Consider the following 72,089-nt stretch of genomic DNA (forward strand, 5'->3'; position numbering starts at 1 on the left):
TTCTGAGAAATAGTAGGGGTCCCAGAACTGAGCCTCGTGGGACACCGCTTGTGACTGGTTTAGAGTCAGACCTGGAGCCTGCTATTCTTACTGTGTGAGTTCTGTCTGTAAGCCAGTTGGCAACCCATCTTGTGACATAGGGGTTTATGTTCAGGCTGGTGAGTTTTTCTATAATACCCGAGTGAGGAATAGTGTTGAACGCCTTGGAGAGATTAAGGTAGGCTGTGTGAACCACCTTTCCCTTGTCTATGGCCTTGGCAACTGTCTCGAAGAAGTCAACCAGGTTTAGTAGGCATGATATGCCCTTAACATCCCTAGCAAAACCAAGACTCACTCCCCTAAGAGAAGGAAACCAGTCTGGTGGACCCCTGCCATAAACAGGTTATACAACAAAAGGAGGAAAGTAAACCAAAAATTTCTTTAGCAGCAATTGTAGTATGGTATTTGATATAAAATGTTTTTCAAACTGCAGTACAGACTGGAGTTTGGAGAAATGGTTAAAATGAGACCCCAGATTTTTTCCCTTTTCTAAAGGAGAACTGACATGTTTCATTTAGATGTTGGGACAAAAAAATTGTCTGCCAACAATATATTCCAATGTCTTTTAATAAAGGAAAGTGTGTAGCCTACAACAGTTAAACAATTCATTTAAACAAAAAAACAACTTTTTAAAAGTGCAGGCAGTCAAATAAGTACAATATGTGAAAAAAAACAAGCTTTTAAATCACAATAAGTGATGGAAAATCAGTGTTTAGGCGGAAAACAGTTAAGTACAGCAAGAAAATACAGAAAACTGATACTCAATCACTCCAAAGTCTCTCTTTTAAGCTAGAAGGCTTATATCAGTTTAAGGCTTTCTAGTGCTTTCCAGTAGGTTATTTACAGGAAATGTGGGAAACAAGAGCAGATTGGTCTTTTAAACCAGAAAGTTGAAAGAGATGGACAACTTCCCGAATGGTCAATAAACTACAATTCCTGGGCCAAGAACAACTCCTCTTGTGGTAGACAGGCTACCTAGTACTTACCACTCCCACTGATAAGCTAGAAGGCTGCACTCCAACATAAGGGCTTGGGGGGCTCAGAAGCTTACAAACAGTCCTGGATACAGCAAATCTGTACCTGGACTAGACTAGTTACGAGAAAGGTGGCGATCAAGCACAAACACGGGCTTTAAAACCAGAAAGTTGAGAGAGATGAAAAAAAAAAAAACTGCCCAAACGGCCAAAAAACTACAATTTCTAGGCGAGGTGTAGAATGCTTGACAGTTGCAAGTGGCCAGGTATACCACCCAGTCTGTACTGCAGTTTGCAAAAAAATTATATCAAATACCATACTGCAATTGCTGCTAGAGAAGTTTTTGGTTTTCAAAACTCAGACACAATTACTACAATAGCCACAAGGCATGCAACCAATGATCTTCTTTCCAGAAATGGTGGTTTGGATAGTATTATGGTGAGTGGATGGATGCTGATGTTTGAAATGGTTAAAATGAGACCCCAGATATTTTCTCTTTTCTAAAGGAGAACTGACATGTTTCATTTAGATGTTGGGACAAAAAATTGTCTGCCAACAATATATTCTAATGTCTTTTAATAATCTCAATCAACCTGTTAGTGTTCCTACCGTATGTGGTGGTAAACTGTAGTTTTTTGGTAGTAAAGCTTGTTTTTTTGTTGGTATTTTAAAAGGTCCTTTCTGTCAGTGTTAGCAGCATAATTGCTTGCTGTGTAGACATGACCCATATTGTATCCTCTCTCTTGAAATCTATGTACTAAGTCTTTGCGAAAATATGCGAAGGAGTTGTCATCTGAACAGATCCGTCTCATCCTGATGAATTGTGACTTGGGGATGTTTTTGGTAATGTGGGCTGGATAAAAGCTGGATGCGTGGAGTAGAGTGTTATATTCAGGGTATTTACGAAACACTTCTGTATGTAAAGTATTGTCAGTGTTCCTGGATATAAGTACATACAAATAGGGGATTTTATCCAGATGGTAATTAACAGTGAACTGTAAACCCCATTTATTTTCGTTAAGATACCCTATGAATTCCATAAGGTATTCAACATCAGACCTCCACACCATCCAGCAATCATCCAAGTACCTACGCCATATATCAATTTCCCCCAAGTAGATGTTGTATGTAATGTCATAAATAATGTGCTCTTCTATGTAAGCCATATAGAGATCCACATATATAGGGGCAAAGATGCACCCATTGCAGTCCCACGTGCTTGTAAGTAACATTGGTTACCACAGAAGAAGACATTCTTTGTGAGAGCATGTTCTGTCAGGATAAGGAGAAAGGTGTTGAAACCAGGTCTATATAAATTAGATTTATCTAACCAGTATTCAATAGCATCCAGCATGGCCCAGTGCGGTATGTTTGTATATAATGAACAGACATCTAGTGTACACATTAACCAATGATCCTCAATTTGCATGTCATCTATTATGCCCAGAAATTCTGTAGTGTCTTGAATTCTGGACCTAACCCATTTAAGTAAGGGTTTGAGATATTGAGTCAAAAATTGTGAGACTGGTTCAGTTAAAGACCCAGTACCCGCCACAATGGGTCTGCCCGGAGGATTGTTGAGATCTTTATGGATTTTTGGCAAGAAATATATATATTGGCTGTTTGGATCTGGAACAGTAAGATGATGTTTAACTTGTTCCGTGATAATACCATTTTCTACTGCTGATTCCAAAAATGTGTCCAATTGTTGTTTGAACATGCTAGATGGATCAAGGGGCATTCTGGTGTAACATCAGGCATCATCCAATTGTCTACGAGCCTCAGCATCATAATGTGACCAATTCATGACAACCACAGCACCATCTGTCTGCAGAAATAATTACCAAGTTTTTATTATTAGCAAGTTCTTGTGGAGCCAACATATCAGACCTTGAGAGATTATTATATCTTGAATGAGCCATGCTTGAATTAAAATGCATATCTTTGAGCACACTATTTTGAAAAAGGCTCACACAATGATGTACTGGTGGAACAAAGGTGAGTTTGTGGTATTTAAATGAACACCGGCTGAATAATCATTGGTACTGTCATGAAAATGCACTTTAAAATTTAACTATCTGCAAAAAGCTATAACATCCTGTGCCAATATAGCTTCCTTAAAAAAAAAAAAAAAAAAACAGGTATAAAAGAAAGGCTTAATTTAACAAAGCTATTTGTGAATCCGACAGTGTTGCATCAGAAATGTTTAATACATTTGTTTTAAAACAACAATTTACTTGTTCATCAAGAGTTCCATCAAACCCTGCATACTTTTGATGTTTGCGATGTTTTCTACCGGCACTCTTATAAGGCCTAAAGGGGCAGTACTGTTGTTACGATTGGGGGTTGGAGAGTCTGAGGTCTGTTGTGTATCCAAATCTGTACCAGATGATGAATCACCCACAGATGAATCAGTAAAAGAATTATGTTTTCTAAGAATAGATTTGGGACGTTTGCATTTGGGGATTGATTTACTTTTACTGCCCCCACCCTCAAATCTGACATGTCTGGTATAGTTAAAGGGGTGCCCTTTGTCATAGTCCATTTGATCTCTTTGGAACTTTTTAAGTTTCCTATCTCTGAGTTGTGTTTCAAAAGTAAGTAAATCTGAACCAAGCTTGGTCAACTGTGTGGAATAAAATGGTTGACTAATATATTGATTACTGTCCTCACATAGCTGGCCAACTATATTGCTTTGTTGGTCAATAACTCATCATAATATCCGGTCAATGTTTCTACAAATTCCATGGAACATTTTTGTTGGATGGCAGACCACTCATTGGCTAGTTGGTCATCTGTGTCATTAACTAATGGCTGAATTTTTACTCTGAGTCCTCTAGGAATTATACCTTTGGCCATATATGCTTTGAATAATTTAAGATGACAAATGTTGGCTCTTAAAGTTTTCATGGTTTTGTTTAGTTGATGAAACAATCCTTCACAGCAAAATTGTGGACTGTCACTAATATTTGTGCTATTGTCATTGTTGGGATTTGTGATACCAAATATACCTAAATCTTCCTTATTGGAAGAAAGTCCTACTAAAATACTCATTAGGTCCATTTTTCCAAAGGTTAATATAGACAGATAATATGAATGTAAAAAATAGTAAACAAACAAAAAAAAAAAAAATATATATATATATATATATATATATATATATATATATATATATATATATATATATATATATATATATATAAACACTTGAGTTGTGAAATGAAATGGCTGCTACCGCAGACCAAAAATATCACCTTCACCAAGGGTAGTGTGTTAGATATGTATATAAATATACATTCCAAAAATCATCCCCCTTGTAAATACATTCACAGTGATGATCAGAAGCATGATAATTGGACTTACAACAAAATCCAAAGTTAAATGTAGTGCCAAGTCCAAAGGATAAATATATTTGACTGAAAATAGTTTATTTGTTGGACTGGACAATAGTGGCCCACCATTTGGGTGTCTATTCAAAGTTGTAGCGGACTATCCTTAGATCCGATAATAGTGCCACATCCAGAACAACCTGGTTATAATCCTTCAAATTCACAGTGTTGAGTCAGTTATGGACTATATTGGCCCTTACAAATAAATGTCCATATAACCAATAGACTGACCAGCAAAGTTAGAAAATGGTCTTACACCATTTGTGGATGTATATAAGGGAGGACTATAGAATCACAAAATTAAAGTTAAAAGAATAGTGGTCATGCAGTTCAGATTTCATAACCAAAGCTTGAGTGTGATATAAATATAGTTGTCACTGTAAATGTTAATATACTATATTAACCCAATAGTACAAGTCTTGTACTCCAGTCATGCTCAGAAATATACCAAGAATATAAAATACAAATTGCCATCACATGTATGGTAAACCCTAATATAAACTCGAGCCTTATGTGAAATTCGACAAACAGACTGACCCTTAGGCCTAATATAAGTATTAATGTGAAAATTGTTAAAATAAACAATAGACAGTATCAATATGGTTCACAATAATAAATTACACAGAGAAAAGGAATTAGTAACTATGAATTGCCATAAAACAATTATAACATATTCAAAAATTAGACCATTTCGTTCCGAAACCACAAACCAATGAACCATAACAAGATCGGTTACAATGCTGGGCCAAAGTCAATGCCCCAAGTGTGGTCAAAATAAACCACTAAATCTTCTATATTCCCAAAACAAAAAATGTATTTAACAGTTGTGAATATAACCAGTCAGTTGTTTAGAAAATTTCCACTGCTATGTAGAAACACACAATTCCCTTTGCAGTAAATCCCTTTCTTGGTTAATTCCACGCCAAAAAATGAGTATGAGATCAAAAATGTATTAGGCGGTTGTAGATGCAACCCGTTGGTTGTTAGAAAATTGCCACTACTAAGTTGAAAAACACAATTCCCTTTGCAGTAAATCCCTTTCTTGATTTATTCCATGCCAAAAAATGAGTCCAGGATCACAACCAAATATAGACCCAAAAGTAAGAAAAGATATGACACACGGCTGTTGTTTAAAAAAAACACACGACACTGAAAAACACTCTAAATATGGAAAAACACCAACAGAAAAAATGTCATTGAGCTCTAACACAACAGTACATCTATTTTGCAGCTACTAGAGCCTGCGAAAGTTCGTTTGCCCCAAAAGAATTATAGTTGGGAAGTTAAATGTCCAAAAGTAATATGTCCAAACCATATTCTACAACACACCACATATATGCCTGGCCCAGAATGAAAAGACCAAACCATAAAGCTTGTTATGCCATACCATCCATGAAACAGATTGATATATTCTGCGTTCTATTTCTTACATGTAACAGAGTACATTACTGTTGAAAGGCCCAGTCGTAGTTCAAATAACCAAATGTGTCCATGATAAAATTATAAGTCCAAAAAATCCCACTTGGAAGACAGGGTTCTGATGGTAAAAAAGAAAAATAAAATTCCAAAAACGAAGTGGATATACAGATATATGAGCTCCAATATGGTAAATAGGAATCCGCTGAAAATCCAATACAGATGTAGTTACACAGCAGACCGCGGACGACCAGCAAGGGAGTAAAGGAGCATCAAGAAAAGAAATCCCCCTGCACGGAAGTAGTTGCACGGCCAAAAAAGTACCATCAAATAACAAAAAACACAGGCCAGCAACTGTGTTCTGTTTATATTAATTTATTCTTACATAAAACACAAGAAAATATAGAGCGGTTTCGGCTAAGGAATTAACCTAGCCTTCATCAGTGTACAGATGCAATACTTCTTGTGAATGCATTTATAATATATCCTTAACTGAAGTATACATATTATTGGTCAGCTCATAAATATTAATTTAAACCTGGGCTGAACAGCCCTCCCAGTTTAACAATCCACTTTTTTCCATTGCATTTAATTTTGTATGCCAACAAAAACCAAGCTCTACCACCAAAAAACTACGGTTTACCACCACATACGGTAGGGACACTAACAGGTTGATTGAGATTATTAAAAGACATTGGAATATATTGTTGGCAGACAATTTTTTGTCCCGACATCTAAATGAAACATGCCAGTTCTCCTTTAGAAAAGGGAAAAATCTGGGGTCTCATTTTAACCATTTCAAACATCAGCATCCATCCACTCACCATAATACTATCCAAACCACCATTTCTGGAAAGAAGATCATTGGTTGCATGCCTTGTGGCTATTGTAGTAATTGTGTCTGAGTTTTGAAAACCAAAAACTTCTCTAGCAGCAATTGTAGTATGGTATTTGATATAACATTTTTTGCAAACTGCAGTACAGACTGGGTGGTATACCTGGCCACTTGCAACTGTCATGCATTCTACATTGGACAAACAACTAGACCCCTCAGGTTATGGATTTCTGAACACCTTTCTGATGTTAAATATAAAAGAATGAGCAATGCTCTGGCCAAACACACTTTACAACACACCACAGTATCTTTTCATTTTACCATTATAGACTTGATAAGAGGTGACAGAAACCAAACAACTGGATGGCATACAAAATTAAATGCAATGGAAAAAAGTGGATTGTTAAACTGGGAGGGCTGTTTAGCCCAAGTTTAAATTAATATTTATGAGCTGACCAATAATATGTATACTTCAGTTAAGGATATATTATAAATACATTCACAAGAAGTATTGCATCTGTACACTGATGAAGGCTAGGTTAATTCCTTAGCCGAAACCGGTCTGTTTTTTCTTGTATTTTATGTAAGAATAACTTAATATACACAGCACACAGCTGCTGGCCTGTGTTTTTTGTTATTTAATATCAATGATTTGCCAGAAAATCATACCTTTTATGAGGAATGGACTAAAAATATGAAGTAAAAATCTGGACATGTCAATCAACTGTCAGAAAATACGTCAGTAAAAGAAAGTAAACACAACAGAATAAGCTTTTTGCTTCAAAAATATGAACTCTGTTAATATGACTTTTGATGCTATGAATATTTTTTATCCGATATAATCTATGGCTGTGGCTGAGCAAATGTACAGCACAGACTTAATTTCAAAATGGAACAAAATATTATGTCAATCTCCACAAAAATTATTACTTAAATAGTGTTTTTTGTCATTTTGTCATCATACTGAATTCTGTCCTAGTACTTCAGCTACACTGCAATTAGATAAGTTGTATTTCGTTATATGGTTCTTAAGCAGACTATTGAAAACCCATTGTTCAAAACCCAAGCTAATCACAAGAAGACAGATCAGCTCAGTTCCTGAAAACACATTGAGGTGGCTTCTACCCCGCAGTCAAATTAATATAATTAACTCTGAAGTTGCTGCATCTTACCAGGAGGGCAAATGCCAACCACTGTGATATTTGATAATGAAAGTACATTTTGACCTTGTGCATATTGCCAAGCACTGGGACATCACATTACTTACTGTAATATTCAACAGTGCATTCTGTATGCACAGACAAATTACAACGAGTTTCACATAAAGAAAAAAGTACCGCATGCCAGTTCATTACATGTTACCACTGTAGTAGATTTGCTATAATAGCTGGCAGAAAAGAGCAAAAGGCTTTATCTCAAAGTCAGATAAACAACAATAACTTGTCTTATGAGTGTTGTAGGGAAACCTGCACCTTTTAACTGTCCAGAATTTCACAGAAAGTCCAGATTTTTACTTCATATTTTTGGTCCGTACCTCATAAAATGTGTGCTTTTCTGGCAAATCATTGAGAGTTGAAGTCACCAAATAATGACAGACATTTGACTTTCAGACTTCATACCCTTCAAAAATCCATACAGTGACAACTCAGGAATGTTTTGTCTAATGACAATATCTATCAATGAAATGATATATACATTAGTGAATATTTATTGGATACCAGGACTAGGTGTTAGAGTGGCCAAACAACACTTAGAAGACATTGTACAATATACCAAAGGCAATTTAATCATAGCTGGAGATTTCAATTGCATTATAAAAGAAACTGACACAAATACTAAAACTACACGTAAGAGATCACCTTTAACAAAGTTGTTATCTGAGTTTGTTGAAACTTTTAATATAGTTGACATAAATGAGTATGCTATCCCAGATTCACTATTCTTTACACATTTTTCCCATAGACATAATACATACTCTAGAATAGATAGGGTGTACATAACAAAGGATTTAACCTCTAAATTAAATAAAGTCAAGACAATTTCATGTCCATTTTCAGACCATAACACCATAACGTTTGAGATAGACTTATGTTTCAAGAGAAATATATCAGTAACAAGAATACCATCTTACATAACAAATCTCAAAGATTTCAAGGAATTTTATATTAAAGAGACACAAACATTCCTAGATATCAATCTTACAAAAGATGTATCTGAAATATATATATGGGATGCATTGAAAGCATACCTATATGGAAGAACGGTGGGATGGTATAAAAATAAACAAAAACAGTGGAATAAGGAATTAATGGAATTACAGTCAAAAGTAGATAATTTAAAGCTTGATATTCAAAATGGAAACACCAACTTAATAAAAGAACTAGAAGATACTAATAAAAAATACTCAGAGACGCTACACCACAAAACAATGATCAACTTAGAAAAAATTAAACTATGTTACTATTCAATAAACCCTAAAAACCAACAAAGAATAGCAAATAAGACTAAAAAGATTATTAAAACAAATCAAATCAAGGAAATACATAATATAGAAACCAAAAAGAAAGTATCTGATTTAGAAGGAATACTAGAAGCTTTTAGGCTATTTTTTCATAAACTTAATAATCAAAATGAGAAAACAGAAACACATTCAGCATTGAAAGCTTTTCTCAAAAACAATGTTAAAGTTAGGTTATTAGAGGAGCAGGTACAACTAATAGATAAACAAATAACAATGACAGAACTTAAAGCTGAAGTAAATAAGCTAAAATTAAACAAAGCTCCAGGTATAGATAATATCACCCCAGAAATGTTTAAATTACTATCAAATGAGGCTTTGCTGTTGTTATTGAATGTCTTTACCTCAGTTAAAAATGGTAAAGACATTCCTCCTTCTTGGAAGTACACATTAATATCACCAATTCTGAAACAAAATAAAGATCCCAGTGAATGTTCATCATACAGACCCATTTCACTTCTAAATATAGATTATAAAATTTTTATGGCAATACATGCTGCTCGAATAAAACAATTACTACCACTTTCGATAGAGGAGGATCAAACAGGTTTTATAAAAGATAGGAACACTTATGACAACATTAAAAGAATTCTTTCCTTAACTGATTATATAAATGTCACAAAAAACAAAATGAATGTTATTAGCTGAGACATAAATAGCGCATTTGATTCAGTGAACTGGGATTATCTGTGGTTAGTTTTAGAAGAATATGGCTTCTCAAACAACTTCACTTTGTTAATAAAATCATTATATGAAAAATCATTGGCTTATATAAAACTGGGATCTTGTCTGTCTAAATCTATTAAAACAACTAAGGGCACAAAACAAGGCTGCACTCTTTCTCCGTTATTGTTTGCGCTAGTCATTGAACCCTTAGCAAATAATATACGTATGGATAAAAATATTTAAGGAATACAACTAGACAACAGCCTAGAGCTTAAAATTCAACTTTTTGCTGATGATATTTTAATTACCTTAAAAAATAATAATAGCAGTTTAAAACCATTATGGGACTCCATTCAAAACTTTCAAAACTTTTCAAGTCTTAAATTTAATGAGAACAAAACAAATGTATTGCTTATAAATACTAATAAAAAGATCTAAATAAATAATAGCATAAATATATGTCTACCGATAATATAATTAAATACTTGGGAATTATAATAACTAACAACCTAGATACTACAATTGAAACAAATTATAAAGAGACCTTAAATAATATTAAACATCTAATACAAAGATGGACTAAATTCTTCTTTTCAATGGAAGAAAGGCTTTATATAATTAAAATGATCATATTTCCAAAAATTCTTTATGTCATACAAGCTTGTTCTTTGCCACCAGCTAAATCGCACCTAAAACAATTAAATGATTTAATGGTAAGATTCCTATGGTATCCAAAAAAAACAAGGCTAGCTATGAAGTATCATCTAGATGATTGGGATATAGGTGGCATAGGTTTACCAGACATAGAAATATATTTGCATTCATCCATTATTAAAACAATATCATTATGGCTAATTACAAAATATACATCAAAATGGAAGCTAGTTCATGAGAGAATCTGGTTAAAATCAGGATTTGTAGTAGCAAATAAGTATGCAGATTTCATACCAAACAATTTTCTATGGCTGATGAAGGAATATATGATGATACATAAGAATAAAAATATAAGTTCCAAATACATTACTTATACATTAAAAATTTTCCAAAATTTTATTAATAGCAATCCTGATATTAAAGCATGGTCATTTCTTTTATATCCAGTAGCGTACACACAAGGTAATATAATAACATTTAATATGGAAGTAGCCAACATGCTTAAAGAAAAGGGATTAATATATTGGCATCAATTGCTAAACTCTGGAAAACCTCTGACAATAGACCAGATTAAACAGAAATTAAATATGGAAGATAGTTCGTGGTTACATGTACAAGAATTAAGACAGTATATATTAAGCAAACAAGAAACAATGCAGCCATCAATAAGACAAAATGTTCCTAACCTTATAGAACATATAATATTACTTACGAATCAACCCATTACTGGAAAGGGATACTTACCTATTTATAAAACAAACAAAAAAATAAAAATGCATAATAATGACAAAATATGGAATAATATAGATCAGTTAATGGACATGTGCCAAATGACAGAGATAAAAAACTAATTCGTCTCTCTCCAAAGCAGACATCACTTTCATTACATTGGAGACTTTTTACATGGCAATTCATACACAGATCTTATGTAACCCCTCATAAAATGGAACTTATGTTTAAGAAAAATATTGGCTGCTGGATTTGTGATTTATCAATAAAAGCAGACTGGCAACATATGTTCTACGAATGCCATTTGATTAAACCATATTGGGATAAAATAAATTATATTCTGCAAATGGTATTCAATGATAAATTCCAGATTTCCAAATCTATTATTTTGTTTAATGCACCTGTACCCGATTGTGTGCCAAGAACAAAATATGTAATCTTATGGACTCTCCTAGCTATTGCAAGGAAGAACATTACATCAAACTGGAAATCCAAAGCTTCTCCAACTTTTAAGCAATTCATGAATATGGTGTCAGCAGTATCTCAATTGGAAATGAACACTATTAAAGGAAGAACTGAAAGAACTACATCATTATACGTAGCATGGCAAAAAGTAACTGAAATACTGGCGAATAATGACTGCAGCAGATTATAATCAGGAAACAATTGTATAGAAAGTCAATTATATGTCAACAATAGACACCTTTGTAAATACTTTATTTTGGTTTTAATGTTTGATATCTGTTTAGAGGTTTTAGCCTACCTTTTTAAATAATTTGTAAATACTTCATCGTCATAAATAACCTGCATTCATGTTTTCTTGTTTTTGGAAATGAATAAAAATATTTAAAAAAAAATCCATACCAATGCAAAATATGTTATTCTAGCAACTTTTTAAGTTTATAAAAACAATATTTAAAATCTATCCCTGATATTGAGTCTTTGTCCCCCATTATTTTTGGCTTTGTACACTTAAGGATGTAAAATGACAACTTGAGTTAGCAGCAGATTTGTCACCTAGACTTAATGAAAGTATCAATAGTAAATGTTTACTTAAAACACATAGACAATTACTTTTTTAGATTTATATATTTATTAATTTATTTGATACCGATTTATATTTAATGTAATTGGAGATGTGTCAGCTGATCGGGTTATGTGATTATTTGTGACTTATTTATTGGTTGATTTGTTACTTTGATTTGTTCTGAAGAAGTCCTTGTTTTTAATAAAGAATGAAAGTGCTAAACTTTCATTATTTATTGTATCCTGTTTTTTTTTTTTTGGAGTGGTTTAGGGTGATGCAGCAGTTAATGTTATCACCTCACAACAAGAGGTTCTCTGGTTCGATTCTCAGCTGGGGTGCTTTCTGTGCGGAGTATGCATGTCCTCTCTGCATTTGCATGGGTTTCCTCCCACATTCCAAAGACATGTGTCTGGAGTGTTTCTCCCTGGGCCTCCACTGAAAATAGGCTCTGTCCTAGTCAGACTTTCCCGGTCAACAAATGTTAAATAAATAAAAAATAAAATAGTTTGTATAAATTTCTTGGGCTAAGAGGTTAAAAGATATTTTTTGCTCTAATAGGAGTAGGTCTATCCTCAGTAACCTATACAACAAAGCCTGCAGGCATTAGGGCTGCTTGACACTCCAGACTTTGCCAGGCTGCTTCAGTCCTCACCTATTCCATAAGAAGTTTATAGGTAAGTACTAGGCTAGGTGCCCTTGTGGTCAGTTTTAAGCCTAGCCAGTTTCCCTTTTTTTGTACTCAAAATATCCTATCCCATTTGGTTATAGATTGGTCTTACCCATTCCATGGTTGGTAATTGTATATTACCCCTAATGAGAATAACTGAGAACATACCATAGATAATCTGAGGGATCCATGCACTGGACAAAGCATTAAAAAAATCAGCATGGAGCTGGACAGTGTCTTTGCTAATAATTTAAACCCTAGAGGGAACAGATGCAGGCCATCCCTGGTAAAGCTGCAAGGTCTGTCAATCATATTCTCCCAGGCTGAAAAATAATGGACCCAATTTGAATAACACCAAAAACTGAGCCAATTATTGAAGTCAATTATTTTTTGCTCATATCATGGCATCATCCTTGGAGGGGGTAGAATGCTGCTCAGTGCTAGGCTCATACCTGCCTTGGACACACAGTCATAGAACTCCAACATGTCTTTCTTCATATAGTCCAGGGAGGTGCACTTCAAGTCACTAACAGTGGCATGTACTATGATAGAGTCTTACTGGTACTTGTTCAAGGAGACAGACCCCCCAAAAAAATAAAAAAAAAACACAAACTCAATGCGGCTAATACCAGGGACAGCCTCCCATGATAAAATAGAATGTCCTTCCTTTATTAATAGTTAAAACCACTCTAATAAAAATACCAATTGTAAATTACAAATCCAAGTATCCGATAAGTGCTTTCGTCATCATTAATTTAATAACTTCATCAGATGTCGGAAATTGCCTTATTTTATACTTCAAAGGAATGAATGAAGTCATTCACATCATAGGTGAGCCTCCAAAACCAGTTATTAATTTTAAAGGGCCAGTATAAGAAAGTCATCTTGTAAATGCTTTCAATTTTAAAAACACAGGCAACAGAGAGTTGGTCCTCATTTTTGGGAGAGATTACTTTTTGCAAACAAAAGGCGTCGCTATGGGGTCAGCTTGTAGAGGTATGTTTGCAAATGTGTAAATGCTGCAGTGGGAGAGAAAATATCTGTTCGAGACCCCATTCTTCAGGTACTGAAAATTTTATACACAGTACCTGGATGATATATTCATCTTATGGGAAGGAAGTGAATATCAGATTGCTAAGTTTTTGACTTATTTGAACAACACCACTGTCTTTCTAAAGTTTACAGCCCAATCTCATTACCTATATATATCATATTTAGATGTGGCACTAATGAAAGATAGTGGTAATCAGTGCTTTGTGTCCAAAATCTACCGGAAAGATACATTTTCTAATTCCCTGTTACACTATTCTAGCACACACCCTCTTTCACAGTAAAAGGACAGTTTGTCTGAGCAGCCAGAATGGTGAGTAGGGACGAAGATTTTTGGGACAAATGCATTTTTCTAAAGAATTTGTTTCTACAATGAGGTTACCCCTTTTTTTAATGAATTTTTTCAATGATATCATGATGGAAATTATCAATAAAAGATAAAGGAAATTCTATATTCCTATCCTTATGGGGCCCATACACCAAGAATCAAGAATGACCTCGGAAGCTAACCAAAATGTATTTAGTGGATCATTCACTACTACTTTTTCAGTGAATACCTGGGACATTTTGGGTGTCTTGAACTAAAATTGGATGATTTGGCCCATGATAGTGAAATACAAGAACAAGTGGGGACATGCCCACATGTAATCCTTAGAAGGGGCAGGAATCCGGAGTTTTTGTTAGAAAGGAAGTCATAATTAACAAACTCAAGAGATGGGATGAGAAAATATGGAGCATGTCCATATTGTAAATATATTGAAAACTTTCACTGTTAACAACTTTCATATTATGTTGAACAGTACATTTAACTGCAATACTACAAGAGTGACTAGTTGTGCCACATGTTCATCCTGTAATCGGTTTTATATAGGGAAAAAAGAAAGAAGGCTCTGTGACAAAATCTATGAACAGCTATATATAAAACATAAAAAGTTACAGAATGCTCTGGCAAAACATGTTGCAGAGAATCCAGATCGCAGTTTTACTTTTTTTGTTATTGATTTTTTTAATTATAATTTTTAATTAATTTTATAATTGTGCTATTTCCCTGACTGAGAAAGATGGACACCATGGATGTTGTTAATTGAAAAAATGGAATTGTACTGGCAACTCCGATTAAATGCATTGACTCCACCTGCCCTGAATGACCAACTCTCTGTTGGCTGTGTTTTAAAATTAAAAGCACTTACAAGATGACTTTCTTATACTGGCCCTTTAAAATTAATAAGTGGTTTTGGAGGCTCAGCTATCACGTGACTGGCTTCTTTCATTCCTTTGGAGTATAAAATAAGGCCATGATCCAATTTTTGACATCTGATGAAGTTTTCAAATTAATGAAGGTGAAAGTGCTTATCGGATACTTGGGAGTTTTGTTGTATGTTGTGTAAATGTTTTTTCTGCATACCCAAGTTCATGAGTAATTACATTCTTATTTTTCTATTCTTTTAGATGGTAGTATCATTTAGTAGGAAATTTGGAGCATTTTCTTTCTTCCTCTTCCCCTTCCAGGGTGTTTACATTTTCCTTCTGTCTAAAAAAGTATCATCTTTAAATTGCTTTTTCTGCATTTGTATTCTGAACTCTCTTTTTAGCTTTGGTCTTTCAGAGAGGCAGAGAAACAGAAAGAGACGGGGAGAGAGAGAGAGCGAGTGAGAGATTTGGTATATTTCCTGCGCTGTTTTTTTACTGGAACTTTTGAATGTGTGTAGTGTATATTCAGCATTCCTGGCTTTTATCTTTGTAACTCCCTTTTGATGCACTCTTTAACTCCTATCATTTTTGTTATAATTTCTTTGGCTTGATTGTATCAGGGTGGGTTTGTCTTTTTGAAGCAGCTATCTTGACCATGGGAGCACCACCAGACAGATAGGTATGGCATGTTCAAGGATTTTACTCCAGCCACATGGACTTCAATATGGACCCAAAGATGTCTTTCATGAATGTCCATTTTCATGCTCCAGAATCTTCCACCTGGGAGTGGAGTCTAACATGGAAAAGATAGAACAGAGGGGATGACGTCTATGGAGTGTGGTATCAAATTATTTTCACTGCAGCAATATTTTACCAGAATGCAGAAAAATAAGCTCCAGCTTTGTTTTTGTTATTATTATGTAAGAGGTTAAATACTTTGGACTCCTTCCAGAGAGTTTGAGGCCATGGCCATGATTCTTAGTGACTGTTAAGTAACTGTGAACCCCTATAAGGGTGTTACAGTAACACTTAAGATCGGCCCAGATCATTTCCCTTGAAGCAGCTTGGGGTCACTTGTCCCTCCACTGGGCAATATGACTGGCAGTCAACACTAACTGAAGGGTACAGACAGTCATTACCAGGAGTTACAAGATTCTGGTTGATTCATACCACATGTGCCCCTTTTTTATTCCTTGTCAGATTTCCCAGTCCATAAGAAAAAGGTTGTAACAGTAGATGCAGTCGACCTTCTCAGCAGAAGAGCCACTCAGAAAGTCCCATAGAGCAGCAAGGTCTATGATTTCATTCCAGGTTCTTTTTGGTGCCAGAACGATCGATTCTAGACCTTAGTGGCTTCATTTTTTTTTTTATTCTTGAAGATGTTCTCTGCATGGCCTTGGTTTATATAACCTTTCCTTGTCTAGTTGAATGAGATTGGATGTTCTCTTGTCAGTGTACTTGTCTACACATCAAGATCCACAAGCAGTCCTGGGGGTTCCTGCACGTCATAGTTGGAGCCAATCACTATCAGTTCCAGAAACTTCTGTTTGATCTGACCTGAGTCAAAGAGTGCTCACTTTACATTATGTATGTGGTGGTTACTCAGTTACTTCTGCAAGGAGCCAAGGTGTTTTCCTGCTTGGACAGCTCACTGTGCCAGGCCGCAAAGATAACCACCATGAAAATCTTTTCCAAAGCTAACTTTGGGCTCCTAAAAACAGAGGTGTCTAACTTCACGGCACCCATGCAAATGGAGAACAGTTGCATGACCACAGAATCATACACCAATGCACTGTACGAACACGTACACAAATGCATAGATCTCACCATACCCAATAGAACCAAGATGCTCTCCTCCAAAAAAGGAAGCCAATCTGGTGGTACCCTGCCATAAAAAAAACTCTACAAGAGAAGGAGGAAACTGATGCGGAATAAGGTGAAGTCCCAAGACTGGAAAAACTCACTTATCAGCCTCATCAAATCCTCTAAATCTAGCTATGAAAACAGAATTGCAGCAGATAGTAAAGACAATCACAAGGCCTTCTATAGTTATGTAAAGAATCTCTACGGCAATACCCAGGTTTGCTCTGAGCTACTGCACAATGGTACCTCCTATACCGAGCCAACAGATATTGTCAGTATACTGTCTGACAGATTCAGTGCCAACTTTACCCATCCCCTCAAAGGACCAATCACAATACCAGTAGCTTGGCAAGCACCCAGTATACTGCTGCACAGGTTAAAACAGCACTTTCCAAGGCCAAGAATACAGCTTCTATGGGACCTGACGATATCCCTGGTTGTGTTCTACGTGAACTACAGAGTGAACTGGCACCTCACCTGTGTGCCCTGTTCAGTCACAGCCTCACCTCAAGCTTTGTTCCTACCAAATGGCGCACTGCTACAGTCATCCGTCTCCACAAAGGAGGAGTGACTACAGACCCTGGCAACTATTAGCCTGATGAGTCTGACATGTAAAGCTATGGAATGCATCATCATGGACCTAATAAACAAGGATATAGGGAATCTCAAAACTCTGGATCCCACATAGTTTGGTTTTGTGAAGGGTAGATCATGCCTCCTCAACTTGGTCGACTTCTCTGAGTCAGAAGGCAAGGTGGTTCATACAGCCTACCTTGATCTGGTCAAGGCTTTTGATACCATTCCCCACTCAGGAATCATAGATAAACTCACTAAGCTTGGCATCAACCTCTAAATCACTAGGTGGGTTGCAAACTGGCTCACAGATAGAACCCACAGTGTGAAAGTATCTGACTCCAAGTCAGACTGCTGACTAGTCACGAGTGCAGTCCCACAGGATTCGGTCCTGGGTCCTCTCCTGTTTGGTATCTATTTCTCTGAAGTCCAGGCCAACACAAAGGGACTCTGGCTGACAAAGTTTGCAGATGATTGCAAGTTGGGAGCTATTATTAACTCCCCAAGTGATGTTGACATCCTACAGAATGCCCTCACTGAGACCAATGACTGGTGTCAGAACCATGGCCTTAAGCTAAATGCCAAAAATGTGTCATCCCCTTTGGGAAAAACCTGGTTCCCATGAATTACCACATTGATGGTAGTCCACTGAACACAGAAGGCATTATAAGAGATCTGGGAACGCAGGTTGACAGCAAACTCTCTTTTGATCACCATTGCCACTGTGGTCAGAAAGTCCTTCTATGTGGCACATCTCATTACTAATGGTTTTGCACCCAGTAAGAAAGAGATCATTGTCTCCCTCTACTCTTCCTTCATTAGGCCAGTCATCAAGTACAATGCCCCATTTGGCATGTACCTCACTAGACACCTGCAACAACTGGAGAGGCTGCAAAAGTACCTCACAAAGAGGATCCTAGGCCTTAAACACTTGTCCTATATGGACAGACTCAAAAAACTCCAACAATTCTCTGTCTCATATCGCCTACTTAGAGGCGATCTCTGCTTGAATTACAAAGCCATGTCTAACCCAGCTCTGTTAGAAATGCTACATCTAAAGAAATCCCAATCCCTCCACACCACACACTCCAGAGACCTCAACCTTATTAGCACAATTAACAGAACATGCTGGAAGGACAGGTTCATAACCCAGAGACTGCCCATGCTATAGAACAGACTTCCCATATATGTCAAGCAGAGCACCTTGCTGACCCTCTTCAAGAGAAATCTTGATGGTAAACAGAAAATTCACCCTGAGGATAACTCCAGTGGCTCTACTTGACAAAGGCACTGGGAACTAAGTTCATGTGGCACTATGCCAGGGTAATCCTATGGCTAGGTCTCTAAAGGCCCCAGGGCCATTAGCCTAGTACACACCTGTGAACCTATGAACCTTAATCTGTTGAGGAAGTCTATGGCATCTCATTCTTTCAGTCCTGGGCATCACTCTTCATGTTCCCATATTTTAGTTGCAGCCACTGCAACATCTGGTTTTCACAGGCTGCAAGATGGACTTGTCATCTTGTATGGAGAGACTTCCCACAGGCAGGGTTCAGGTAATGATATGTGAAGTTTATGCTGTTCTCAATTCCATTGTTGTAACAGTGCATCAGTGTCTTGGATTATTGGTTCTCATGGTGGTATCCATTCTTATGATCCCTTTCGCCACATTCCATATGAGGGGTCTTCAGTGGACCCTAGAGACCATTGGTTATAGGCTGTGGACTTGATGAATCATAAGATCCCCAAATCTCATGCATACAGACAATACCTTTTGTTTTGGTTGGATTTCAGCAGCCTTTCCTTGGGCAATCCAAAACTGTCTCTCCCCCCAATGCATCAGTCCTGTGACAGGGGGCATTTTGGCAGGCAGACAGTTCAAGGAGTGTAATCATCTGAGAAACTGTCACTTTACATCAATGTACTGGAGAAGAGGGATTTTTTTTTCTGTCCAGGCTTTTTGGGAATCCATTCCTTTAGGGGTTCTGCCTATGGATACCAACAATATGTCAGTTATATGGTATGGCAGCAAGCAAGGAGGAACTCAATCCTATCCCATGTGTCAGGGAACTGTAAAAATGTTAGAATGGACCATGGCTATGGACCACTTTCTAAGGACTGGCCACATTCCTGGAGACTCTGGTTTATTGACAAACAGACTGTTTAGTGGTAAGGAGAATTTTCTGCAGATGGGGAAACCCTTTGCAACTTCTTCACATCTTCACCTAATGCCAAATGTTTGGACTTTTTCTCCATAGTCTTATCATTGGGGAGACTCTTCAGGGATTCTGTAACCCACTTGTAGCCTGTGGGGCTGCTCTTTTCTTTACTACCATTTCCAGTGATGATGAATTTTGCCCCAGGACAAGGTTTCTCAGAATGCAAGGTCATCCTCATAACCCCTGTTTGACCCAGTCTGGTCTGATTCCCTGTCTTACAGCCTCACCCACAGGACAAAGTGATTTTTCTGAGGTCAACAAAAACCTTGCTGTCCCACTCATCTGTCTGTTGTCACTCAAAACATTCTATCTTTGCAGCTGGCATTTCTCAGAAATTGCTTATGATTCTGTATTTTTGTAGATAGTATTCTGTATGATCTCCTCCCAGAATACCAGAACCTGGAAAACATAGTGGAACAAAAATACACTTTTTTTCTGTTTGGGCTAAATCTAAAGAGTTAGATCCCTTTTCTGCTCCAGTCCCAACTGCTAGACTACCTCAATGGCATGTTTATTCAGATCTCAGTTTTTCTTCTGTTGAAGCCCATTTGGCTGCCATCCTTTGGATGAGACATTATACCAAAGCCCTATCTGTCTGACATGGTGATAGCTCAAGTGGATGGAAAAGATCCCATGGCATTTTTCAATAAGAGAAGGAAAATTTCCCAATACCCTGACCAAATATCCCCTAGTCATTATGAATACCACCTTGGGTCTCCACTGAAAAGAGACCAGTGGCCTGGTAGGGCTACCATGGACAACAAACAGTAATAAATAATAAAATTTTGAGCTTTAATGTGCCATGATTTTTTTCTTCTTCACATGGTTCAAAGCTTCTAAAACCCTTTTGAAGGCCTCCATTTCATGAGCCAGTACCTCCTTGAGACTTGTATTTTGTATTACAGAAATTAATTCCAGCTCTTTTCAAACTGTCTGCTTCTGCAAAGCTCAGACGTCTGTCTTGAAAAGTTCTTTTTAATTGCTTTCACCTCTTTTTGAAGAATCTGTAAGTTCCATGCCCCCTTCCCAAAGCTTCTTTACCTGCTTTTATATAAGGGTCATGTTTTCCTTTGGACTGAAAAGTTCATAGGTTCATAGATTACTACTAGGCTCACTGTCATTGTGGGCTATTTTAAGCCTAGACAGTTATCCCATGTGAGAATCAAAAGACTAGGTCTATCAAGAAACATATTCAGTTGTTTGTTTCTTTTCATCCCACATTATTGAACCAGAATGTGTCCAAAGCATTTCAGTTCACTGGGGCCTTGGCTGCTTCATCATTTTTTCTTCCAGAATGCTTCAGTGGATCTCTGTTTGGTTTCTGTTTGATCAACCTTTAAAACCTTTGCAAAGCACTACAAATTAGAAATGGCTTCAAAGTCTAGATGTTCCTATGGAGCCATTGTGTTCAGAGGTATTTTTATCTAGGATAGTCTATCAGGATGAGCTTGGGATGCTGCTCTACAGGTTACTGAGGATGGATCCACTCCTATGAGATATGAGTGGTGCAGCGGTTAGCATTGTCACCTTACAGCAAGAGGTTTTCCAGTTCGATTCTCAGTTGGGGAACCTTCTGTGTGGAGTGTGCATGCTGTCCCTGTGTTTGCATGGGTTTCCTTTATGTGCTCTGGTTTCCTCCCACATTTCAAAGACATGTGTCTGAAGTATTTCTCCTTGGGCCTCTGCTGAAAATGGGCTCTGTCCCAATCAGACTTTCCTGGTAAATTTTGGTGTGAGTCAGTCATCAATAATGACCCCATTCCTCCTTCCTCTGCCTCAGTTCTTTAGCTTCCTTTTGGCCTCAGAATAGCTCCATCAGAACTAGAGAGTGAGCTGTTATGGGAAGATGTGCAGCAGCTTGAGAAAGTTTGGAGTGCTAAGCAATGAGCAGCCTATGGCCTGCAGCCCTAATGGTTACTTAGGATGGACCACTCATACAGATCTGTCTTTATGGTAAGGATGTAAACTTCTTTTCAGAACTGGATATTATAATGACAGTATTTGGTGTGATTTTATATAACCTCTCATCTGATAGAAGTCTCTCTCTCTCTCTCTGTCTCTCTCTGTTTTAAATCTGTGTGATCTTATAGTAACAATAGTTATGAAGAAGGGGTCTACAGATCTTTAAAATGGGGGATAGCACCCCAACAAATAGGAAACTAGGGCAGTACTGCAGCTTAGTGGTTAGTATTTCTACTTTACTGCTCTAGAGTCTGGATCCTCATCTCTAGTCACGGTTTACATAGAGTCTGCATATTCTGATGACAGCATGTATTTTCTTCTGGTACTTCAGTTTCCTTCTCCTTCCCAAAAACATGCTGATCCTTTGACTTCTATAAAAACTGCCCATATATATTTGATTTACCCATACCCTTATGGGCTGGGTATGACTGTAAATCTGCTGCATGACCAGTTCACGTACCCAGTAAAAAAACAAAAACATGTAAATTAGTTAGGGATTGCTGTCATGTGAAGTGATATATTATTTTGGTTATTGCATTTGTGCAGTATCACTGTTTTTTTCTGTATTTTATTTTTCTGGCTTGACTAATTTCCTTTTCTATCTATGCTGTTTGCTAGTTGTTTTTTTTTTCTAACATGTTGCATGAAAAGGAGGGGGGGGTGCCTTTCTGCAATAGACATCACAAACCAAACTAATTGTTGTTTGTTTCCTGAAATCCTGTTTTTTTTCCCAATAAACATCTTTATTAAATTATCACATATGACATAGGCAATCATATATTTATATAAATGAAAAACAAAATGGCACCTCTTTAGTTGGAAACATTATATATCACAGACACCATTGAAACAACTGTAGTTGCAAACATTATACATCACTTATAATGTATACAGTCATTGTCAATTAAGCATTATATGGCTCTTTCAAATCCTGCCTCTTAAACCTCGATCCTTCTTTGCATATATTGTTCCCACAGTTCCCACTTTTTCCTATGTAGTTTGCTCATTCCCTTTTCTAAAGATCCCAATTCCAGTTGTTTTATCTCTGTTACTATATTCACTACTTCTAGTAAAGTTGGTCTAGACTTTGATTTCCATTTTCTAGTAATTGCTTTTTTAGCAGCCACCATAATTAGACTCAGCAAGGTCTAGGCAATTCCGATTCTGTATCATAGCTTAAAAAAAAAATCATCTCTCCAGTCAATCCAATCCGCTCACCCAGCATCTCCGACAGAATGGTCTGCAGGGAATCCCTAAAGTCTGCCAGCTCATTGCAATCCCAAAAAATATATTCCCAGCCACCTCATTTTTGTCCATCACACCTCCAATATTTGATATCCACCTGAGGAAAAATTCCTATGTAAACACTTCCAGGCAAAGAGCCTAAATCTTCTAGACTTTGTTGCATATTTGGGAGATATACATATATCCCCCCATTGTCTCTTTGTGAATTGCTTATCCAGTCTCTCTTCCCAATCCTTTCTAAGATCCTCTGATTGATTCTTATAATTACCATCCAATATTTTATATGCTTTACTAATTATTCATTTTTTAAAGCCAGCTTCTGTTCCAGATTCTATTAAGAACTCTACCAGTGCTGGTCTTTCATTTAGGACACCCCCTGAAATCCTGTCTTGATACTTTTGTGCATACTGGGTGCCCCTCTACCTTTTCGTAAGCTCATAGGTTTGAAGGTGTATACTAGGCTAACGACCACTAGGGCTGTTTTAAGCCTAGCCATGCAACCCAAATGTGACCCATACATTTGATTTATATTAGGGGTGACTTACTGACTGCTTCTGTCCTTCAGAGACGTAGGTGCCATATCAGAGGTGAATTTCCAATTCTTCCATCTATTGGCCACGTTGCTGTTGACTCTGTAGGGCTAGAGAGGAACTCTGCTTCACATGAATGGGGAGCCTGTTACAGAGAATGGGAATTCTCTGTGAAACATATCTGGCTTTCCAACATGCCCTGTTTACATCACAAGGAAAATGTAGGTCTTTTGATCTAGTAGTTGTCATGCTGTTTGTTTTGTAGATGTGCAAGTGTTTCATCACAACAGGATAGATTGCAATTTCAGTTTCCCCCTTGGTCTACAGTTCTTTTGCTTACTGTCTCTGTGTCTTTTTACACCTGAGTTGTATTTATACTTCTTAACCTGTTAGAGTAAGAAATCTGGACAAAGCCATGAATAAAAGTGGGACAAAGGCCCAAAAATAGGGACAATTTTGAAATATTGCTCTTACAAACTTATAAAGTTAATAGAATAACAGATTTTAAACTACCATGGATTTTCTGAATGGTATGAAGTCTGAAGCTCAAATGTCTGTCATTTTTTTAACTTTAATCTTTAATGATTTGCCACTAATTTACCAGAAAACCACACTTTTGAAAAATGGACCAAAAATATGAGGGAAAAATCTGGACATTCTGTGAAACTCTGTACAGCTGAGAGCGTATCTCTCTGTTGTCTTTAGACCATTATTTTGCTCTGTGCCTTACTTCTTACTGTAGAGAATAACAGGCTTACTAAATCAGCTTATGTCCGATTTCTTTGAGTGAGCATTATTTGTTCTTTACTGCTATAGCACACTTATTAATGAACTGTACCTAGTTACATTTGTATGTATTTTTGTCTGCATTTATTTTTGTTTCTTTTGTTGCAATGGTATTAATTACAGGTCATACACAATGTGTGTCAAACTGCACTTTGTCTTTATATTATGCACACCGTATAGCAAACTTAGCCTTGTATGCATATACTTTGCCTTCAAAATACACATGCCTTCATGGCGTTGGTGACCTATTTTTGAAGCAGATTTTGTACGTAATTCTGGTATTGCATTCATTACTTTTATACGTAATTCTGGTATTGTATTCATTGTGCTGTTCTTTTTCATTCTCTTCAGTGCCATTTTCTATTATCGTAATTATTTTATTACTTCCTAGAGATTTGCCTTCAGGTCATGCCTATGAATGTGCATAGTGTTTGTCCTGTTACACACACTTACAAAAAACAAAAAACACAAAACAAGTCAGGGTACAGCAACCTATGCTGACATATATTGTAGTTTCCTAAGTTAGATATTTCTAGTCTGCTGATTTGCATACCAATTCAAGAAATGCTAATGAGATGCTAAACTTCACATCTGTGAGCTTCTTAATTACAACAGCAAGTGTAGACCTACCATGTAGATATATTATGCTAGACAGTTTTGTTCTCAACTCCAGCCACGGGCTCACTTTGTTTTGTGTTCCTGCATCTCTGATGTGATATTGACTGGGGGTTTAAATCATGATTCACACTGTGAACTCGTCAAGCAACTTTCATGGGAAGCTTGACAATTATTTTCTGCTCATTATTGTAATTTGTTGCCTTGATGCATTTGTTTTTCAGCCTCAACCCTGCAACCATCTGATCTTGAATGGCTAACCATGTATCTGTTGTTCCCTTACTTCACTTACCTGATGAGAGGACATGCATTATTAATTAGGCAGCTCTTATTCTGCTGGGAACTGGGGATTTCATATTACACCCTACTTGCTTGGCTGACTGTATGCTCAAACATGCAATGTATGCAGTGGTGGCCTTCATGAATGTCATATGTGTCTCATCTTCATACAGGTCCTAGCTAGTTACTATGTGTATCTGGGGTGTCATATCAGCAAATAGTGAAAAAACAAAACAGCAAAACTCACATGGGTAAACAAAAAAGGTGGCACAGAAAATACAGCTAACACTCACTGAAATGAATGATAAAATATTGAGAAAAAAGAACAGAAGATACAAACTGAAAAAAAGTGTTTTTTTTCAGGAGGCAAATCTCCCTGCACCTCCATATAGAGCAGCAAGTTCCCCCACTCCCTAAACTTAAATATACTAACTTCATGGGGGCATCAACTCTAGGAAGGGGGAAAAAACCCTTACAATGAGAATCAGTGCTGGAGCACACATAGAACAGTACCCTCAATAATTCAAAATATGCATATATGTGTATATATTGGTTCCATGGTTCCATCCCATTGGTCGAATATATGTTTGGTTGACAGCTGTTTAGTCAACTGTTTGTGTTCAACTAAACAGCTGGTTGACAGGTATCTAAGACTGAACAATTCCTGGGGGTGGGTAGTATGCCCTTACCCCATGTTTTTGTGATCTCAGAGAAAGTATATATAATTAGCAGGGGGCACAGGGGCATTGCTCCTGCAAAAAAATGATATTTTATTTATTTATTTTTTGCACACATTGAAGCTCTTTCCCAGTCCATGCATAGTTGCTTATCAACATATGTGGTTTTTGATGTAAATATGTCGATGTTTAGATTGTTGATGATGGGTGTATATGATGTACATGAATACACTGATATATATAATGCTCAAAAGTAACACATACCCAAGCTAAAAAACCCAACCCACCCAATAACCCATAACCATACCCCACAAAAACAAACCCTAAGGAAAAAACTCACCAAAATTTGGCATTATTGTTGATTGTACATTACAGCATTTGTTATATTTCCATTTTGACCAAATTCAGCACTTCCAAAACTGTATGATGTTATGTGCATTTGCACAAATACAGTGAAACTGTCTAGGGATAACCTTTGGGCAAATAGTACTGAAATCAAAAATTGTGACACTTTTTAGATGGCAGCTGCCTTGAGTATTTCACAAGTATTTGAAACACACCTACTGTCTAACCTTTACTACTTTCTCTTATTATTGTTAGCTTTTGCTATTTGCTCACACTGTCTGCGTGCCTTCTATAAACATATTTTTTTCTGTAGTTTCCCTGAAGTTTCATCACATGCTCCCAGTCTTGCCTTCATTCTTACATGGAAAAAATTTCTTCATTTTAATCTTTTGGGTTTTGAAGAATACACTCTCAGTTATAATATGTGTATCTGCTCTCTTTATATTTTTTACGTTGATTTACCCTAGGTGAGTGAAGGAAAATGGATCAAAAGCAAGGTATGCAAAATGTACACTTTTTTGAAGCCAGCTATTCAGATGAGGTTATACTGCATGGGAGAAACTTTCCTTAAAACTGAAGTGGCCTTGTAGCCTGGGGGTACAGGGAGCAAAAACACCTTGCATGTGGCAGTAGAGGGACTTCGATTCTCTTACAGAAAACAACACTTGAAAGGTTTTTGGAGTTACCGTGTCCAACATTTTGTTTACTGAAATAGCATTTATTCTGTCATTAACTGACTTACATCAGTTCCATCTTATATGATTATTTATGTAAACTCTATACTCTGTACAACCCTTGGATCACCCCGGCCTTTCCCATTTTTTGTTGCATATTCTAAAACAGGGTCTCTAGATTTTCTGCATGGACCTGTATTAGTAAGACTCATGAACTGAGCATTTTCTCTATGTGTTTCAGAAAACTGGGATCCCTTCTGTAAATATTTCAGAAGTTGCCCTCCGCATGACACTTTGTTTTAGACACTGATGGACTGCTCTTCTAATTTCACGATATGGTATACATTAACTATTGGTTACATATTAGAGTAATAGTAGATAAACTAAGGACAGTTTTCAGACCATTTTGTAAGAACTGAAGAACCAGATCTTAAAAAAAATGACTTAAGGTACAAATATCATGTTTGTAACTGCACTGTGAAATTTGTTTTAAGTAACAATACACTCTTCTAGTACTGTCTCAACCTTTATAAAGATGGGTATTAAAGCAAGATAATAGTCATAGGTGACTCTATAGTCAGGCACACTGATGTCCCACTCACCAGGCTGAGCAAGGAGAAAATTACAGTCAGCTGCCTATCTGGTGCCAGGATCTGCCACATAACACATGCACTCAGTCACTCCACAACAAGTACAAATACGACTCTGTCATTGTCCATCTTGGAGTGAATGACTTGAGACGTACCTCCCTGGGCTATATGAAAAGAGACGTGGAAGAGCTCTCTGATCATGTGGCCCAGGCAGGTATGACCCTAGCCCTGCGTAGCATCCTGCCTTTGCCCAGAATGATACCAAAGTATAAAGACAAAATGATTGACTTCAACATTTGGGTAAGCTTCTGGTGTCATTCAAAGGGGATCCAGTATCTGTCTGCCTGGGACAACATGATCGAGAAACCACGATGCTTTGCCAGTGATGGTCTGCACCTGTCACCCCTGGGATTCAGGTTACTGGCTAAAGCTCTTGCCACCCCTATAGAGACTTTTTTAGGCAAGGTTCAAAGGACAAAACCACCACCATAACAGATACAAGCATGTAAAATCTGAAGGTAATGCTACTCAATGCTAGAAGTCTAAACCTCAAAATGCACTCTCTCGAGGCACTCCTAAAAATGGAGAACATTGATATCTGTGCAGTAACTGAGACCTGGTTCAAGAGTCCAGAGAGCACCCCTGCAATACCAAGCGACAACTCTTACCACACATTTCAGCCACCAAACCAAGACCGAAACACTAAAGATGGAGGAGTGTCCATATTCACCAAGGATATTCACACCTCCAGGCTAGTTGCCCAACACAATGCATCTGAAATTCTCCAGGTGCAACTAACACTATGTAAGACTGCAGTCCAAATTGTAGCTTGCTATAGATCCCCCACCATGCACCAAGATTCTCACTACACCTTTCTAAACATACTGGAAAATATTAAGATACAACCAAACACCCTAATACTGGGTGATTTCAACTACCCTGCCATTAAATGGGAAAACTACTCAGGTACCAACACCTTTTCCCAATGGTTCTTGGAATTCATAAATTCCAATGCCTTGGATCAACTAATCCATTGCCCACCAGGGGCTCCAAAATCCTAGACCTGGTTATTACCAGCATGGGAGATAGATGCTCCACACCGATGGTCACCCCCTCATTGGTCAGGTCTGACCATAAGCAAATCACCCTTGACATCCATATCCCACCCCCACCTCCCAGTAAGGAAACCTCTGTAAAAAACTTCTCCAAAGCCAACTTCTTGCTACTTAAGCCAGAAGTGACAAACTTCATGGCACCCATGCAGACAGGACCTGAAAGTTCGACTGCTGAATCCAACACTAAGGCACTGTACGAGCACATCCACTCTTGCATAAATTGTGCCATCCCAAATAGAACCAAGATGCTCTCCTCCAAAAAAAGGAAGCCAATCTGGTGGTCCTCTGCCATAAACAAACTAAACAACAGAAGGAAAAAATGTTCCTCCAAAGCTAGTTACAAAAATAAAATTGCCAAAGATTCCAAAGACAACCACAAGGCATTCTGTAGTTATGTCAAGAATCTAAATGGCAATGCTCAGATCTACTCTGAGCTACAACAGAATGGCATTAAATATACTGATCCCAAGGATATTGCCAATATCCTGGCAGATCGATTTAGTGCCAACTTCATCCCCCACTCACCCCCTAAAGGGCCCATCTCAATACCAAAAGATTGCCAAATTCCGGTAATCACGCCCACACAGGTAGAAACCACACTCTTCAAAGCTAAGAATACAGCATCCTTGGGACCAGATGACATCTCGGGCTGTGTACATGAACTACAAAATTAACTGGCACCTCACCTAAGTGTCGTGTTTAATCATAGCCTCACCTCAGGCTTCAAGCCCACTGAGTAGTGCACAGCTAAAATTATCCAACTCCACAAGGGGGGATCCACCTTGGATCCCAGGAACTACCGTCCCATCAGTCTGATAAGCCTGATCTGCAAGGGCATGGAACTCATTATCATGAAACTTATAAACAAAGACATTGGCAACCTTCAAACACTGAACCCCACCCAGTCTGGGTTCCTGAAGGGCCAGTCTTGTCTCCTGAACCTGATTGACTTCTTCGAATCAGTCTCCAGAGCTGTGGACGAGGGTAAGGCTGTCCACACAGCCTACCTGGACCTTGCCAAGGCCTTCAACACCATCCCCCACTCTGGAATCATAGATAAACTTACTAACTGGGCATAAATCCCTACGTCATTTGATGGGTTGCCAACTGGCTTACTGACAGAATCCAGACTGTAAAAGTAGCCGACTCCAAATCCAGCTCCAGACAAGTGACAAATGGAGTAACTCAGGGTTCAGTCCTGTGACCGGTCTTGTTTGGCATCTACTTCTCTGAAGTACAGGCCAACACTAAGGGACTCTGGCTAACAAAGTTTGCAGATGACTGGAAACTGAGAGCCATTATTGAATCCCCAAATGATGTGGATATTCTACAAAAGGGCCTTACAGAAACAGATGCTTTGTGCCAGAGCCATGGTCTTAACCTTAATGCCAAGAAATGTATAGTTATCCCTTTTGGGAAAAAACATGTACCCATGAATTACCACATAGGTGGCAGTACACTAAACACTGAAAGTGTGATGAGAGACTTAGGGACACAGGTGGACAATGGTCTCACCTTCGATAACCATATCGCCACAACAGTCAGGAAACCCTTCTATGTGGCACACCTCATCATTAAGGGCTTTTCATCCAGAAAAAGGAGGTCATTGTCCCACTGTACTCATCCCTCATTAGACCCATTATAGAGTACAACACCCTGTTTGGTATGTACCTCACAAGACATCTGCAACAGCTGGAAAGGCCGCAGAAATACCTCACTAAAAGAATCACAGGCATAAAGCAGATGCCCTATGAGGACCATCTAAAAGACCTCCAGCTATACTCTGTGGCACATTGTCTATTGAGTGGCGATCTCTGCTTAACATACAAGGCCAAGTCAAACCCTGAGCTGTTGGACATGCTCCAGTTAAAGAAATCCCAATCCCTCAGAACCACATGCTCCAGAGATCTAAACCTTGTCATCACAATGAACAAAACATGCTGGAGGGATAGTTTCTTGACCCAGAGACTCCCCATACTCTGGAATAGACTGCCCATACATGTCAAGCAGAGTGCCTCGTTGGTCCTCTTCAAATGGAACCTTGATGATTGGATGGGAGATAGGAAATTCACCCCAGGGATCACGTCAGTCACCCTGCTAGACAGGGGTCCAGGGAAGTAAATATTGTGGGAAGAAATATTTGGTGAATTGTTTGGCTAGGCTTGTATAGGCCCTAGGGCTGATAGCCTAGTACCAACCTATGAACCTATAAGGATATGCTTGGCTTGCCTAGTGTATTTATTTCCCTACTACTAAATGAAATACAGATTCTTCTTAAAGCCTTGCCTTCCTATATCCTTCAGTGCTCTACCCCAATAACCAAAATATAAATAAAATAAAAAAATAAATAAAGGAAAACTTATTTTTAGCCATCGTAAGAAGTATGTCATTTGTCCAACATATCCTTAAATTCAATATTTATTTTTTACTTCTATCCTTTTCCAAAATGTTACTTTTTCAGTAAAATAGTATTTCATTATCTCTCTCTTGAACTGCCCTTTCAATTCTTTTGACTGTGTCCTTTTATTCTTTTGCCTCACTTTCTGAAAGATTGTTAACCAGGGAAACCCACTAGGCACAAGCGTTCCCTTTCGCAGGGAGACACAGAAGTACTGCTTCTTTTCATTTCTTTACTAATAGTGAAATCTGTTCTGTTTAGCCTCCCTTGCTCTTCGTCACATTGCTTGCTCATGTTTGGTCATCTGACACAGTATGACCAAGATTCCTTTTCTTGTCTCTTGTTGCTGCTTTGTCTTCAAATATATATTCTATTCCAGTGTTGTTTGCTTCTCAGGTGCATTGTTTTGCTTTCTTTTGCATTAAATTTAACCTGCCATATTTCCTCTGAACTTGGAAGAACCCTTTCTTGTATTTTCTGGCTGCATAACTTTCTGTCATCAGCAAAGGCCAAGCTTTTTCTTTACGGCTAGCTGTAGTATTACTTGTGTAACTGTTGGAAATGCTCAACCCCAGTCCTTGATCCTAGGGTACTCCACTACTTACTTTCTTTTCATACAAGTGAATGCCATTTACTGTTACCATCTGTGTTATGCTGATAAGTTAGTCCTTTATACTACCATCCTAGGCCCTTCTACAAACATTTCTAGTTATTTTGCTATCGTTATATATGGTACTGTGTCAGTGACTTGTGGAAAAAACACAGGAGCTTCATAGATTCATAGGTTTATAGGTTCATACTAGGCTATCTGCCCTAGGGCATTTATAAGCCTAGCCAGAGTGTGTATGGCTTTCGCCACCCATTTTAAATTAATTTTGCTATGCCTTTTTTTGAGGTTAGTATACTGTGCCTCTGTCTAACAGTGACACAGAAGTGATAGCCGGGGTAAACCTATGATCTCCCATCCACTCATCAAGATTCCTCTTGAAGAGAGTCAATGTGGGACACTGCCTAACCTGGACTGGGATTTTATTCCAGAGTGAAGGGAGCCTCTGGGTTATGAATCTGTCCCTCCAGCATGTCCTATTTATTTCAGTGCTGAGGTTCAAGTCTCTCGAGCGCGTAGCTCGATGGGATTTGGATTTTCTGAGGTGCAGCATGTCCATTAATTCCGCTTTGGACATGGCTTTATATGTCAGGCACAGATCGCCTCTGAGCAGGCGGTATGCCACTGAGTAGAGCTGGAGTTTCTTTAACCGGGCAGCATATGTCATGTGTTTGAGCCCTTTGATCCTCTTGGTGAGGTACTTTTGGGGTCTTTCCAGTTGCTGCAGGTGTCTGGTAAGGTACATCCCAAAAGGGGCATTGTACTCAATTATGGGCCTGATGAGGGATGAGTAAAGAGGTACGATGACCTCCCCTGATCTAGATGTGAATCCCTTCATGATTAGGTGGGCTACATAAAATGTTTTTCTAACCACTTTGGCCACGTGGTTGTCAAATGAGAGATTGCTATCAACTTGGGTCCCCAGGTCCCTAATGACTTCTTCTGTACTTAATGGATTACCACCTATGTGGTAATTTGTGGGCACTTTGTTTTTGCCAAAGGGGATGACTATACACTTTTTGGCGTTTAGCTTGAGGCCATGGCTCTGGCACCAGTTGTCTGTTTCTATGAGGCCCTTTTGGAGGATGCTTGTGTTGGCTGGAGAGTTGATTATGGCGCCCCGTTTGCAGTCATCTGCGAACTTGGTCAGCCACAGTCCTTCCGTGTTGGCCTGTACCACCGAGAAATATATACCAAACAAGAGAGGTCCCAGGACTGAGCCTTGTGGGACGCCACTTGTAACTGGTTTGGAGTCTGACATGGCTCCAGCAATTCTAACCATGTGGGTTCTGTTCTTGAGCCAGTTTGCAACCCATCTAGTGACATAGGGGTTTATATTTAAGCTGGTGAGCTTATCTATAATGCCCGAGTGGGGTATTGTATCGAAGGCTTCTGCGAGGTCCAGGTAGACTGTGTGGACCACCTTCCCCTCGTCAATGGCCTTGGTGACTGTTTCAAAGAAATTGACCAGGTTTAAGAGGCAGGATCTGCCCTTAACAAAGCCAAACTGGGTAGGATCCAGTGTCTGTAGGTCCCCAATATCTTTATTTATGAGGTCCATGATGATCCTTTCCATAGCTTTGCAGACCAAGCTAGTCAGGCTTATGGGGCGATAGTTTCCAGGATCCGTTGAGGCACCACCTTTGTGGAGAGGGACCACTGTTGCTGTACTCCACTCTTTGGGTACATATCCTGTAGTAAGGCTAAGATTGAAGAGTAGTTTTATGTTTGGGTTTAGCTCTTCTTGGAGTTCATGTAGGATGCAGCCCGGGACACCATCTGGTCCCATTGATGCTGTGTTTTTTGCTTTGGAGAGGGCGGCTCTTACCTGAGCATCTGAGATGTCAGGGGCAGCACTCTGTTGGGATAGATATTTGCCTTTTGGTGGGGAGAGGGGGAGAAGTTTGCACTGAACCTGTCAGCTAGGATGTTGGCAATGTCTGTGGGCTCGGTGTATTTTTGTCATTTTGGACTAATTCTGAGCATATCTGGGAATTCCCACCCAGGTTTCTAACATAACTAAAGAAAGCCTTGTGATTATCCTTAGTGTCCTGTGCAATTTTTCTCTCGAAGCTGGCCTTAGACGATTTTATGACTGCCCGTAGTTTTTTGCTAATACTGATCAGAGATGCCTTCCCTTTTTGGGATTTTGCTCTATCATGTAGTAGCTTCCTCCTTCTATTGTATAGTTTGTTTATGGCTGGGGTCCACCAGACAGGACGTCTGCCTTTGGAGGATTGGGTCTTGGTTTTATTTGGGATTGCATGATCCATGCATTCCTGAAGGTGTTCATAGAATGCATTTATAAAGGATTCTGCGGTCTGGGCCATATTTTCCACAGGCCCGGGGGCTTTGAAGGATTTCGCCTCGGTTTTGAGGTATGTGAAATTTGCTTTAGAGAAGTTTTTCACTGTGGTTTTCTGGACAGGGGTGGGGTCGGGATGTGAATATCCAGTGAGATTAGTTTATGGTCTGATCTTACCAGTGAGGGATACACTTCTGGTCTGGAGCATAGTGTCCCCATGTTGGTGATGATCAGGTCCAGTATGTTTTCCCCTCTTGTGGGAGTGGTAACAAGTTGTTCCATAGCATATGAGTTTATAAATTCTAGGAACCTTTGGGCTAGGGTGTTGGAGCTAGAGTAATGCTCCCAGTCTATGTTTGGGTAGTTGAAGTCACCCAATATAATGGTGTTTGGAGAGACCTTCATATTTTCCAGTATTCTCAGGAAGGCCAAGTGGGGTTCCTGTGTTTGGGGGGGGGTGGTCTGTAGCAGGCTATAAACTGGAAGGCAGTTTTACCCACAGTTAGTTGCACATGGATAGTCTTTGATGCTTCGTGCTGTGCCACCAACCTGGAGGTGTGGGTATCTTTGACGAATATTGATACTCCCCGTCCTTTTGTGGTTCAGTCCAAGTTTTGGGGCCGAATAGCATGGTATGAGGTATAACCTGGTAGTGCCGGGGTGCTCTCGGGAGCCTTGAACCAGGTTTCTGTTACTGCACAGATATCGATGTTCTCCATGCTAAGGAGAGTTTCGAGTGCGTGCATCTTGAGGTTCAGACTTCTGGCATTGAGTAGCATTACTCTTAGTTTCTTATCCCTTGTGATACCTATGGAGGTGGGTTTGTCTTTTGAGCCTTGCCTAAACAAGGCACTATGGGGTAGCAAGAGCCTTTGCCATTATCCAAAGCCCAGGGTGACAGGTGCAAGCCGTCCCTAGCGAAGCATCGTGGCTTGTCGAGCATGTCATCCCAGGCTGACAGGCATTGGATCCCCTTTGAATGACACCAACACTTAAGCCAATTGTTGAAATTGATCATCTTGTCTTCATATTGTGGCATCATTCTTGGTGAGGGTAAGATGCTACTCAAGGTCAGGGTCATACCGGCCTGGGCTACATGCTCAGAGAGCTCCTCTATGTCTCTTTTCATGTAGTCCAGGGAGGTACGTCTCAGGTCATTCACACCAGCATGGACAATGACTGAGTCATATTTGTACTTGCCTTGGAGTGACCTGAGTGCTTGTGTTATGTGGCGGATCCTAGCCCGACAGGCAGCTCACCGTGACCTTCTCCTTGTTCAGCCTGGTGAGCGGGCGCCAGTGTGCCTGACGATAGAGTCACCTATTACAAGTGTATCAGGTGTGTTGTTTAGCCTTAAGGGCTGTGACTGTTTGGCACACTGGCTTTGTGAGCTATGTGTTGCACGTGTTTTGTTTTGGGGTAGCGGTTGCTTGGGTGTCTGCTTTGGAGGTCTCTGCTGCTTAGGCAGATTTTTATTTAGAGCCTCGAGTATGTTTTTGTGTGTTTATGTGTTTGGTTTGTTGTCGTGGTAGGTCTATGTGAGACTGGAATTGTAGTGAGTGTGGTTTCCTTCTCCTCCTGACTGGTTACGCCAGTACTGAGTTGAGAGAGCTTAGCCTCCAGTTTGGCTATATGGTTGCATCTCTCACATGTGTTGGAATTTGTTGGGAGGAGGAGAGGGTTGTCTGTGTACATGAGGCAGTTGTAACATTGCCTCAAGATTCCCAGATTCACCAGCTGGACCGGAGAGGAGATTGACAACTGACCTTTGGACATGCTAGAATAGTATTGGGAATTCCATTATAATTGAAAAAAAGGGCCAATGGGGAACAAGGTACTCAAGGGGAGTTTAAACGGAAAATAAGCCACACTTCCACACATCTGCAAAAGAAATGTAAATCAAGTTCTATTTGTAGATATATATTGCAAAACTTCATACTTCAGACAGCAACATGGTATTACTCACATATAAGTGTATTTTTTTCATAAAATGAGCTGTTTAGTACACAGGTTCATAGGTATTTACTAGGCTAACATCCACAAGAGCCTTTTTAAGCCTAGCCATGCATCCCAAATCTCTGACAAGTTCTGATACCCTTGGTAAGTGTAAGCATAGGCCTGGGAGATAAACCATTTACAGGTTACCTGTGTCCATTAGAGACGTAGGTGCCAAACCAGGAATGAATTTCTGGTTTCCCATCCAATTGTCCAAGTTGCACTTGAATTGGGTTAGGGAGGAACTCTGCTTCACATGGATGGGGAGCCTGTTCCATAGACACGGTAGTCTCTGGGATACATACCTATCTCTCCAACAGGTCTTATTTATAGCACAGGCAAGATTTAAGTCTTTAGAACGGGTAATTCTGGTGCTGTTTGTTTTGTGGATATGCAGGAGGTCCATCAGAATAGGGTCTGACAATTCCCTGTATGATAGGGCATAGATCTCCCCTCAAAAGCCTGTAGGAGACAGAATATAAGGACAGGGCCTGGAGGTGGTCTGCATAGGACATTTTACTTATGCCCTGTATTCTTTTAGTGAGGAACCTCTGTGGACGTTCCAATTGTTGGATATACCTGGTTAGGTACATACCAAAGGGGGCATTGTACTCAGTGACAGGTCTGATGAATGCCAAATACAGTGGAACAATGACTTCCTTGGACTTAGATGCCATACCTTTGTTTATAAGTTGCGCAACATAGAATTATTTCCTTACCACTGTAAACACATGACGGTCAAAGGCTAGATTACCATCTATGTTTGTCCCTAAGTCCCTGACTACTGTGCCAACTCTAAGGGGTGTGTTGTCAGTATGATAGTTACCAGGGGTGGATGACTTCCCAAAGGATATTATTATGCATTTCTTGGCATTTAGTTTTAGTCCATGGATCTAGCACCAGTTGTTTGCCCGTGTCAGCCCCTCCTGGAGAACATTTGTGTCAGTGTGAAATTCAATGACAGCTCCTAATTTGCAATCATCTGCAAATTTAATCAGCCAGAGACCATTGGCCTTGACTTCTGAAAAGTAAATGCCAAAAGGAGCGGTCCAAGGACTGATCCCTGAGGGACTCCACTTGTGACTAGTTTTTGGTAGAGGTGGACTCCCAAATTCTAACCTCTTGGGTCCTGTCTGTGAGCCAGTTGGCTATCCACTGGGTGACATACCGGTTTGTATCTAACTTCTTGAGTTTGTCAACAATGTCTGAGTGGGGTACTGTGACAAATGCTTTGGCCAGGTCAGGGTAGGCAGTGAGAATGAGTTTGCCCTTATCCACTGCTTTGGTGACATTCTCAAAGAAGTACAGCAGGTTGAGTAGACATGATCTGCCCTTGACAAAACCAAATGGAGTTGGGTCCAGTGTCTGGAGGCTTACTAAATCTCTAGTGATCTTTTCCATGATAATTCTTTCCATGGCATTACATATAAGACTAGTGAGACTTATGAGTCTGTAGTTTCCAGGGTCTGTAGTTGGCCCACCTTTGAGCAGAGGGATGACTATTGCCTTTCTCCATTCATGAGGCATGAAACCTGTTTGGAGGCTACAGTTAAATAGTAATTCCAGAGGCCCTGATAGGTCATCTTTCATGCTATTTAGAAGACATCCTGGGATATTGTCTGGGCCCATTGTTGCAGTGTTCTTGGTCTTAAAGAGAGTATTAAGGACCTGTTCACTAGTGAGAGTAGAGGGAGTTATATTTAATGATATTTCCTTAGGGAAGGTTGGGGGGAGAGAGGGGTAAAGTTGGAGCTGAATTTATCAGCTAGGAGGTTTGCTGAATATTCTGGCTCAGTGTAGGTGGCTCCATTTACAATATGCTGTGCACTCAATTGTGTATTGCCTTTGAGATTGCGGGCGTAGCTAAAGAATGCTTTGTGGTTGTCCTTGGCCTGGGAGGCCAAACTTACCTCAAATTTGGCTTTGGTGGGCTTTATTTTTCCTCTGAGTTGTTTGTTTAGTTTGATGAGAGTGTTTCTATCCTGCTGGGTGCTGCATCTCCTAATTTTTGCCATAATTTTCTTCCTCCTGTTATACAGCCTATTGATTTTGTGATTCCACCAAGGTGGCTTGTTTTTGAGTTAGTTCTGTACTTCTTCCTGGTGGGTACAGCTGCCTCTATGCAGCTATTAACATGCTTGTAGAGGGTTTCTGTGAAAAGTTCTGCATAGGTAGCAATGTTCTCAGGGTTTATGGGGGCGTGATATTTTGCCAGGTTCTCACTTAATAGCAGGAGGTTAGCCTTAGAACAGCTCCTGAATATTTCAGGTTTAGCTGGGGGTCCAGGATTTAGTTTTACTTCAAAGGAGACCATTTTGTGGACTGACCTTACCAGGGAAGGCATTAGAGTAGGAGGTGTGCAACACTCTCCCATATTAGTGAGGACCAGATCCAGTATGGTTGCACCCCTGTTTGTTGTATTGACTATCCGGTTCAGGGAGTTTGTGTTTACAAAATGCAGGAATCTCTGTGCTGTGGCCTTGGTTGTGTTATTTTATTGTAAGTAAAAGCCTTTCTTTCAAACTAATACCCTGTTGCATGCATTTACCTTTTCATTGTTGTTGCCATCATCATCAACCCCCTTTTTCCCATTTTCAACGTGTGGTCAGGGTGTTGCTTCAACTGTCACTATCTCTCTTGATTCAGTGTCACGCTTCTAATTTCTTTTAAAATCATGCCTGACTTGTCTCAGGTTTTCCGTCACAAAATCCATCATCTCTTTGCTGGATGCCCTCATTTCTTCTTGCCTTCTTCCTGTCTCTCCCAAATTTTGTTCACCAAATTGTTTTCTGTTTTACTGCACATGTGACCAACCTACCATAATCTGTTTTCTTTGACCTGTTCTACAATTGGAGCTACTTAGGCTTATGCAAGTAGGTCCTTATTTCCTTCATCTTTCACAGTGTGTGCATCCTACCACACATCTGAGGCACTTCATCTCTGTCACCTCTAGCTTCTTCAGCTGTTTTGATTCATTGCCAGGTTTCTGTACCACAGTAATATTTGCCACACCACGGTTGTGTACACCATACTTTTCAGCTTCTTTGACATGTTCTGTGTTGCTGTGTTTGGGGGCATAATTCAGAACTGCAGTATACCTTTAAGAAGTAAAGTATTAATCTAATGACAAACCTCTCTTTGTCATTACTTCTACCCAAACCAAAACTGAACTTGTAACTCATTCCAAGCTCCTAGGTGTTATCATATATAATGCCATGAAATTTGCCACCTTGTAAAGCAAGCTATCAGCAAAACACACAAAAAACTTTGCACCCTATATCGAGTTAAACCCTACCTGACTGACTACCCTCCTATATGCTCCTCCTATATTTGTCAACCTGCAAGCTACCCAGATAACCATGCTAATAAAAATGCTACAACAAAACAGCTGCATTTGCAGATGATATGCCTTATAGATCCCATCATTGCATGGTACTAAAACAGATAAATTTGTTAGAACTGCCCCACTATCTAATACTCACACAACTCAAACTGTCCATAGTCTAATTTTCTACTAAAAATATTGTCCAACCTCCCCATCTGTGACTCTTTGCTCTGCTGAGGATTTAAAACAATGCTGCAGGTGACTGACTGTATTATTCTCGAATCTCTAAAGTTTGGAATTCCATTTCCCAGTGGCTCAGACAAACTAACAACATGAAATTCTTCAAGCTATTAATGAAACAACACCTAAAGGACTCATTGTTTTGCTTATGCACCACACCTGGCTAATCCTCATAAACTATCCTTATTCACACTTTCATTCCCTGCTGACAAGTGACTTCTTTGGTAGTAATCTATTTTAGCCTGCATGGCTACATGCACTGTACTGTACTCTCCTCTACATTACATTGTTATAGCAGTTCAGTTTACCACTGCCCTATTATTATAAAATGCTATGGATCTAAACTTTATTAGTTTAAACACTCTTTCTTATCTACTGTTGAATGATTTCTCATATTGTAGTGCCTGTATCATGATTATAATGTGTTTCTTTGCTGGCTATTCATATGTATCTTGTCAAAGTTTTTGTTTTCTCACAGTTGTATACTCATAACAGTCGTTTTTTTTTCTTATTATTGTATGCTCAAACAATTCAGTACAGTATGTATCCTGTGGATGTATGTACATATGTATGTATGTTACGTTCTGTCTATATCGCATGGACCTTTTCTGCCTGGGACTCTGCTGTCAACAAAAACAATAAATAAAAAACTGTTGGTGTGTGAGTCATGTAACCAAATAGTTGTGGGCATTTGCTAGTAAACCAATGAATTATAGCAGCATGTCTGTCTCGTGTATCTTTTATTTGTAAAACCTTATGCGTACTGTGTTGCCTAGGTAATTATGCTTGCATCAGAGCTTGAGTCTGGATGACCCAGGATCATATCAGAAGTGGAGATGCCATCAGTAATGTGACTGAGAAGAAAGGACTGCTGCATGAATATTTGAAATGACAGCTATAGCCATTTCCTTAATTTTCTACAACAAAGAAACCAGTAATGCAATATTTTTTTCTGCATGAATGTCCACTGGCTTTACTCATAAGTATGTTGCAATTACTTCATGAATAACCCACATTTTGTTATTCCCACCCACAGACTACCTTGAAATATATGACATGATGTTGTCTTTTCCATTCTTCCTCAACTGATAGGTCTCAGGTCCGACTTCTGCTGCTTTTTCAGACTTAGGATCTGTAGCTCAGGCTTCTCTCCTTACCGATAATCCCCCCTGTCCCCAACATTAACTTAGTCATTTATCTCTAATAGTGTTCAGACGTCATTTGTTGCTCAGGCTATTTTCAGCTAAATGTTTTTTTTTTTTTTTTTTGATTTTTGAAGTCTCTAGAGACCTTTTCTTTGATATATTAGTCTCTTCCTGTACCGACTTCCTTCCCTTTCCCAGATATATCTGTTAAACAAAAACAATTTTTTTTTCTTTTCTAAACCTCTTTTGTGCCTTATGCACTTTCCTCTTTTACTAGTTTTACCTAGTTTTTTTTTTCTTAACTTTACTGGTATCCTCCCCTTTGAAAAACCTAACACCAAGCTCCTTTTTCTCAATGTATACATTTTTTACCATTGCTGGTGCTGTTTTCTGTGCTTATCCTTTTCTCCTTACAGGGACTATGTTGGACAAGCCTATGGGGTTTACAAAATGTGTGTCTCATAGCCACAAGATTACAAATTATGACCCTCAGTAAAAATATGTATACTGTTTTGGGGCAGCTCATTTAGAAGCTGATTGGTCTATCTGCACGTCATTTATTCATCAAGCCTTAATGGAATGACAGAACAGACTAGTGATCAGTGTTGTTATTCCTTCTGACCACTTGAAATCAGCATCTGGAGCTTCACCATGTGGGAAAAAGACCTTGAATAAACATAAGGGGATAAGAGTGACAGGCCCAAAAAAAAGTGCAAGGAGATGAGGCAGCGATCTCCTGATCATTCTCAGCTGCCCTTTTTATCTTTGGTTTTGACAATAAATTCCAAGCATTTGGATGTCACTAATCTCTCTGACCCAAATCTGTTATAGTCCAAGACTCCCCTTTCCAGAGTCGATGTTTTCCCTGGATCCAGTCTCTCCTAGGATGTGGTCATCTTTGCCGCAGGAGAGATCTTTTCAAAGCTGTTCAAGTCTACCTTCCACATTTTCTTCTTTGAGGTGCAATCAGGTCTACCAGAAGCTTGATAGAAGCTGATGTGGCTAGAATGATGAGGACATTCCTCAGTACCGAAATTCAGTTGGAAGTTCTTTCGTTTCCTGTTGGACCCATGAGCTTTGGACCCTCTCACTTACCTATTGTTACTCTTACCATGATACAACCTCTGAGTTCAGAAATGTGGGAGCTGAGTTCTACTGGGTTGTCTATGTCAAATCTGAAGTTGTGGTCATCCTTGACTCCAGTCTCATCTCTAACCCAACTGGCTCTAATTTCCTCAGAGCCAAAGCTTCGGCATCAAGTCTGGGGTTGTAACGGTCTGACTCTGAAGCTCTCGGATCCATCACTTTCCCTTGAAGCATTGGTCTTGGGACAGAGTTGGGTTGCTGCCCCTGGTCATACTGGTTTGGTAGCTTCAGCTCCTACTAGAGTTATCTTGGGTTTCCCCTCATCTCCTGCCTTCAAGGCAGTTGGGAGAGCTCTCTCCAAGGCTGGAGAGCTGATATTTTCATTTAGGACTTCCCTCAGGATTCCAAGTCCTGTCTAGACATTCCCCCTACAGGGGCTCCTGAGAAGCATAAGTGTAACAGGAGACACATTGACTCCACCCAGGTGTCTTTGACAGAAGACATGGGTTTCGGTGAAGGAGAGTATTCCCCCCAGATCACGCATTAAGGACAGCTCATTCAGGGAGATCCTCAAGCTTCTAAGACAGAAAGGAGGTTGGTGTTCCAAAGCCCCTTCCCAGCAGGAATCCATGCTCTTTGAGGTTTTTGGTTTTGGCTCAGCTATTCCATAGGTGGTACCCCAAGCTGATGAGATGGTGGATTTATTCTCTCAACAGGCATGGAAGGAACAGGATGTCACAGATCCAATCTCCAGGAAACTGGAAAATATCTTGTTGTTCCTAAAGATTGCTCTCACTGGACCAAAGGCTGAGCAGTGGATACCATGTTAGTGGCAGCTGCCATTAAGAAGGTGCTTGCAGAAGAAAGCAGAGAGTCCAGGGCTCTGGACATATTTGGGAAATGTATTTATGTCTCAGCTATCTTTGCTTTAAGGTCAATGAATTACTTGGCACATATGACTAAGTTTCAAAGAAACTTGACCAGGGATCTTTTCTCTTTCTGGGTCCATGTCTGTGGGAGACAGGAAAACAGTGGATCTACAGCAGATGACCCTTCAGTCCCTGTTGAATGCCTCCATTCATCTCATATTCAGTGCAATGGAAGGTGTTTTGGGAACAGCAGTAACAGGCATTACAGTAAGGAGGCATGCATGGATGCTCTTGTGTAACTTCACAGAGCCTTCTAATACATCATTTATCACTGTCTATTTGATGGCTCAATCTTGTTTGACCTTAAGGTTAAAGATGTGCTCTCCAAGAGTGAACAGGATGGCAAAACTCTTTCTGCTGTAGACATATGTTTTTTTAGCACACTTCCAGAAGACCTTATCTAGAAAATAGAAGGTGAGGTAAGAAACTGTGGTTTATGAAGTCTCATGGGTTTTCTCAGGACTTCACCGGAGAAAGATACCCTGCCCGAGGCAGAGGGGGGTATTCTAATGTTAGATATCAGCCTTATGGTAGAGGAAGCCTGCAGAATCAAGGCTTCAAAGAGCTTCTGAATGGTTGCCTGACTCTTGCACTCTAGAAGCAGTTGGAGGATGCTTGCCTCTGTATCCAGAATCCCAGATGTCCATCAGCAAAAATGTCTGCATGTGGAGAATAACTTCCAGAGGCTATTTCATCTCCTTTCTCCACCTGCCCTTCAGCAAAAGAAACTCCATAACATACCACTCTCTCAAAGGAAAGCAGCAGCATTAGACATGAAAAAGATGCTAAACAAGCGAGTCATACAAGAGATCCCAGCAAGGGCTTGGAGCCTATTCCAAATTCTTTTTAGAGCCAAAAAAGATTGGCGACCTAAGGCCAATTCTGGATATCAGTTGTTTGAACCAATAATGTCAAACATCCAAAGTTATGGATGGTCACAGTGCAATCTATCTTTTTCTTTCTGGGGAAGGACTATGGGATGTGCATGATAGACCTTCAGGATATGTACTACCACATCAAAATGGGCAGACACTCCAGGAGGTTCTTTTGCTTCCGGCTGGGAGCAAGTCATTTTCTTTTCTGAGCCCTGCCATTTGGTCTCACCACAAGCCCCTGGGTGCTCACCAAATGCATGACAGTGATAACAGCTCTTCTCTGACTTCAAGAGTTCCAGGTGTTCTCCTGTCTAGACATTTGGCTCCTTACCACTTCCACCAGGTCTCTGTTGGTCCTGGCCAGAAACTACTTGCTTCTGCTATGCTCCAACCAGGGAATTACAGTGAACAAAGGCAAATCTCAGTTCTTCCCAGTACAGGTTCTGGAGTTCATAGGAGCCCATTTCAACATGGCCACTCATATTGCAAGGTTAATGGATGGTAGGTTAATCATTCTAAGAAGTCAGGCTCAACACTTCTTTTCTTTCAGCAGCCATCTTCCAGATTAGTCCACCAACTTCAGGGATCAATGGTGGCCTCCATCACTTTGTTCCCCTTGACAAGGTATTATATTGAGAGCATTACAGTGGATGCTAGCGATCCAGTGGTGCATCAAATCCCAGCTCATGCCTTTCTAATCCATTTAACAAGGATCTGCAGAAATTATGTAACTTGGTGAATTCAGTCTCCAGAGGTGAATCAGGGCCATCCCTTTGCTCCTCCCTTTCCAAAGCTGCAGTGACCATAGATGCTTCCCAAATATGGTAGGTGGTGGCATTACCTGGGAAACATGGTCAAAAGCAAGTGGTGCTACTGGAGGCCAATCTTTACATCAATGTCTTAGAGATGAGGGCAGTCTTTCTAGCACTGCAGACCTTTCAGGATGTCTTTGCTCTAGTGAAAATTTCTATCTGGCTAGAGAACATATCAGTAGTTTGGAACATCAACAAGCAAAGGAGAATATGCTCCTACCCCTTGTGTCGAGAAGCAATGAGAGTGTGGTGGTGGGTTCATAGGTTCATAGGTACGTACTAGGTTATTGGCCCTAGGGCCTATACAAGCCTAGCCAAAAAGGTACCCTGGCTTTCGCCACCCAAGAAAATTATTTTCCTGTGCCCCTGTCAAGCAGAGCCATAGAAGTGGTCCCCAGGGTGAATTTCCTATTTCCCATCCAATCATCAAGATTTTTATTGAAGAGTGCTAATGAGGAGCTCTGTTTGAAATAGATAGGTAGTCTGTTCCAGAGTATAGGAAGTCTCTGGGACAGGAATCTATCACTCTAGCATGTTCTGTTTATTGTGGTGACAAGGTTTAGGTCCCTAGAGCGAGTAGCTCAGAGGGATTGGGATTTCTTTAACTGGAGCATGTCCAACAGCTCTGGGTTTGACATAGCTTTGTATGTTAGGCAGAGATCACCTCTGTGCAGGCGATATGCGACGGAGTAAATCTAGAGTTTTTTGAGACCGTCTGCATAGGGCATCTGTTTGAGGCCAGTAGTCCTTTTTGTGAGGTATTTCTGCGGCCTTTCCAGTTGTTGTAGATGTCTTGTGAGGTACATACCAAAAGGGGCGTTGTACTCTATAATGGGTCTAATGAGTGATGAGTAGAGGGGAACAATGACCTCTTTTTTTCTGGATGAGAAACCTTTTGTGATGAGGTGTGCCACATAGAAGTATTTCCTGACCACTGTGGTGATGTGATTATCAAAGTAGAGACTACTGTCCACCTGTGTCCCAAGGTCTTTTGTCACACTTTCGGTGTTAAGTAGACTACCGCCTATGTAGTAGTTCATGGGTACAGAGTTTTTACCAAAGGGGATGACAATGCACTTTTTGGCATTGAGCTTGAGACCATGACTTTGACACCAGGCATCTGTCTCAGTGAGGCCCTTTTGTAGGATGTCCACATCATTAGGTATTTCGATTATGGCTCCTAGTTTGCAGTCATCTGCGAACTTATTTAGCCAAAGACCTTCTGTGTTAGCCTGTACTTCTGAGAAGTAGATACCAAACAGGAGAGGACCCAGGACTGAACCCTGTGGTACTCCACTTGTCACTGGTCTAAAGTCGGATTTGGAGTCTGCTACTTTCACAGTGTGGGTTCTGTCAGTAAGCCAGCTGGCAACCCATCTTGTGACATATGGATTTATACCTAGTTTAGTGAGTTTATCTATAATTCCAGAGTGGGGGATGGTGTTGAACACCTTGGCGAGATCTAGATAGGCTGTGTAAACCACCTTACCCTCATCTATGGCTTTGGTGACTGATTCAAAGAAGTTTATCAGGTTTAGGAGACATGATCTGCTTTTACAAACCCGAACTGTGTGGGGTCCAGAGTTTGGAGATCTCCAATGCTTTGTTTATGAGTTCCATGATGATACATTCCATGGCCTTGCAGACCAGGCTTGTTAGGCTAATGGGCGGTAGTTCCTGAGGTCTGTGGTGGCTCCCTCTTTGTGGAGTGGGATAACCGTCACGGTGCACCATTCAGTGGGCACAAAGCCTGAGGTGAGGCTTTGACTGAACATGGTACTTAGGTGGGGTACCAGTTCATTCTGTAGTTCATGTAGAAGGAAGCCTGGGATGTTGTCTGGTCCCATGAATGCTGTGTTCTTGGTTTTTACCTGTGCAGCCATGATTACAGGAACTTTCCATTCTTCCGGTATAGAGATGGGCCCTTTGGGGGGTGAGAGGGGGTAAAGTTAGCACTGAACCTATCTGCCAGGATGTTGGCAATATCAGTTGGTTCTGTATATTTAGTGCTATTATGTTGTAACTCAGAGCAGATCTGAGTGTTGCCATTGAGATTCTTGACATAGCTATAGAATGTTTTGTGGTTGTCTTTAGAATCAGTAGTGATTTTGTTTTCATAACTAGCTTTGGAGGATTTTATGAGGGGATCTCAGCTTCTTACTGAGGTTGACCAGGGAGTTCCTCCAATCATAGGATTTTACTCTTTTTTGCAACAGTTTCTTTCTTCTGTTGTAGAGTTTGTTTATGGCAGAAGACCACCAGATTGGCTTCCTTTTTTTTGGAGGATAGCATCTTGGTTCTGTTAGGGATAGCATGAGCCATGCACTCTTGTAAGTGCTTATAAAGTGCATTTGTGTAGGAGTCAGCAGTCGAACCTCTATTGTCCATCTGCATGGGTGTCGTGAAGTTTGCCACTTCTGTCTTAAGAAGCGTGAAGTTGGCTTTGGAGAAATTTTTTACGGTTGTTTCCCTAATGGGGCGTGGGTGTGGGATGTGGATGTCTAGGGTGATTAGCTTGTGGTCGGATCTGACCAATGAGGAATTGACCTCTGGTGTGGAACACCGGTCGCCCATGTTGGTGATGACCAGGTCTAGGATATTGCTGCCCCTGGTGGGGGTGTGTATAAGTTGATCCAAGACGTTGGAATTGATGAATTCCAGAAAATGTTGAGCAAAAGAGTTGGTACATGAGTAGTTTACCCAGTTAATGGTGGGGTAGTTGAAATCACCCATTATTAGGGTGTTGGGTTGTACCCTAATATTTTCCAGTGTATCAAGAAAAGAGGAGTGGGAACCTGGGGCATGGTGGGGGGTCTGTATCAAGCTACAATCTGGATTGCGGTCTTGCCCAGAGTTAGTTGAACTTGAATAATCTCGGATGCATTATGCTGAGCAGCTAGCTTGGAGGTGTGGATATCCTTAATGAATATGGACACGCCTCCACCTTTAGTGTTTCAGTCTGGGTTAGGTGGCAAAAAGGTGTGGTATGAATTATAGCCTGGTTTTGCAGGGGTGCTCCCTGGAGCTTTGAACCAGGTCTCTGTCACTGTACAGATGTCGATGTTCTCCATTTTAAGGAGTGCCTCTAATGAGTGCATTTTGAGGTTTAGACTTCCAGCATTGAGTAGCATTACCCTCAGATTTTGCTTGCCTGTACCTGCTATGGTGGTGAATTTGTCATTTGAACCTTGCCTAAAAAAGGCACTATAGGGGTGGCAAGAGCCTTTGCCAGTATCTGGAATCCCAAGGGTGACAGGTGCAGGCCATTTCTGGCAAAGCATAGTGGTCTGTCGATCATGTCATCTCAGGCAGACAAATACTGGACTCCCTTAGAATGACACCAGAAGCTTAGCCAATTGTTGAAGTCAATCATTTTGTCCTTGTACTGTGTGGTATCATTCTGGGTAATGGCAGGATGCTACTCAGGGCTAGGGTTATAGCTGCCTGGGCTACAAGATTGGAGAGCTTCTCCCTGTCTCTTTTCATGTAGTCCAGGGAGGTACATCTCAGGTCATTCACACCAACATGGGCAATGACAGAGTCATATTTGTACTTGTTGTGGAGTGACCTGAGTGTGTGCGTTATGTGGCAGATCCTGGCACTTGACAGGCAGCTGACAGTTACTTTCTCCTTGTTTAGCCTGATGAGTGGAACATCAGTGTGCCTGACTATAGAGTCACCTATGACTAGAGTGTTGCGTACGTTATGCCTTATGGGCTATAGTTGAGTGGCACACTGAGTTTGTGGGCTATATGCCATTTGGGTTGTGTTGGGGGCTGGAGGTTGCTTGCATTTTTGCTTTGGAGGTCTTGGTTGTTTGGGCAGATTTTTATTGAGAGCCTCCGCGAATGTAGGTGTGTGTTTTGTGCTTCTATGTGTGTGTTTTGGTGGTGTAGGTTTTGAGGGACTGTGTGATGAGTGTGGTGTGGTGCAAGTGTTTGCCTTCTCCTCTTGACTATCTAGTCCAGTCTTCGGTGAAGAGAGCTTTGCTTCCAGTTTGGCTATATAAGTGCATCTCTCACTAGTTGTAGTGTTGGGTGGTAGGAGGAGCGGGTTGTCTGTGTACATGAGGCAATTGCTGCATTGCCCCAAGATGCTCAGATTCATCAGGTAGACAGGAAAAAACACCTTTAGACATGCCTGGATAGGTGCAATGCACATATCAGAGGAGACTAACATTCTAGTGGACAAGTTGAACAGATCTATTGTACTCCCTCATGAGCGATCTCTCAGTCCAACAGTGGCATCACAAATTTTTTGCAATATTTTTGCCTCTCCCATCAATTCTAAATGCAGTAGGTTCTTTGCTCTAATCCTTTCAAAGGGGGGGTCTCCAAGAGATGCTGTGATCCATGATTGGCCCCCAGGTCTTCCCACCAACTCCTCTAATTCTGAAATTCCTGCAGAAAGTACTACAATGAAGAATCATGATCATCCTCATCGCCCCTTTTTGATCTCAACAGGTGTGGTTTCCTTTTGCCTCATCTAGTACAACCCCCCCCCTCCCCCCAGTGCTGGATCTTTCTCCTGATCTTCTATCTTATCCATCTGAAGTGCCTCATCTGGACACCAGAGCCATAAAACTAACCACACTGTTTCTCCACTTCCAGTGATGGCTAGTCAGTCAAGGCTTTTATCCCAAGTAGTCCATATTCTTATTTCTCAGAAACTGTCCATTAGGAAAGTTTACAGAAGTAAATAGAAAAAGATTTTCCATTGGACTTCACAGAGAAACCTAGATTCCTTTTCAGCTCCTATCTCAGCAGTGTTAGATTTTCTTGCCCCCATTTCCAAGGACAGTGCTAGTTATTTAACTGTCAGTGTTCGGCTGGTGGCAATCAAATTTCCATATCAGTGAGAATCACTCTTCTGAAACTTCACTTAAGTTATAAAAAGCTTTCCTGATGTGTAATTTTCTTCAACTATCCTGCCTGTGCTTGGGACATGGCTGCCATGCTACAAGCCCTTCCTAACCTCCTTTTGAACCTGCTGCCAGTGTGAACTTAAAATTTCAGACTTGAAAAACCCCTTTCCTGATAGCGAATACTTTTGCTAGAAGGGTGTCAGAGCTCCAAGCTCAGTCTTGCCAATCTCCATACATTAACTTCCACAAGGACAGGGTTTCTTTCTGCACTAATCTCTCCTTTTTGCCTAAACTAGCTTGACATATTTCACACAGACAAAGTATTAATCTACCAGTTTTCTTCCCAGATTTTTTAAATAAAGGAGAATACATTTCATTTATTGGATATGTACAGGCAAGTATGTTTCTTCCTTCATCAAGCAAAACGTTTTAGGAAGTCATCAATTGTTTGTTTCATATTCTAAAGCCAAGATGGGTCAAGGTGTGTCAAAGGATACCTTAGCTAGATGGGTGACTGTCTGTATCTCCCATGAATATAAGCATAAAGGTTTAGCCATACCTAGATCACCAAAAGCACACTCAACAAGAGTTGTTTCCACTTCTTCAGCCTTCTTTTCTAGGACCTTGACTTATGACATTTGCTGTTGCCACCTTGTCTAATACTCATACCTTCATTTCCCATTACAAATTGGATTTGCTTTCCATTTGTAGGGTGGCTTTCAGTTCTATCATCCTCCTGAACATGCTTCCATGAGATCAACCATGGAAATAAGTAGCTGGGTACTCAGTCCCATCATCTGAGGAATGGACAGAAAAGAAAACATCAATAATAAAAGTTATGTACTTTCTATAAGGATAGATGTGTGTTGTCTATTTTTTCCTTCCCTCCCTCCTTCTACCTTTCCATATCATGGAAAGTTGTTCTTGCTTTGGCTTTTGGTATTCCTGTATGGGCTGCCATTGGTACAGCATAACATACTCTTGCAGCTCCAGTGCAGATTTCCTTTGCTCTATCATGTAGTTTATGGTATTACATATTTGTATTTATGTAATTATTCTTGTAGGATTTGAGGGCAAACTCAGTCTGAGGTAATGTTGGGGACAGGAAGGGATTATGGGTAAGGGGAGGAGTCTGAGCTATGTATCGAAAGTCTGAAAAAGTGTCCAAAGTTGGATCCGTGGCGGGATTCAAGATCTACCAGTTGAGGAAGGACTGAAACAGACAACACACATCTATTGTTATGGTAAATACATAACTTTTGTTTTTCAACTTATGACAATCTCTAAGCTCACAAAACAACAAAAATGCAAATTTTCACTGTAATTATATGCATGTAATTATGTCTTCAGTTTTTAGGAAGACTGCTCAATTTTGGTTCATTATGATGACAGGGTCAACCACTAACTGCTTTAATCTGTCCAAAAAAAAAAAAATCTGTATCTCATTGCAAGTGGCCTTCGTGTCAAACCAGAGACAGTCATTGTACCATGTTTCTTCATAATGCAAGCAAGGAACCATTAAGGTAGTCAGTACATGTTGTGAGGAAGAGAAAACAGTTTGGTAGCAGTGAAAACTGAATTCTAGGCATATTGTGAGTCAACTTGTTTCTTGTCAGACATTTATTTTTACTAAAAATCAAAGGGCATGTGAAATTGTCAATTTTCATGTTTCTGATATGAGATAAGAGGCATATGATTGTGAATCTGGAGAGCTGTATGACTCATTAATCAGAAATAGAATTAATTGTGGCATACATAACAGCTTCATAAGATGCAGGCTGTCAAGAAAATCAAACCTATTCCTTAATAAAGCATCAACATATATTATGTGAGAAACTTGTTGATGTGTAGTAAAATTACTGTCCGATGACAAGGAAGTATATGAAGCTGAAACTGAAACAGAAAATAAAGAGACAATTAAGTCAAAAGACTGTAGAAATAATAAAAATAAAACTCTATAGGCAACATATGGCAGCCAGATATGTTGTCCAGGATAGCATCTAGTCCTAAACAAATAGAGAAGTGCTAAACCCAATATATGTACTAGGGCAGTAGGCATGAAAAGAGGTGTTATAAAGCAAAGGTTAATGTTGCAGCACATGTGATGTCATGGGTCTACTAAAAATTTTGCCTTAATAGAAAAAAATAAAAATAGAAAAATGTGCTAGAGATGGGCAGTGTTATGAAACAGGAAAGTTTTGTGAATACTGTATAAATGACTTTTGTGGATACAGTAGAAAATTCAGTCAGAAAAAGGAGTCACAAAACAGAAACATATGGCAGCATGCCTGGTAAAGAAGTCTAGTCAATACAACTGTTTATAAATTGCAAATCAGTTATATTTGGGTTTGATACTGGAGACGAGTGTAGCATAATGTCTAAGTCTGTATCTGGAAGTGTAGAGTTAAATTGAAAGCTAAATGAATATATGTGTGTATTTTGTTTTTTTTTTTCAGGACATAAATGGAAGCCTGTGGGCTAAAGTTAATTCAGCTGTGTTTATACAGATTATATTCAGACTTTTCTTTCAAATAGTAGAAATGCAGTCTCAATTAAAGCATACCACTATACTTAGGAAAGAACTATCCCGGTGATTCACTAAACTCCATGTAGGCTTTGTACAAAGCCTACATGGAGTTTACATGTTAGTGTGATGATCAGCAGGGCTAATTGCATATGCATGTTGCACATTGTGCTTACACAGATGCAAATGAGGTTTCATGGCCAGCAACAATGTTGCTGGCCAGGAAACAGAGCAGAGTAGCATGAACACAGAAAGAGCATGCATACAAGTTTGCCTATGAGCAGACATGCTCTGAGAAATTGTGCGGTCAGCCACAATGACTACCAGGGTGAAAATATTGCAATGACTGCAGTATTAACACATTATAGGAAAGTGTACTCAGTGCAGTGTACACTACAAACAACTTTTTGCAGACTGAAATAATGGATGTTGCAGTGATCAGCAAGAGCAAATGCAATGCAACATAAGTACACTAGTCAGGGAAAGTATGCTGATTAAAATGACCACAGACCTGAATGATAGGAATGAAGAAAGAGGAAGAAGGCATGTAAAATATGGCAATGTACGCAAGATAGGACATGTCAATGTATGTACACTTCCACAACAAGTCAGTAGCATAGCATTAACCACATACGTAGATAGCAAAGTACATACTGATGTTTACACCTCCCTGTGCGAGTATATTTATATCCTCACACATGATAATATATATGTGACTGTCACACAAGGTTATATGTCAATGGAGATGAATAGTTGTGCTATAAACATCACTAACATGCTCACTAGTGAGGACATTCAGAAAGGATGGCATATAGATGGTATATACAATAGGGGGTATGTGCATGTTGTGAAGTTCTGCAAAATGACTTGCTTGAATATGACTGACATGTCAGCATACCTCACAAACAATCATGGAGACATAGCAACTGACTCATGGACAACTGCTGAAAGAAGCAGGCACAATCAGAAACAATTTTAAAATATTAATAATGTTAATCGGTGACATTGCCAGAGTATGTGAATTTAAGTTATTATACATGTTTTTCAGGAAGAAATGTGTATAGCTATAATGATTGCCAGTATTATATAAGGAGAAGTCACCACGCTTTTTCCAAATGTAAACTGTATTTGGAGGGGGGTTAAGTGGGGCAGTGTAAATCCTGGAGTTGAATACATGGGCAATCCTGGCCATTTAAGAAGTTAGCATGACGCATAAGCCACAAGCCACATGTGCAAGAATCAAACCCATGCCAACAATGTTGTCAGTGATCTCCGTATTTAATGGGTGCAACACAGAAGTACATATCTCACTTGCATCTTGTACAACACCTTGAAGGGAAACCGGCAGTGCCAATTCCTCTTTAGTATGCATACCAAAGAATAGTTATGTATGGGCAACAAGACCTTTGCAAGCTCATAATGCCAAATGTAGTCCACTTGAGTAAAGCATCCCTAGCTGACATAGGAATCAGCTATAAGGATAACCTCACTTACAAACAGCACAGCATTATGAGTGGATTCCCTACACACAGCTGTGTATTGCATGCATCTGCCACATGTAATAGTGGATATTGTCTGAAGCATCTGCAGTTAATGAGTGAATTAAAAAGCGGTGTGTTATAATGTATGTTAGAACAGTATGTGAGACTGGTGCAATGCATCATCTATGGACATGTGTACAGAAACTACATCAGTGAGTGAGGAAGCTGTCACTGTGATATTGTTCACATACCAAACAATGTGTGGAGCACACTCTATTAGTGCATCTCAAACCTCAAGACATGCCTCACATGATCACTGTTCCCCTGACATTGCCAGCGAAAATGTTATACTTCCATGAAATCCTGACATGCATGTATATGTGCTCATGCAGACTATCAATTGGAAATACTGATGTGATGTACTGTTATGTCTGTGATGCTGTACTGTCACACTATAGCTGTACCTAGGATACAAATGGATTTCATATGTTCATAGGTTCATAGGAGAGTACTAGGCTAATGTTCCAAGATCCCATAAAAGCCTAGCCATATTTAACACGAGTTTCACAATTTTAAATAGCTATGTGAACAAACTTCACACAGTTATGAGCCTGTGGTATGTTATGTAACACCAACTGCCTCTGTTCATGAGGGACACAGGCATAACACCATCAGTACAATTACCACTAACCATCCATTGATGTAGGTTGCACTTGAATAGGGTCAGGAAAGGACTTGGCTTTATGTGAATGGGAAGCTTGTTCCAGAGAAGGGGTAGTGTCTGAAAGATGTTTCTGTTTCCCCAACATGATTTTTTATGTCAGAGGATAGGTTAACATCCTTGGAATGAGTGACCGTGCAGTTTGCTTTACCAATGTGTAACATTTCCATCAGAGCAAGATTGTTGAATGGCCAGACACAAATCAGCCCTAAGTAGTCTATAGGGGAGAGAATACAGTAGTATGTCTTTCAATCTTTCAGAGTAGGACTTGTATTTTACAGACTGTATCTTCTGTGTGCAATATCTCTGGTGTTGCTCCAGCTGTTGCAGATGTGTGTTAAGTTATATGCAAAAGAGTGCATTGTTCTCAATTATTATTATGATTAGGGATGAGTACAATGGAATTATAATGTCCTTTGAACTAGATGATATGTCCATGCTTATGAGTTGTGCCACATAGAAGGGATTTGTCACCACTGTGGACACATGGTTGTCGGCTGTGCCACATAAAAGGGATTTGTCATCACTGTGGACACATGGTTGTTGAACTTCCAATTACTATCTACATGAGTACCCTGATCATGTATCACTGGGTCCATTCATTGGGTGTGCTGTCTATATTGTAATTAGCGTGGGTATTTGCTTTACATAAGGGAATAATTATGCTTTTTGGACATTTAGTATGTCTCCATGGCTCTGACACCAGTCATTTGTGTGAGTTAATACTTTCTGCAGTATATCAATACCATTACTGGATTCAAGAATTGTCCACAGTTTGCAGTCATCTGCAAATCTAGTTGGACAAAGGCTGTCTAAGTTTGCCTTGACTTCTATGAATTAAATACCAAAGAGGAAAGGGCCTAGCACAGAACCCTATGGTACCGCAGTTCTCAGTGGCCTCTTGCTAGAGGTGAATTCACACACTTTGACAGTATGTGTCCTGTTGGTGAGCCATTGTGCTTCCCACTTAGTGACACAGTGGTTTATGGCCAGTTTGGACAGTTTCTCTGTAATACCCGAGTGTGAAATTGTGTCAAATGCCTTGGCCAGGTAGGTGGGATGTATGTTCTTTCCCTCATCCGTGGCCTTGGTGACCTTCTTGAAGAAGTCAGCCAGATTTAACAGATATGATCTAGCTTTAATGAATGAAAATGGGTTTGTTACACAGTTGGGAGATTAACTATGTCCTTGTTGATAGGGTCCATAATGATTATTTCCGTTGACTTACAGATAAGGGTAGTTAGGCTTATGGGCATATAATTACCTCTGTTGGGTGATGGTTCCTCCTAGTTCACACAGATGACTGTTGCTGTGCACCATTCTGCCAGACAATAGCCTATGTTAAGGCTGTGGTTAAGTAGAGATCCAACTCTGTCTGCTAGGTCATGTTTTAATTTATTGAAAATGCAACCTGGGATGTTGTTAGGGCTTATTGATGCTGTGTTTTTAGCCTTAGAGAGCACACAGCTGAGTTGCTATTGTGAGAAAATATGCTGAGTAATGTTTCCATGTATACTTTGGGCGATGAGCAGAGGGGACAGGGGGATAAAATTTGAATCAAATTTGTCAGCAAGCAGGTTGTCATAATGGTTATGGTCTTTGCTTTCCATGCACAAGGTGCAAGGTTCAATCCTGACCTCCGGCCAATGTCTGTTTGGAGTTTGCATTGTTCTCCCTGTGTCTCAGTGGGTTCTTCTTACCTCTGAAACACATGTTGAGTGTTTCCATCTCAAACTCACCAATGAATGGAGCTATGGGCAGCAGCACAGACTCTACATGGTGCCCTATAGGGGAAAGTGATATATAGACCAAGCGCTTTGGGTATATATTGTGGTGTACAGTATCCTCAAGATAGGAGAACACTGATCACAGACTGAGCACTGTGGCAGGGGTAGCCATTTGATGGTGTAAAAATATGGCTCTAGGTGATTCAATCTTGTTGACTAATGTCACCAATTGCGCATCGATAATTACCGGTGATAAGTGAGTTGAGGACCTGGCCTACTCCAACCTATGCCAGGGAGTCAGGTGTATGTGCCCATGTTGGCCAGTGTGTGCCTGCCATAAAGCCCAGTAGTCCTGTGTCAATAAGCTACTGGCCGGCCGATGTCCAGTTGCCCAGCATGGGTTACCTGGGATAGCTGTACTGAGAAGACATAAAGCATGCCAAACATGAACTAATAATTACTAGATTCAGTGTAGGTTCACTGACTGGATGGAGCTTGGAAGTGGATGACATGATGGTATGGAGGAGGCGGGACATCTTATGTATCCAAGAGACAAGATGGAAGGGGAGTGCAGCAAAGCCACTTGGCTTGGGATCCAGAGTCTACTACTCAGGAGGAGGACAGGCTAGAAATTGTGTCAGAATTGTGGTGAGAGACAGGCTTCAGAAGCCAATGAGGGATGTCATTGGAATTAGTGACAAACTCATGGCAGTCACACTCCAGTGTAATAATAGGACAGTATTCATAATCTCAGTCTATGCCCAACAGCACTGTTGTGAAAGTGAGGAAAAGAGTTCATTCATATAGCAGTTGCAGGACCTGCTAGATACAGCAGGACAACATGAACTGGCGATAATAATAATGGGTGACTTGAATGCACATATCAGGACAGATAGAACAGGATATGAGGACTGCCTGGGTCCACATGGGAGGGGAAACAACAATAAAGGAGGAGAGGCCATTCTAGAATTCTGTCTGGCAAACGACTTCATAGTAGCCAACACATGGTTCAGAAAGAGAGACAGTCACAAGATCACATACAAGAGTGGCCAACATGCCACCCAGGTAGACTTCCTCCTAGTAAGGAAAGGGCACTGGGGTAGAATCAGTGATTGCAAAGTCATTCCTGAAACAGTCAGCCCACAGCATAAACCACTGGTTGTCACAATCAGGTGCAAGCAGTGGTCAAAGAAAGTTCTAAGGTCAACCAGGATGATAACCTGGAAGTTGACTAGAGAGAAATTACAACCAAGCTGAAGATGTGGAAGTTGACTGGAGAGAAAGTACAACAGTTCAATGAGTTACTCAGGGCTCTAGCACCCCAAGAAGAGGAAGAAATAAGTGGAGAATGGTAGTACCTCAAAACAGCATGTGTGAGGACTACAGAACAGATATGTGGCCAATCCAGATATGGAAATAAGGCACATATGGAAAGCTGGTGGTGGAATGCAGAAGTCCAGGAAGGCATCAAAAGAAAGGAGTGCAGGAAAAAGTGGGAAATAGAAAAGATGGCCCAGGCTAGAAAGGAATATTGGTTGGCTAACAAAGAAGTTAAGAAAGGAGTTACACTCTACCAGTTTCTGGAAAGTGACTCAGAAGGTGGAACAAAGAAACTATATCAGGTTGCAAGGCAAAGGCAGAAAGATAAAGAAGATAGTCAGAGACCCTTCATAAGGGATGCTAGCAAAAACCAACTCACCAGTCCATAGGACATCAAAGGCAGATGGGAGGAATACTTCCAGCAGCTTTTAAATGAAGAAAACCCCTAGTATACCCCTTATAAGCATATGTATACTTAATAGGCTTAAATAACAATTCCCTCATCATGTGACCCAGCCCAATTCCCAATTGCCTAAAAAAATATGTATATATATATATATATATATATATATATATATATATATATATATATATATATATACCCAAAAGTGTGTATATGTGAAATGTTGCTGTAAAAACTAATTGTTAATTAAACCCCACATCTAAAATTCAATACAATAACAGAGGCCTAGGACTACTTGATCTTGTAACAAAATGTTACCCAATCTGTAAAAAAGCAACCTTAAATAATAAAAAATATAAAAAATCTACTTTCTAAGTCAAAAAAATGAAACAGCTTGACATTAAAATCTAAAAACCTATATAATTTATTATTTAAGCCTATTGGCGGCTCATGATGCTTTGTTCTGAGGAAGCCTGGGAGTGAACCTAGGTGAAAGCGCTTAACTCAATTTTATTTGTGTATTGTTGTGGAACTTTTGTTTTCATCGGAGTAAATAACTGCTTCGAGTTTTTATTTGGTTGCCTCATTTGTGAAATTTCACGGCAGGGATACGGTTTGGACCCATTTTCGAGTTTGGTTATTGGTATTCCTGCTTCTTCTTTTTGTAAATAAATAAAAACCCACAGACGTTGTACTGCCACAGACCCAGCCCACAATGAGAAAAGAACAAGACCCCACCCTAGAAGAAATAAGAATAGCACTAAGAAAAATTAAGTCAGAGAAAGCAGCAGGCTCAGATGTGGTCACAGCAGATATGATAAAGATGGTAGGTGAGATAGTGGAGGAATAGCTCCTGAGGGTACTCATACCAGTGTGGAGAGAAAGGTGTATCCCAGATGACTAGAGAATAAGCATACTTGTGTATCGAACTCCTGTCACATTGCATGAAAGTTCTGGAAAACGAATATGCAGAGTAGTAGAAAGTAAGTTGGGAGATGAGCAATTCGGATTCAGATCATGATGCAGCACAACTGACCCAATGTTTGCAGTGAGACAGAGAGTTGGGAAGAAGCTATAGATGAGGAAGGAGTCCAACTGGGCATTCCTAGACTTGAAGAAAGCATATGACAGGGTCCCAAGAAAGGTGATGTGGACAGTACTGCGGTGGTTCGAATTCCCAGAAACATTGGTAGAATTAGTGCAAACAGTGTTCAGTCTTACAGAGGGGTTCCCAGTCTGATTAGGTGTACATCTTCAGCTCTAAGCCCACTGCCATTCATATTGGTGATGGACTACATTAGTAAACAGGTCGGAGTAGACAGATCCGCAAAGTTGCTGTATGCAGATGATGTGACATTACAGACCAATGCTGAGCAAGAACTTCAGCAAAGGATAGGGGAGTGGAATGGAATGGAAAACTGAAGACACATGGTATGAAACTAAGTATAGATAAGACAGTGGTAATGGCAACAAATTGGGGAAATCAGAAGAAACTGGGAATGGGGATAGAAGGGAAGACAGTGGAACAGTTTAACAACTTCAAGTATCTGGGAGGGGTGGTTGAAAAGAAGGGAAGTCTGAATGAGGTCAAAGCTAGAATCAGATGGGCTGCAGCCAACTGGCATAGAGTGTCAGGTGTAGTGTATGACAGAAGAATGCCAAAGAAACTGAAAAGTAAGGTGTACAAAACAGTGGTGTGACCACTGCTAATGTATGGCATGGAAACCTGGGCTTTAAAGGCAGAGCAGATGAGGAAGCTAGAGGTGATGGAAATGAAATACATGAGATGGGTGGTAGGATGCGCACTGTGAGACAAACAAAGAAATGAGGATGTAAGAGCCGAAGCCAAAGTAGCTCCAATTGTAGAAAAGATCAAAGAGAACAGATTACTGTGGTTACTGTGGTTATGGCACATGTGTAGAGAAGTAGAAGACAATCTGGTGAAGGAAGAAGGTAAGAGAAAGTGAGGGTGTCCAGCAAAGAGGTGGATGGATTGTCTGAGAGAAGATCTGCATCAATCAGACATGAGAGTAGAAGAAGGTAGGAGTGCAGCATTGAATCGATGGTAACAGTTAACACAACACCCTGACCCTATGTAGGAAAAAATATATATTTTATTTAACATCTGGTGCTGATGTCTGCTGGGACATCATTGTTGACTCCTGTTAGCATCAACAGAAACCTTTCACTCTTGATGTCCTCAGTTTTAAGGTAATTCTTCTCCTTTACAGTGGTACCAGCATTGTCATCCTATCTGTGTGTACCTCACTTGGTGTTTGTCTTGCAACCTACTTCTTTCTGAAACCCATCCCTCTGTCTGTCTGTCGCTCCCTCTTTGTGCCTGTGGATTGACAAGTTTCCTTCCATATTAGAAGACGATTGAGGATGAAATCATCTTATCTGTCTTCTGCTCCCTCCTCTGCCCTGGAACTGTCCCCAATGAAGAAAAGGGAAAACATATGAAGCATGTTGACTCCCTTGTGGAGTAACCACATCGATGATGGGGATGCTGGTGATTTACATATCACCCTAAACATCTCAGGCTTGGGGAAATTTTATACAATGTGCAAAAATTGAGGGAATAGTCCACTAAGACCCCCAATCTCTGGGAATGATTTTGTAGAACGCTTTTTGATATCCACTCAGCCTTCTTGGTGATAGCTTCTGTTGACAGGATAGCAGTGCTTGCTGTCACAGAAGACTGAAAGGAAGTGGATGTTGTAGCCCCTATTCCTAGGAAATTGTAAACATCATCTGTCCACCTAAGGACCGGAATTGTTGGACCCTGACATCCATCATTGACTCCAGGGACACAGGTGAACAGTGGTCTCACCTTCAATAACCACATTGCCACAACAGTCAGGAAATCCTTCTATGTGGCACACCTCATCACTAAGGGCTTTTCATCCAGAAAAAAGGAGGTCATTGTCCCACTGTACTCATCCCTCATTAGACCCATTATGGAATACAATGCCCCATTTGGTATGTACCTCTCAAGACATCTGCAACAACTGGAAAGGCCACAGAAATACCTCACTAAAAGAATCACAGGCCTAAAGCAGATACCCTGTGCTGACTGCCTTAAAAAACCCCAGCTATACTCGCATATCGTCTACTCTGAGGCGATCTCTGCTTAACATACAAGGCCATGTCAAACCCAGAGCTGTTGGACATGCTACACTTAAAGAAATCCCAATCCCTCAGAGCCACACGCTCCAGGGATCTAAACCTTGTCATCACAATAAACAAAACATGCTGGAGGGATAGGTTCCTAACCCAGAGACTCCCCAGACTCTGGAATAGACTGCCCATACATGTCAAGCAGAGCGCCTCTTTGGCCCGCTTCGAAAGGAGCCCTGATGACTGGATGGAAGAAAGGAAATTCACCCTGGGGATCACGTCAGTCACCCTGCTAGACAGGGGTCCAGGGAAGTAAATAGTGTGGGAAGAAATAGCCAGGGAATTGTTATGGCTAGGCTTGTGTAGGCCCATAGGGCCGATAGCCTAGTACCAACCCAGTACCAACCTACAAACCATTATTGTAGTGATCGCACTTAAGGCTCACACTATGCAGATCTCCACAGTCCAACTGTCAAACAATGAGTACACGTGTTGGACTGTTTTATGAATTAGCTATTTACATCCTGTACTGTTTTTTTTTTCAAGGCATGAGCTTGATGATGAGATGTGATAGCACTGAGAGATTGCTAAAGGATGCTTAGCTTAAATCTTAGCTCATCTCTCAGAAAGCAATCATCTCATTCATTTCCAATCTCACCATGTACCTGGTACATAATGCTATGGATGATGCAGCCAGGGCTGCAGGCGTTATAGTAGTTATGTGCCATCACACCTGACTACACCTAATGACCTTCACTGAGGATTTTAAGGTTGCCCTTCATCAGTGGCCCTTTAATGGCATCAATCTCTTTAGGCTTGTGGTCAAGGAGAAATTGGAGGACAGTGAGAGGAAATAGAAGACCCTTATTGATGGTGGCATTTAATTTCAGACCTCCCTACATCCCTTTGCATGGATCCAGAAGAGTCCATGCAAGTTGCAAAATAAGTGGGAGTCCAGTAACAACAGCAGAAAGGTCAGCAGTATGATGAACAAAAACAATAAAGGCAGCGTTCCCAGTTTAGAGGCAGATGAGGATCATTTGTCCTTCCATCTGTCTAGGTGTATGATCATCATACAGGACATACAGATGTGAACTATTGTATCCATAGGCTACAAAATACTTTTCCAAACCACTCCCAAGCCACATTCCTGTCCTTTTCCAGATATCTATCTTAGCAAAAAATGCAAAACTTCCTTCCAGTCAGAAAATTTTATAAGACCAGAGAGTGTCTAAAAATTACATCAGATTCTTTTTAGTCCCCAGCAACACCAAGGACTTCAGACATATTCTAGAACTCAGTAGCTTCAATGACTTAATTCCAAAACAGAGATTCTCCACGTTCACAATGCAGTTGAGTCTCCCTTGTCTATGAAGAAGAGACTAGATGTGCTCTTTGGACCTCCAATACACCTAAATTTATATCAAAATGCCAAGAGAGTCAAAGAGATTCCCACACACACTTTTGAGTCAGATTCATTTTTTTAGTTTTGAACATTGCCATTTAGTGTCACTTCAGTTTATAGTGTTTTCACCAAATGCATGGCAGTGGTTGCAGTGAACAACTGCTATATGGGTTGAAACAATTCCCTTATCTCAACAACTGACTACTAGCTGCAACCACACTGGAGGGTCTAGTCATGGTATGGGAGTCCTTGCTGAAACTATTCCAGCCCTTAGGCATAACGTGAACACTACCAAGTCCCAGATGCAACCATCACTGATGCTTACTTTAATTGGTTGTGTGTTGGATGCTCTCTTTCCTGCAAAACCAGCCTACCTCCAGTGAACAGTCACCCAAAATCATCATTTGGATTTGATTTCAGTGGTCATTTTTCTAAAGTTGCTAGGCCTTAAGACAAGCACCATTTTTCTGATTCCTCATGCCAGACACCACATGAGAGTATTACAAGAGATCCTCAGAGCTTTGTGGTGTCAAGTTGCAGATCTTCCAACTGAGTAATAATCTCAAAGCCTACAAAAATCATCATCTTTGGTGATTAGTCACCTAGTGTTTCTCTGAGCAATTCATTTCATCTTTCTCTCCCAGCTGGGACTGGCTCTATGGATGCATCAGTTCTGTGACTGAAGGGGGCATTGTCAAAGGCAAACAGTTCAAGGTGTCTGGTCACAAACAAGAGGTCAGCCTGCATATCAGTGTCCTACAAATGAAGACAGCCCTCCTTTTTTGACAAGCTTTTCAGGACATAATAAATCAGGGCACATTTTTCATCCTCTCTGATATTACTATGCTAGAGGAAATTTCCTTTTATCTGGTATGTCAAGAAGCAATGAGAGCGGATAATGAGTATCTCATTCAGTTGAAAATTACCCATATTCCTGGAGAATCCAATCATTTGGACAGTCTTGGAAGATGTTCACTGATGCTGCATTACTGGTCTGTCAGCATCACAATGGCATGGAAGATTTTCTATCACTATAAGTCTTGCTGTGATGTTTTTGCATCCCTAAACAACAAGTGCACCAACTCTTACTCAGTAATTCCTTCTCTGGGAAAGTGGGCCAAGGACACTGTGGTCTAGGAGTGTCATCCAGGATTTCTTTATGCATACCCTCCCTTTGAATTAACCAAGGTAATGTAAAAAACAAAGCAGAACAAATCAAGACCAGTTTCATAGCCCCATTTTGGCCTTGCTAAGTATGGTTCCATCTACTTTTGGCCTAATGATCTGGCAGAACATCTTTGTCTGACTTTTTTCAGAACCCTATTGACTTACTTAAAGACCATGAGTTACTAAGATAGGTTAGAAGCTCTTTCCCTGTACTCAGTATCTTATAGACTCTTGAGGGGTAATCTATGGCTTGCCTAATGTGCCAATGGAGACCCTCTTATATCTCGAACACAAACTAAAAGACTGGCAAAAAGAGTTCAAAAAGAACTAATAACCAACAGCCAAATCTCTTCCCAGCAGGTATTCACCTTGCTGTATTTTGCACCAGTTTGAAGTAGTCTGTAAAACCGTAAACCAACAGGTTAAAAATGATAACTTAATGGACTGATAGACTAATGCAGTAAAATCACAAACATGCTTTTGTCCAAATACAAAACAGGACTTCATCAGAACATTATATAATGGAGTAATCCCCTTATTTAAATAATAAAGCAATGATCATGTGCTTAAAATGCCCTATATTCTCCTACAAGTACTGATAATATACACTGGAAAGGATGCAGCAAACCACAATAAGTGTTAATAAAAATGAATAGTTATCTTCTTCTTCTTCTTCTTTTGGCTTTAAAAATTAATAGTTATAATGTTTATATTTGTATTACACGACCTTAAAAATAATATAAATCATCATAATATGGTTAAATAAATAGGAATTGTGCAACATCACCACCCCTAAGCAATTTGTTAACCATTAAGAGCTATTTTTTTGAGTATGGCCACAATCAAAATCATATCATTAATACCAGGGGGTATCGTGGCATTCAACTGGAGTTGGCAATGGACTTCTTGAAGTTCAGTTTTAGTTTCCCATGCTCCTCCCCTAGGATTCCATGATATGGGGACCTACAGACATTGGATCCTACCCAGTTCGGCTATGTTAAGGGCAGATCCTGCCTCTTAAACCTGGTCAATTTCTTTGAAACAGTCACCAAGGCCATTGACGAGGGGAAGGTGGTCCACACAGCCTACCTGGACCTCGCAAAAGCCTTTGATACAATACCCCACTCGGGCATTATAGATAAGCTCACCAGCTTAAATATAAACCCCTATGTCACTAGATGGGTTGCAAACTGGCTCAAGGACAGAACCCACATGGTTAGAATTGCTGGAGCCATGTCAGACTCCAAACGAGTTACAAGTGGTGTCCCACAAGGCTCAGTCCTGGGACCTCTCTTGTTCGGTATATATTTCTCGGAGGTACAGGCCAACACGGAAGGACTGTGGCTAACCAAGTTCACAAATGACTGCAAACTAGGCGCCATAATCGACTCTCCAGCCGACACAAGCATCCTACAAAAGGGCCTCATAGAAACAGACAACTGGTGCCAGAGCCATGGCCTCAAGCTAAACGCCAAAAAGTGTATAGTCATCCCCTTTGGCAAAAACAAAGTGCCCACAAATTACCACATAAGTTGTAATCCATTAAGTACGGAAGAAGTAATTAGGGACCTGGGGACCCAAGTTGATAGCAGTCTCTCATTTGAAAACCACGTGGCCAAAGTGGTTAGAAAAACATTTTATATAGCCCACCTAATCATGAAGGGATTCACATCTAGATCAGGGGAGGTCATCGTGCCTCTTTACTCATCCCTCATCAGGCCCGTAATTGAGTACAATGCCCCTTTTGGGATGTACCTTACCAGACACCTGCAGCAACTGGAAGGACCCCAAAAGTACCTCACCAAGAGGATCAAAGGGCTCAAACAGATGCCATATGCTGCCCGGTTAAAGAAACTCCAGCTCTACTCAGTGGCATACCGCCTGCTCAGAGGCGATCTGTGCCTGACATATAAAGCCATGTCCAACCCGGAATTAATGGACATGCTGCACCTCAGAAAATCCAAATCCCATCGAGTTACGCGCTCGAGAGACTTGAACCTCAGCACTGAAATAAATAGGACATGCTGGAGGGACAGATTCATAACCCAGAGGCTCCCTTCACTCTGGAATAAAATCCCAGTCCAGGTTAGGCAGAGTCCCTCATTGACTCTCTTCAAGAGGAATCTTGATGAGTGGATGGGAGATCATAGGTTTACCCCGGGTATCACTTCTGTGTCACTGTTAGACAGAGGCACAGTATACTAACCTTGAAAAAGAGCATAACAAAATTCATTTAAAATGGGAGGTGAAAGCCAAACACACTCTGGCTAGGCTTATAAATGCCCTAGGGCAGATAGCCTAGTATGAACCTATGAACCTATTATCTCCAATATACCAAAATTAATTTGACTAAAGTTGGTAAAGGTGATGGAATGTTTGAATGATGTACTATTGATATTGTGTGTATCCATATCATAACAAAGTTCATATATTCTTTTTTAAGATGTCTGTCAGTTTTACTGACATAACATGCTAGGCAAGATTTACATTTTGCTAAATATATCATGCCATTACTGTTACAACTCCCATATTTGAATGTTAATTTGTGTCTGTTGATATCTTCTAACTGAATCTCATTTTCTTCTACAATATATTGGCATTGATTACATGTACCACATTTCCTAATGCCTAACAAAAAATATTGTAAAGAACCATTGTTACACTGAACATGTCTTTCCAAAATATTTTTAAAATTGTCTTCTTCTTCTTTTGGCTTTTCCCAGTTAGGGGTCGCCACTGCAGATAACCTGTTTTCATTTCTTCCTGTCCTCTGCATCTTGCTCTGTCACACCAACCACCTGCATGTCCTCTCTAACCACATCCATAAACCTTAACTTAGGCCTTCCTCTTTTCCTCTTACCTAGCAGCTTCATCCTTAACATCCTTTTCCCAATATACCCAGCATCCCTCCTCAGCACATGTCCAAACCAATGCAATCTCGCCTCTCTGGCTTTGTCTCCAAACTGTCCAACCTGGGCTGACCCTCTAATATACTTATTCCTAATCCTGTCTACCCTCATCACACCCAGTGCAAATCTTAACATATTTAACTCTGCCACATCCAGCTCTGACTCCTCACTTTTTGTCAATGCCACTGTCTCCAACCCATATAGCATAGCTGGTCTCACTACCCTTTTGTAGACCTTCCCTTTCACTCTTACTGGTACTCATCTGTCACAAATCACTCCTGACACTCTTCTCCACCCACTCCACCCTGCCTGTACTCTCTTCTTCACCTCTCTTCCACACTCGCCATTACTCTGAACTGTTAATTGTCTAAGGGGTTAAAAAGTTTTAGTTCCATAGAAATGTCCACCAAATCTGGCTTCTTCGATGGTACAAAGGTGAATCCCTTAGCAAATAACTCCCTATAAATGGGAGTAATCTGTAATTCACTATAATTATATATTTTAACTCCCCCCAAAGATATGAACGTGTACAATACCGTATTTATCTCTAAAAAGGCAACCTTATTTCTTCCCTTTCCCCTTCCATTTGTATGTGGAATTGTGATATCAGTTGCTTATGGGATAATGATTCATCTGGTCACCAGATTGATGGTCATAATACCGATTTCTCTTTTCCATCAATCACTACGACCTCCTCACTGGTTGTCGTGGCTCTAAAAAGCTTCATTGTCCAGTTGATCACCTTTGGCATCAGTATCAAAATCCGCCCCTAAATTACAAATGTGGTGGTCAACATGACTTCTAAGTTTACTTCCGGGAATAGGATATGCCCTCTTTTCTTTGTAATCAGTCTCACCCCATTTTAATTTATTCTCTTTCTTTCTTTTAATCAATGTGCAATGCTGCTGCAGGTTATATTGTTCTCTATAACTGTTGTACAACAAGTCATTGGAAATCCTAAGCTGTAAGATACAAATTTCACTTTCTAATTTGGCCATTCAGGAGTTTTTCAAACCTGAAAACCTTAGTCTTTGGAGACTCGTTATTACTTAAAACTTCCATGTAGGCCTGAGAACTTAAGGTGACCTCCTGTTGAAACCAATTACTAATGCATTCTCTGTGGCCACCACCAGTGTTCTTACCTACTCTTGATAGCTGTACCACACTTCTAACTGCCTGGGCATAATTACTTGGCCTTGGAATAGCCATGTTGTTGTCAGTTTTCAGGGATCAAACCACTGGGTATTTCATCAAATGCTGTAGCATCCCCGCTCTTTGGGTAAGCAGCTGCACCAATAAATTTACATGAGATACTCCATCTAAAAATGCCTTTGCCCATTCTTACAGTATGTTTGTGTCCACTGTACAGCTTCTGTAATACAGTAGCAAGCTGCAACAGCAGTTGGATTACTACTATATTAATATAATATTCTGCATGGCTATCGTTATTCTCCTCAAGGATCTGCATGCACAATCTCACTGTCTCTTTATATCTTGAATTTCCTCCCTGTTATAGCTTTCTGCTGATGTTATGTATGAGCCTTAACTGTGTAGCTCTAAAATATCCCTTCAAATCATGTAATCCTAAACCACCAAGTTCCAGTGGATGGATCAGCTCATCTCATTTGACCCTTGCCTTCTTCCCCTCCCAGATAAAATGTGTTAACTCTTTATTGGTTACTATGCACAACTTGTCCTCTGGTTGATAAAAATATGCCTGATCTGTGAATAAAACTAAAGGTACTAAAAACATGTTCACTGCTTGTATCTTGCTATCCATATATATAAAGTTTCCAGTTTCTCAGTTTTTGTATTATCTTTTGTTTAGTCTCTTCCCATATATCCTTAGCTGCTATAACAGAATTCTTAACTGCTATAAAATAATTATTTTTAACTCATACTACTAAATACTTCATTTTATCATGTCCCCATAAATATAGATATTGCTGAACCAATGTATGTGTTGGTAAATAGTTTACAGCTGTAGTCTTTGTTTTATCTTCATTAATTGAATATTCAGAAAAGTCTTGAAATTATCTCAGAATGTTCCATAACACTGCAATGTCCTTTTCTGGTTTTATCAGGTACAAATTAATATTATCTGCAGATAAAGCCAGCTTTTCTTGATTACCATACCAGTTTATATTCTTGAATTTCTGAGTCCCTTATTTTCTTTGCTAATGGCTCTAAATATAATACAGACATAGAAAAGGGGAAATAGGATATTCCTACTTGGTTTCTCTATTGAAATACAAAATATCAACGAGGAACACTCCCGATTCAATTTTTGCCCTGATTCCTGATGTAGCCTTCAAATTAACCTTATTATTGTATCAGGGAATACAAATGCTTCCATTGCCCTACTCATAAAATCCCACCTTACTCTGCTGAATACATTCTCTGCATCAAGACCCACTAACAATAGTAGTATTTTCTCTTATTCTGCTTCCCTCATTGTTCTTTTAATGTTGCCAGATGTTTGCCTCCCCTCCACAAAACCACACTGATCCATATTTATCAATTTTGGCAACATATTTGCCATTCTTTTTAGCTAGTATAGACATACATACTTTATAATCATGGTTTAAAATTTAAATGGATCTATGTGAAGTTTGGTGTGTTGGGTCTTTGCTGCCTTTAGGTAATATAGCCACCAAAATGTTAGCACTCCCCTTACTTTTAAAAAACTGTTAAGCAAAATCTTTCAGATTTTTTTCACTTTCTTTCCTCCTAACTTTCAGACTTCCACAGGAGTACCTTCTGTTCTGAAAGACTTTCCTAAATATTGATTATACATCACCATTTTTATCTCATCTCCTTCTGTCTTAACAGTTAGTTTTTGAGCCTCATCTAGCTCTAACCTCGGCTTCATAAATAAATGCATTTGTGCTTTTCTTTGACTTGCACATTTTTCTGCTTCATATAATTTTTTTAAAACATTTCCAGAATATCTCTTATATTTCTACAGGATGTCAATTTCCTTGTTAAAGACTCCTAAGTTTGGTGGCAACCTTTTCTACTTTCTCTTGCCTAAGTCATTGTGTTAAAAGTTTTTGTGCTTTGGAGTGATTATCAAAAATAGCTGCTTAACAGCAATCTTTCTAAACTCATGCATATCATCTAGATACTCCCTTATTTTCTTTTTAGCACCCTGCATTTGTGACTCTGTGAGATTCTTTAACCTTTGTCAGCTCCTGTAAGTAATTTCTATTACTTCTTGACCATGTCTATTTTATTTCTACCCTATTTTTAAACTCCATTTTCATTTCATCTCACTCACTAGCTATAACTTCTGAATATATTTCCATATTCCCTAATGACTTTCAAATAATCTCCATTACCCATTCCCTAAATTCTTCTCTTTTTAACTCATTACAGCTGAGTGATGTCTCCAGGTGCCTGCGCAGTTACATCCTACTGACGGCTCTAGGCATCAAATATTGCTTGTTCATATTTGCACCAAAAATTTCAAAATCATGCTATATACAAAGCACTAAAAGATTTATTTTTAAAGCTTACACAATGGCAAATACAACTGTGCATAACTGAACTATGTCTAGTGTAGATGGAAATATTAATTGTTGTTTACATAATATTCATTTATAGTGCCATAAATTTCATAATTTTCTATCTTGACAACCAAGTAGCACAGACAGAACTGCTTAGCCTCATATGAAAGCTCTTAGCTGGATGAACAAAATGCTACCAGTAGTATGTGTGTAACTTGAGTGGTTGCTGAGATGTAAGCTGTTTGCAAAATATTGAAGACTTGATAGTACTATATTTACTGTGATTTAAAAAATATTTTGTGCTGAAGAGTTTGCCATTTATACTTCTTTAGTAACCTCTATGGTTACAGAGATATGAACATTTGTTTGAAATGTGAGGACATAGCTTGATTGTATAAAAACACATAGGCTCTGCCCATTGGAAGTTATAGTGCAAACTTCCATAGCTCCATAGGAGGGAATGAGTTAACTGGTAGTGGGAAAGCACCAGTGTCTCATTTTTACTTCATTACCCTATATTTTTATCTTAGGTTTTATTGGTGTATGATCTGGAATAGTTACTGGATATTTGTCAAAGCTTTCAATTAAATATACATGTTCCTGTGAAATATAATTTCTGTCTAGCCTAGAATAATATGTAAATTCTGTCTGAGTTCCTACTGAATTTACTTCTTCCATATCAAATATTTTTTAAAACTTTCTTTAAAGTCCACTCTCTTTTCCTATATTTTCCCCTTCTAGGTCCCCCGATATATTATCACTATCAAGTTCCAGTTCTTACCTATAAGTAAAATTCCCTGCTAAACGCTTATTGATTCTCCCAGAAATTTCTCATGCTCCATAATAGCATTTTTAAGTGGAAAATAAATACATGCCACAGTAATTGTCCCCCGCTGCAAACAGCCCAATATCACAAATCTACCATTATTGTATTTTTGTTCCCTCTTCTCTCATTATTGGAACCCCTCTAGTAATTAATGTAATTACTCCCCTTTTCCCTTGTGTCTGATATTGTATTGAATATCCATCCTGAAATCCTTTCCTTTGTTAAATTCACATGCTTATTTATTTTATGTGACTCCTGCAGCATCAATAGTTGCAGTTTGCATTTCTTAATTTAATTCAGTACTCTTTCCTTTTTGTCTATACCTGTAAGGCCATTTACTTTCTAAATAATATGGTTAGCATAGCCATTATGGTGAATAGCTATTGCTGTCATGTATTATACCTGACAGTATTTTTGAATGTGTATTTCCAGCTTTTGTATTATATGCATGCAGTAATGTTTGGTAGGCTGATCTTTTATACATTTGTTTCTTCTCATCGTCATCGCCATTTGAACAGATGTCACATTTTTAAAGACTTTTTGTTTTAATGAAAACCCTTAAACAAAAAACATAATACGTTTTCAGCATACCCTCATCCCATATTAAGTTAGAACAAACAGACAAAACTGTGTACATCTTCAAGAAATTAAGTTTAACCCTCAATATAAGGAACAATGTCCTCCACTTGACAGCTGTACCCACAGACATTACTTAACCTAAAATTAAAGTTACCTATGCTAAAGTGCATGCTACAGCCTGTGTTCTCACTTACACTGATTGCTGGCTACTCCAAGTATTAAGGCTAATAGGAAGGCTGCTATCGCTTAGCCACATCCCATAATTTCAAACTTTAGTTTTCATTGAACTGCTTGTCATTGTATCCTTTAATTTTTCATTTCCCTCAGCAAAGAATGCTTGGAACTCTCAATATTAATTGCTTTTACCTGCAGATAGCTTGTCTCCATGTAAAACTAATCAGTGTTGCATCTTTGTAAATTCCACTCAGAACAGAATGTATGACTGCCTTCAACTGTAAATGCCCATTGATCATTTGATAATGGAAAAAAAGTTAATACCTTCACAAATGTAAAAAAAGTATCATTTTTCATGGCTTTCATAATTTACTTTTACTTTTCAAACCTACTTGCTTATAAAATAGCTCAACATCCACCCTTGTAAAAATAAGAGAAAATATCTTAATTCTACATATAATATAAACAATACATTTTACACCCTACTCCAGCAGCCGAAGATCACATTATATTAACATTAAACTTGCTTTTGTTGAGATTTTCTTCTCTTGTTGTACTATAAAGCCTATATTTCATGCAACTAAAAAAGTACTTGTTTATATTAATATCTTTAACACATGCAACAGTCACTGTAAAAACTCCCTCCACATTTAAAATATACATGATTACACACTACACAAAACTGCTTTATTATATAACATGCCGTTTATGTCATGAAATGTTTTATACAAATACTAGTAACAAGAAAAAATGTTTTACTTACTGTTACTTTTTTCCCTTTTAGTGTCCTTATAGTCATTTATGATATAAAGTGGGGTATATACTTTGCAGTCCACTGACAAGTTTAACAAAGTCAAAAAAGTCTAGCCTTTTATTCAGCTACTTTTTCTTGGAAAGCCATATTTCATATATGTGTTTGATGCTTTATAGTCTCCCATTTATTCACTAATTTCAGTGTTGTTGGTCTTATTCGTTCATCTTAATTTCCCAGAACCAGACTCTGGTTCATGTCTA

Source organism: Protopterus annectens, chromosome 5.part1 (genome assembly GCF_019279795.1).
Source record: "Protopterus annectens isolate FY-2018-M chromosome 5.part1, PAN1.0, whole genome shotgun sequence".
Classification (NCBI taxonomy): Eukaryota; Metazoa; Chordata; order Ceratodontiformes; family Protopteridae; genus Protopterus; species Protopterus annectens.